Source organism: Molossus molossus, unplaced genomic scaffold (genome assembly GCF_014108415.1).
Source record: "Molossus molossus isolate mMolMol1 unplaced genomic scaffold, mMolMol1.p scaffold_m16_p_2, whole genome shotgun sequence".
NCBI lineage: Eukaryota > Metazoa > Chordata > Mammalia > Chiroptera > Molossidae > Molossus > Molossus molossus.
Window position 1 is genome coordinate 131235564 of NW_023425355.1, and position 61676 is coordinate 131297239.

General features: G+C 41.8%; 3 pseudogenes; all 3 read right to left on the minus strand.

The window, feature by feature from the left end:
* Positions 1 to 7138: 7138 nt before the first annotated feature.
* On the minus strand, positions 7139 to 7962 carry LOC118635534 (annotated as a pseudogene).
* Positions 7963 to 8080: 118 nt separating this feature from the next.
* LOC118635535 lies at positions 8081 to 9437 on the minus strand (annotated as a pseudogene).
* A 14148-nt stretch (positions 9438 to 23585) lies between these two features.
* On the minus strand, positions 23586 to 26017 carry LOC118635536 (annotated as a pseudogene).
* Positions 26018 to 61676: the final 35659 nt, after the last annotated feature.

Below are 61676 nucleotides of genomic sequence, written 5' to 3' on the forward strand. Positions count from 1 at the left end.
TTTTTCTCTTTATTGTTGAAAGTATTACGAATGTCCTTCCTTTTTTCTCCCATTGACACCCTCTTCCCCACTCTCCCCTTCCCCCTTTTACCACACTATTGTCTGTATCCATTGGTTATGCATATATGCACATAAGTTCTTTGGTTTATCTCCCCCCCCCTTTCCCTCTGAGGTTTGTCAGTCTTCGCTACTTCTATGTCTCTGGATCTGTTTTGTTCATCAGCTTATTTTTATTCATTATATTCCACAAATAAGGTTGTCTTTTTAAAAGATTTTTAAAGTTGATTTTTAGAGAGAGAGGAAGGGAGAGGGAAAGAGAGAAACATCAATGTGAGAAATATTGATTGGCTTCCTCCTGTACTCCCCCTACTGAGGATTGAGCCCGCAATCTGGGCATGTACCCTGACTAGGAATCAAACTGGCAACCTTTTGGTGCACGGGATGATGCCCAAGCAGCTGAGTCACACTGACCAGGACTTATTTGCTTGTCTTTTGATTGTGGAGTTTTGAGATTCTGTGTATATTCTGCATACTACAACCTTATTAGATATGTAATTTGCAAATATATTTTCCAACTTTTTGGATTGTCTTTTCACTTTGTCGATACTCTCCTTTGACACAAAAGTTCTTCAGTTTTGATGACTTTCCAGTTCCATTACTTTTACTTTGGTTGCTTGTGCTACTGGTGTCATACCGAAGAAGCTGATGTGTAACCCATGGTTGCAAAGCCTTACAAGTATTTTTCTTTTTAAGTGTTTTATAGTTTGTAAATAGAAGTTGATTATAAAGAGGGAGAGAGGAAAATATAACTGAGGTGCAGGTTTTTTTTTGTAGGTGTATATACTTTAGGAAAACATAAATATGTAAGATGATATTGGGGAAATAGATTCCATTAGTACTCCATGCCCAGGTACCCTTAAGAAAGTCTTCTTGTAGGACTGGGGGCTCTGACCTGAGCCAGAGAAGCACTCCATTCTTATAGATATCCCTTTGCATAATGAGTGAGAATAAGAGAGAAGTAGGCAAAAGTAATGAAAAAAGGGAATATGGCAGAGAATGAGAGAAAAGAGAGTATGGGAGAATATTGAGAAGTTGTGCTGGGGTAAAGTGAGTGAAGTTAGTATTCCTTTCTTTCATCCTTGCAGGAATTTATGAAGTACACAGAGACCCGCCCACATATGGGACTGCCTTCAGATATTTCTGGACCAAAATTCTTCCAGTTGTTTTCAGGGAAAATGTCCATGCTGAATTATTTCCAATGTGATTTTGTTTCTGCACTTTCAAGCCTGGGTGTTTAGCCTACTGGGTTCTCCCAAGAAGCCTGTTTTGTACATTTAAAGGCCTTTAAAAAGTCTTAGTATTTGTTGGTTATTGATTTCACTGTAGCTTCATGCATCTAGTCAGTCTGGCTGGTGGTATAGGTGCTTCATTTTGGTGAACATCAGTTTGTCACAGTTATATTCCTTCTGCCATTTGTAAAGCAACATGTCAGTCCTCTAGGCTCTGTGGGCTTCTGGCCAGGCCAGGAAGCATGAGCCCAAGTTTGTGCACATGGCAGTGGAGGCACCTTGAAGTAGAACACTGAGCTTTTGTGCTCTCAGAAACTTTGAATAGATTGACCCCATGGAATTTTGAACTCCTTCTTCATAGACATGGCTGTTAAGATCACAATGTTGCCCTGGACAGTTTGGCTCAGCAGTTAGAGCGTTGGCCTGCGGCCCAGAGAGACCCGTTCGGTTCCCGCCAAGGGCACGTACCTCAGTTGCAGTTTGTCCCCGGCCCTGGTTGGGTTGTGTGAGTGGCAACCATTTGATGTGTCTCTCTCAGATCGATGTTTCTCTCTCTCTCTCTCTCTCTCTCTCTCTCTCTCTCTCTCTCTCTCTCCCGCCCCCCTCCCTCCCTCCCACTCTATCTGAACAAAAAATGGAAAAATGTTCTTGGGTGAGGATAAAAAAAAAAAGATCACAATGTTCTATTGGACATATATCATTTGAGCATCATAGCTGTGATGTGGGACATTATCATCTTTTGTTTCACAGATGTAGTGACATTTTCAAAAGTTATTGACCTAGCCGGTCATTGGTCTTTGTACCAAAGGGTTGTGGGTTTGATTCCCGGTCAAGGGCATGTACCTGGGTTGCAGGTTCGCTCCCTAGTCCCCAACCCTGGTTGGGTGATGCAGGAGGCAACTAATTGATGTGTCTCTCTCCCATTGATGTTTCTCTCTCTCTCCCCACTCTCCTTCTACTCTCTCTAACAAAATCAATAGAACTAATATCCTCAGGTGAGGACTAACAAAAAACCAAAAAACAAACCCAGGTATGTGCCTGGCATCCCTTCGGTGCATGGGATGATATTCAACCAACTGAGCCACTCCAACCAGGCTATTACAGCTGTTTTGATATTCTTGTATTCCAGTTGTCAGAGGGAAAGCAGAAACTTTTCCAAAAGATGGACTTTCTTCCAGCATAGATATTTATCAACAGTTCATTGAGTATATTTTGATGAGTGTAAAGAGAAAGTAACTATAGTCTCTTTCTATTTATGCGTGAAAAATGCCTTGGGGATCTGCTCTTCCCTAGTCTGGCAGGGAATCTCAGAAGATTTCATAGCCAACTTTTTTTTTTAATCCTCACCAGAGGATATTTTTCTATTTATCTTCAGATAGAGTGGGAGGGAGAGAGGGAAGAAGAGAGGGAGGGAGGGAGGGAGGGAGGGAGAGAGAGAGAGAGAGAGAGAGAGAGAGAGAGAGAGAGAGACAGAGAGAGAGAGACAGAGAGAGAAGAGAGAGAGACATCGATGTGAGAGGGACACATTGACAGGTTGCCTCCTGCACGACTCCGACCAGGGCCGGGGATGAACTGCAACCAAAGTACGTGTCCCTGGCCAGAATCGAACCCACGACTCATTGGTCCGTGGGCCAACGCTCTAACCACTGAGCCAAACTGGCCAGGGCTCATAGCCAACTTTTAACTCTTAAATAACCAACCATCCTGTGGTCACTTTGAAGCAGTTAGAAGCCTAGTGTACTATAGCAATCAAAACTGTGGAAAGGGCAGGGAGGGACGGGGAGGGGGGAATCAGTGGGGGAAAAAGGAGAAATATCTGTAACAAAAATTAATTAATAAAAAATAAAAATAAAAAAACCTGTGCCCTTGAATATTGAGAAATTTCTGTCTACACCATACTGTCACCTTCATGGATTTTGTTGTCTTGCTACACTTGTTGACCACCACTCCAGGTCTGGTCCCCAGGGAGAGAAGTACAGGTGGACAAATACACACCCTGGCATGGTCAGTAAAGTTGTAATGTGAACAGAGGAAATCCTGAGCTGAAGCTCTCATGGGCACATTTTGAACTTCCTAAAGAGACCGCTAACAGCTAGCTGGCTCCTGTCTCATCAGGTGCCTTTCCTTTAACTGGCCACTAAACTCCCACTCACTCCTTAGTCTTCTGTTAGGGTGACCCACACTTCTGTTAGGGTCATTGCTTCTCTGGGTGCTCTACCTTTGTGCTTTCCTTTTCAAACAGCCTGAGTACACTCACTTTTACAGGGCTCTCATGTCAGCTGTGGAAATCACACTCCTTCTATGCTTGTAGAAGTGAAGTTCCCCTTCAATCCAGCCTTATTGGGTCATTTGGCCAGGCATTTTCAACCCTTGATTCCTGAATTCATTTGTATGAGTCAGGCATTAGTTCTGGTGTCCATCTAACTGAAGAAGACAGGTGTCAAGCTTTCTCAAGCTAATTTTCATTTGATTAAGGTCAGGAAGAGGTAATCCTTGTCCTCATGAGGGTAGAGAAAATGCCCACCTTGTTGCTTTCTCAGGGTGCACATATTGACCTTGGAAACACAGACCTTTCCTCTGTAGGGCATTTCTATCCCTAGCTTTTATTTCTATGTGAATCATATACTAGTGCCTGTCTCCCTTTATCTGAAAGGTCCATGGTTGCAGCTTCTGTCTGGACATTAAACCCCTAAATACCCAGGCTTTTGCTGTCCTCTCTTCTGTTGGGGTTTTCTGTCTCTCCAGGTGCTTCTCTTGGGTTCTTTCCTTTTAAGACAGTCTTAGTCCCTTTACTTTTGCAGACTCCATATGTCAACCCTGGAAAACACAGTCAGTCATTCTTCTAGCAGGTGTTAGAAGTGCTGTTTGCTCCAAACTAGTCCTCTTTTGTACTTTCAGACCCAGCCATTCCTGCCCCAGCTCTCAACTTCATTGCTGTGAGTCACACACTGGTTCCACTGTCTCTAACTGCCGGGGACATATGTCAAGCTTTCTGAAGGTGTTTGTCAGTTGCTTGAGGCGTGGGGGAAGCAATCTTTGTCCTTCCTCTGTGAAGGCAGAGAAAAGACCCATTATTGTCCCCTTTTCAGGTTATACCTGTAAACTTTGGAAAATACATTCCTTTCTTATGCAGCTGGGGGAATTGCAATTCCCTCTTATGTCAGCCCCCTTCATTTGTACTGGCAGGGGCAGTTCCAGCGTCAGCTATTATTTCTATGTGCACCCAGGGCACACGAATGAAGCCTTCTGAAATGTTGTGCTTGGGTCAGCTGATCCAGCCCCCATCCTCATGAGGCAGTTTTTTCATCTCCTCTGGCTCAGTTGAGATACAGAGATTTCTGCTATGTCCTCCTTGAATATAGATCTGCAAAATAGAAAACCACTCAGCTGCAGTCTAGAATTGGCTCCTCCACAAAGCATATCCTACAGCTCAAATCAAGGTGACCAGTCCCCTTTGGTTGCCCTATCATGATTTTAGTGTGGGGAAAAACGCTCGGGGCTGGCCCTTTAGCCCCAGTCTTCATTTTATTCTCTTTTTAAGTATTAAAAGTGTCAAAATGTACTTTCCCCCCTGTTTTTAGTGGAATAATAATTTGGCCCTGGCCTTGGCCTTGCATGTCTCTGTGTATGAGGTGACAAAATTGGTCTGCAGTGTGTGCCCCCCAAAAAGTTATGATTGCCTTTTATTAGACAGGCCACTCTGATAAGGTTTGTGCCTAAGATAGATTTCCTGGCATCTGGTAGTACATCCTGTAGTCTAGGTAGGTGAGAGGGTCAATAGGGTCTCCCCACTAGGGGATTGTGCATTCCGAGTTAGAATGGACGAGGCACGGGATCCGTAGCACCTGGAACTGCCCCTACCACTTGATCAGTGTATGAGATGAAACTCTCCTGATAGGATAGCACAGCAAGAGCAGGTTAGGAGAAGTCAAGGCTCCTTGGGATCGGTCAAGCACACGGGCCAGGTTATGAGAGATGTGGCTCCCTGGGGTCTGCTAGCACACCCTTGTCTATGTGTTGGGTGAGGGGTAGCATAAAGGTCCTCTCCCTGTCCAACCTCCTCCTGGGTGTGTGGGTCAGTTTAGGAGTAAGATAGGTTCTCTGGGATGCAATAATGGATGTTGAAACATCGGAAGGATTAGGCAGCTCACCTGCCCAAATGGTGCCTAATTATTGTTCAAAGCACATTTTTTTTTGTGGCCCAGAGAATGGTTGGAAGTACATGCACATTAGTGCCTATGGTGCCCATTGCTTCTCCTGCATGTTCCTCTCCACCTTATTTCCTGGGCTCCCAACTGAGGAGAGTAGATGGTCTGTGTTTTTGCAAAAAATGTCTGAATTCAACTGATAGAACTTGTAGTGAAAATATAAAAAGTTAAAGGTGATTTTGTCATTGTATACATTTATTGTATACTCTGTGTACTCATGTGTAACTGGTATTGAAATATATTACATGTTGAATTGTGAATGTTCACACGGTATCAGAAAAATTTCTCTTATGTTCAGTACTTTCACTGTATTATGATGTCCTGTTGATTAGCAAGTTGTTGAAGGTGTTGTTCTCTATGGCCTTGGATGCCTATGAGCAGGGGAAATTTACAATCCCCAGAAAGATTCAGGGCCTGCCTGCCAGTTATGGTACTTGAAACAATGTAGGTGGCTTCACATACTGTATCTCATGTGTAGCCAAAGAACCACTGCTGTATTTCTCAAACTAAAATCTTCCATGTTGCTGAGGAGACAGTTGTTGGTACTACAGAATGGCTACAAAAGTTGATCAGTTTGTCTTATAGAAAAAGAGGAAAAATTACGTTGAGCTTTGTCCCACCTGCTTTTGGCAGATTGACTCCATAGGATTATAAACTCCCTTCCCTACAAGCTGATAAGGTCACGGTGCCCTTTTGGAAAAATACAGGTGTGATCCCACAGGTCGACTAGCTAATTATGGAACAGGACCTAGGGGCAGTAGCAGACCTCGTTGACAAATTATTCATCGTCAAGGGGCAGTAAGTTATGCAGAAATGTACTGAGGTCCATAAGTACAGTGAGTAGAAAAGAGTGATAGTAAGGATGTGTTTGGGGAAATGTCCAATGGGAGTACATGCCCTTGGCTTCTTGGCTCTTCCAGCTGGGCCGGGGGACAAGCAGTGGAGATCACCTGGTCATCTGTGACTGACCCCACATTTCAAGCCAGTCTGGTCACAACTGTATTGCTAATGACAGGAGGAGGAGCAGGTGACTTAGATCCCCTGAGATCTGTGGTCTTCAGACTGATATTTATGTAGCACATGCAGCACCACCTCTCTGCCTAGCTCTTTCTCTTTTCAGTTCGTTTTGGCTCTAAATGTGCAATTCTCCCAGTTACCTCCCATTTAGGCCAGATACCTGTACTCATTGAAGTATTTATCTGAATAGTAGATCTGCTTATGCGTCATCCTGACCAAGCGCATATATTTTTTAGAAAGATTATTCTCAATAACTTCTCTCTAAAAATAAGTTTGATGGTTTGACCCATCTTAACTTTACTACTATGAATATGAACTTTTAACTTTATTTTTATCCTCACCCGAGGACATTTTTCCATTTTTTGTTCAGATAGAGTGGGAGGGCGAGAAAGAGAGAGAAACATCGACGTGAAAGGGACACATCGAGTGCTTGCCACCCACACAACCCAACCAGGGCTGGGGACAAACTGCAACTGAGGTACGTGCCCTTAGCAGGAACCAAACCCGGGTCTCTCTGGACCTCAGGCCGATATTCTAACCGCTGCGCCAAACCAACCAGGGCATGAACTTTTAACTTTTAATATGTAGCCAGACTTATTCTGCTTTCTCTCAACCCCAACAGAATCAAAAGCAGCTAGTGAGGTGCTGACATGTGAGGATTAGTCCAGTGATTCCAGAAGGAGGTACCCATGCTCCTGGAATTGGGCAATATGGTTTATTGTTCCTTCCCTGATTTGGATAACCAAATGGAACAGGAAGAGGGTAGTGACTCTGATGGCCATTTCCTGGGTAAATTCCTGGCTTTTTTGTGGGGGGGGGGGCAAAGAGTGCTACATTGGAAAAGGTGGGGATATCAGTTCTGCAATCTGATATACAGAGCTTGGGGTTGCCAAACTGGGTTGAATTTCTACTTCCTTACTTGTTTCTGCATCTGAAGAAGAGGATCCTGAATGATAATCAGAGGTAACCTTCTCAAGGGCTCTGGTAACTTGGAGATCTCATCCTTGCTCTCATCCTCATTTTCACAACTGGCAACAATGAATAAATTGTTTTTCTCACAATGCTGACAGCACATCCCACATGGGTCCATCCTCAGAGTGAGTTCCTTTGGCAAGCCGAGGTCACTGTACAAGATGTGGCTCTTCTCACAGGCTGTCAGCATCAGGATCAACTCTCTGAAACTTATTGACACAGATGCATCTGTAGGTCTGTCTTTTTGATGATTTTTCAGGATACCAGTGATTTTTATATTTTTCTTTCTTTTTATATGGTATATATTTTATTAGTTTGTACCAATACATTTTCATATTACAAAGGCTATTTAATATATCTTTCTTTTGATATTTGAAGCATCTTAAATAACAGATCTGCACATCAAAAAAAATCTTTATTTGGGTAATAAAAAAGGACGAGTTAACAGAACATTTTCCTTTCTTACAGGTGGACATTGAGGTGGACCTAATTCGATTTTCTTTTTAAAAGCCTCCAAAGACAAAAGTAGCTGAAAAGTTAATTGAAATGATTAAAAATTTTGTTTACTTAAAGTTAAAAAAATTGTTTACTAAACTACTGGTCTCTGGCACCATTTTCTGTTTTCTGCTGTTTTGATGCAGGTTCTTCTTTGTCTGTTTCTTCTCTTGCTCTTTTTACAGGTCCAGATGTATGATTTTCATCAGCACTATCAAGTTTAGTTTTCTTGGCCTGAAACTGCACTTTTCTTAGCAGACCCAGTCTAAGCAGCTTTATTTCCCACTTCCTTTAAATCTGCAACTTTTTGATATCCATTTGTTTAGGTATTCCTGTTGATTTTGAATGATTTTTTCAATGCTTCATTTCTCACATCTCCATCTAGTACTTCCCTGTCACTTTCTTGTTCTTTACTTGTAGGTTACCATTGTTTGCATCTTTGGCTTTATCCAGTGCTTCTTTAGATTTTTCTTTAAATATAATTATTCCCTCTTTTGCTCCTCTGGTGAAGTCTTTCCATTTTAATTCACCATGATTTGAGAAAAGGATGTGCAAATCTTCTCTTCAGGTGTGATCATCTAGGTCCCTGAAAATTTCAGCAAGCAGCCAATCTTTTCTTCTAGAGATTTCATTTCACATTATCTTCTAACTTTTCTTTTTTCTTCTTGCTCTTGTTTAGCTTGTAATTTGGCTTCCACTTTATTTTTATTTCTTTCTTAAAGTTTTTTTAAAGATGTGTTTTTATTGTTTAATTTTTTTTTTTATTTTAGAGAGAGGAAAGGTGGGAGAGATAGAAACAGTGTGAGAGAGATACATCGATTGGTTGCCTCCTGCACTCCCCCTACTGGGGATCAAGCCGGCAATCCAGGCATGTGCGCTGATCAGGAATCAAATCGAAACCTCTCAGTCCATGGGCCTCTCATGTATGCTGTAGGTGGCCACTTTGTTACCAGGTCCCAGTTTGCAATTTTCAGTGGGGCTGCTGGGGGCCTGAGGGCCTGAGCAGGACAAATGAGCCAGCTCTGACCCTGCACCTTGAGGCACAAAGACCCCACAATGCATACCTCTTCTCCAGAGGCCCTTAGTCTCTGCGAGATGACATGGGCCTCGGTTCTGGCAAAGCAAAGAGATTCTCTAGCCCAGTAATGCATGGAATGGGGAGTGCATCATGGGCCCCTTTGTAGTTTTACTAAACCTGAGCTTCTTGGAAGTCTTGGGAGTCTTACAGCCTATTATTATGGTTCCTAAAACACTGCAGGACCTCACTCTCTTAAACGCCTCTCTGGCCTCTGATGCTGGCCCTCCATTACCCACTAGCCTGTTTGGAGTCTGTCCTGAACTAGCTTCCATGGATCTCTTTTCTCCATCTAAGAGGTGGCTGCCCTTGCATTCTCTGTTTGCCCAAATGCTAAAAGCTCTCACCTTCATCCCACAAATTGGTGCAGCCACCAGACATTACGCTGGTGATGGGTGGCCACCAGATAGCACTAAGGAGTTCAGGGTTGCTTTGAGCCAGGAGCTCAGAGTTCTGCCACTACTAGCAATAAACCTCTTTTAATTAGTCTGAAAAAAAAAAAAACCTGACCCTTTGCATCCATTCTTCTTCCCTGTCATGCTAAGTGAACATGTCAGACTGAAAAGGGCAAGATCCCTATGAATTTCACTTTCAGGTTGGGTGGAAAACAAAAACCCAAAAATGAAAAAAGAAAAAAAAAGAAACAGACTCATAGATGGAAATAAGAAAATGGCAATGATTGGAGAAGAAGAGTATTGGGGGAGGAAAAGGGCTCAAAGGGCAATATATATTCTGTGAAAGATAGAAACTAGACTTTGGGTGGTGAGTACAAAATAAAGTCAACCCATCCCTGACTTAGAGGGCCCAGCCAATAACATCAGCACTCATCCCCAACTCCCATTCCCTTGTCTTCTGTAGATCAGGCAGGGAGAGAGACTTCCATGCCCTACAAAGGCAGGGAGCATGACCCTTGTTACCAGGAAGCAGCTACTGAAGATAGACCCTCACTCCCTCATCACCCCTAAAAGAATTCAGAGATGAAAGTTTCTAGGGGGTAGGGCAGGATGAGGCAGATTAGTAAGAAACTAGGAACATTTCCTTGAAAGTGGAATGAAGAAACAGACAAATGGGTGAACAAATGGCCCAAATAGCTGAACAATTGACAGCCAACTAATCACAAGACCTTATCCTCCCTAACAGAAGATGCTTAAGAGCATATGGTTTAAATCATGGTAGTCAGAGAGGTAGATAACACAACCATTTAGATCCAGACTAATCTAAGATAGAGACGAAACTAGAGAATGACCTGAAAGCTCACTGTACCATCATTATACCCTCATTATAATGAAAACTGACACCACAAGTATAAGAGTGGCCAAGGGGGATGAACTCAATGACATTTCTAGAACAGACCATATTAGGAACAAGACCCCCTCCCAACCAGAAGGTCAAGTCAGAATTTGGCACCACAAAGCTTGGATTCACGCCCCCCTGCAAACATAAATTCCAAGAACTAACTAACCATGTGTACAACTCACTGGTGAGTTGGCCCATGCCCTCTTGGACCTGTACTTTTTGCTTCTTTTCACAGCTGTGCCTGGCCTCTTTCTTTTTCTGTACCTGAATAAAATTTGCTTTGTTAAAAAATTATATAGATATTGTATTGTAAATTTGTACACCTGAAATTTACATACCAATATTAACCAATGTGACTGCAACACATTTTAGTTAAAAATACAGCATAATGGCCCTGGCTGGTTTGGCTCAGCAGTTAGAGCATCGGCCTGCGGACCAGAGAGTCCCAGGTTCGGTTCTCGCTAAGGGCCTGTACCTCGGTTGCAGTTTGTCCCTGGCCCTGGTTGGGGTCATGTGGGTGGCAAACAGTCGATGTGTCTCTCTCACATCGGTGTTTCTCTCTCCCTTTTCCTCCCTCTCTCCCTCCTGCTCTATCTGAAGATAAATGCAAAAATGTCCTTGGGTGAGGATAAAAAAATATCATAATGTTTTCATCTTCTAAACCTGATTCACTAGTTCTGCTTAGTACAATCACATGATGAATAAGGAAGTTCGTTTGGTATTATTTTAATTTATAAAAAATGGATTCACAGAGAGTTCCAGCAAAGAACATTTTAGTAAGCTGAAAGGAATTTTAAAATGATGTATTTATCACTGATTCCTAAGAAAATGTCAAACATGGTAATCATCTGACTTGAAATTTGATAAACTAAAAAGGACATATTAAAATATTATGGTTAAATTAGGTCCCTTAAAGCCAAGATGTTAAGAAAAATAAATTTTGTATTGGGTATAAATAAAATATTGAAATTATAAAAAAGAAAGTCAGTTTGAGTTCTAAATGTGGCATTTCCCCTAGAAGAGAACCTCCTGTTTACATAGAATGTTTATTTCTTTTAGGAGTGGTGTAAGGAGGCCAGAGTCATGATCGTGCAAAATATGCCTACCACATTGACAACTCTCACTGAAAGTGCTATATTTTTTCCAACTGAATTATTTTATACTGTTGGGCTTGGTCATTGGACAATGCCTGCAGAACCAGTTTACATCATTTCTTTGCAAGATGGCCTAGCCTCTCACTTTAGAATATAGTTATACAGGACATTTTATGTTTTGTCCTTTGGAGTCTCTGCCATATCTATTCCAATAGAGCATGTGTTGCTTTTATCATCCTGTTCAATACAGACTTCTAGGGACTTGTCTAAATTATACCTCCTTTACACCGTTAATTGTAGGCACTAAGTACATTCTTTTTTGCACATCACTTATTTTAGGTAAAGTGTTAGTGCCTGTATACTTCTATATTCTCAGAATAACCTTGAAAGAGGAAGTTTATGTGCTCAGGACGTGGGATGGCATCTTGATCTGGTGTGAAACTCCCTCTTCCTCTTGCTTAAGAGCATGTGTTTTGGGGTCAGGTATTTTAGGTTCTGCTTATTGTTTCGGTGGCCTTGGGAGAGATATTAAATCTTTGTGCCTCAGTTACTTCACCTTTATATGGGAGATATTTCAATACCTTCTCTATATATGTTGAAGCTGCAATGAGTGATAAATATAAAAACTTAATACTACCGAGACTCAGAATTTTAGATCTTATTATAGAAATCTTATCATAGAAATCAAATGTTAGATTCAGTAAAAAAATGTAGGAGTTCAAAGCAAGGAATGTGTGGTAAGGCTCATCAAGCTGGGATTCACAAATGTTTGTCCTAGACCTGTGTGTTGTTGGGTCATTTGGACTCTGAAACTAGCCTCTAGTTCAATATGAATAAGTTTTTATGGCCACCTTTTGTACACATAGTCAAAGCTGAGTGAGGTAGAAGGGTGGAAGGAGAGCAGATTCCAAATTTTTTATTTATATCTGGGCGAAAGAACCAGAGTGAGAGCTCCCACCTATGGAAATCTTCTCTCCAGTGTTCTTAGTTGACGAGGCATGTGCGTTTTTTTTTTTTTTTCATTCATCTTTAGATAGAGTGAGAGGGAGAGAGAGGGGAGGAGAGAGAGAGAAACATCGATGTGAGAGAGACACATTGAGTGGCTACCACCCACATGACCCCAAACAGGGCCAGGGACAAACTGCAATCGAGGTACATGCCCTCAGCAGGAACCAAACCTGGGACACTCTGGTCTGCGGGCCGATGCTCTAACCGCTGAGCCAAAGTGGCCAGGGCCATGTGCATTTTTCTATGATATTCTTAAAAAATCAAGGTCCTGGGAGTTGGTATATGGCTTGTGGTGCAGACCATCTCCGTACTTAGGGGATGTGATTCTATGAACCCCTGGATTATCTGTCCATCTTCAAATGTCTTTATTACCTCTTCTGGGTAATTCTGTCATTGACCCATTTATTCTTTGTATTGCATCTTCAACTTTTAATGCTCTGTCCTGCTCACACTCATACAAATTAATCAACCAGTAGTCGAGCTTATATTAACTATGTCATTTCCAGAATACTATTGAGTACTTATTATGTACCAGACACTTGTTTCTTTCATAATTGAGATTTTATTGATTGTTTTGAGAATAAGTACACAGACATTTCAATTTGTACATAATTCCTTATTTTGTTCTGCGTGTTTATTTTGTTTTTTAGATTCAATTGTTGCTAGATATGTATTGCCATTTTATTGTTCATATTTTCAATCTTTTTTTTCCTTCTTTTTCTGAAAGACCCTTTAACATTTCATATAATATTGGTTTGGTGGTGATAAACTCTTTTGCTTTTTCTTGTCTGGGAAGCTCTGTATATGTCCCTCAATTCTAAATGATAACTTTTCTGGGTAGAGTAATCTTGGTTGTAGGTCCTTGCTTTTCATCACTATGAGTATTTCTTGCCACTCCCTTCTGACCTGCAAAGTTTCTTTTGAGAAATCAGCTGACAGTCTTATGGGAGCTCCCTTGGAGGTAACTAACTGCTTTTCTCTTGCTGCTTTTAAGATTCTCTCTTTGTCTTTAACCTTTTGCATTGTAATTATGATGTGTCTTGGTGTAGACCTCTTTGAGTTCTTCTTGTTTGGAATCTCTATGCTTCCTGGACTTGTATGTCTGTTTCCTTCACCAAGTTAGGGAAGTTTTCTGTCATGATTTTTTCACATAGGATTTCAATTTCTTGCATTTCCTCTTCTTCCAGCACCCCATGATGCGAATGTTGGTATGCTTCAAGTTGTCCCAGAGGCTCCTTACACTAGCTTCACTTTTTAGATTTTTTTTTCCTGTTCTGATTGGGTGTCTGTTGCTTCCTTTTATTCCAAATCACTGATTTGATTCTTGGCTTTAGCTACTCTACTATTGATTCCCTGTACATTATTCTTTATTTTAGTTAGTGTATTCTTCATTTCTGACTGGTTCTTTTTTATGTTTTCTATCTTTGTTTTTATGTTTCCTATCTCTTTGTTGAAGTTCTCACTAAATTCATCTATTCTTCCCCTAAGTTCATTGAGCATCCTTATAATCAGTGTTTTGAACTCAGCATCTGATAGTTGGCTTGTCTCCATTGTGTTTAGTTCTTTTTTTTGAGTTTTGTTTTGGTCTTTCATTTGGGACATATTTCTTTGTCTCCTCATTTTAGCAGCCTCTCTGTGTTTGTTTCTATGTATTAGGTAAAGCTGCTATGTTTCCTAGGCTTGGTAGAGTGGCCTAATGTAGTAGGTGTAGTAGGGTCCAGTGGCCAGCCTCCCTGATCACCCAAGCAGGGCACTCCAGGTGCATCCCCCATGTGGGCTGTGTATACTCTCCTCTCATATTTGAGCCTTGATTGTTGTTGGCATATCAGTGGGAGGAATTTACTCCCAGGCTGATCAGCTGCAAGGACTGGCTGTGACCACCAACCACTGACCTCCGACCACTGTGGAAGATCAGTTGTGCAGGGGCCCACCCCACAGAGTAGGACTTACTTCCACTGAGTCTGCCCGTTGAGTGTGTCATTTCTGGAGGTGGTTGGGTGGTGGTGCTTTGATGTTACCTGAAGCTATCAACTGAGTGCATTGGTTCTGGGGCCACCCAGAAGGTACAGGCCAAGGTCAGCTGCTGCCTGTGTTCTGCCCAGGTCACCTGGCATGAAGTACAAAGTGATCTGCAGATGACTGCTACTTTTTCTGGGCTTGGAGGTGCCCAGGCAAGGTCAAGCTGTGAACCAAAGTGAGTTGGTGCTAGTGCTGAGCCTGAGGCCACTTAGCGAGAGGTATGGGGCTCACTGAGGTTAGATGCTGCTTGTTTGAGAGATTTTAGGAAAATCTAAAGCATGAGCCAAGACAAGCCATATGTATGGAAAAACCACAGGAAACAGCTTAGGTGGACCTGAAAGCTGTGTGGGTGGGCCTCAGGGAGTCACCAGGATGGGGAAAACAGTGTCAGCCAGGTTGCTAGAGTCTCAGATATGGTGCCCGCCTGCCAACTCTGTTGGGGGAGAGCTCATCAAAAGAACAATGGCCCCTGCCAGCACATCTGTCTGGGAGAATGCTGATCCTCCCCAGCTCTCTCCCTGATGCTGGACAATTCAGTTCCTCCCCATGTGTCTCTGGTTCCTTACAAGCTGCTTCTGTGCTGGAGCCCAGAGTGAGTGAATCTGAGTAAGTTAGTGCACGGGCCTTAAGAGGAACTGCCTGGGACTCCAGAAGCCTCAGCCTCCCTCAGCCTCAATTCCTGCTGGTTTTTACAGCCAGAAGTTATAGGGACTTTTCTTCCTGGCACTGGAACCCTGGGGCTGGGGGATCCTGGTGTGGGCTGGGACTCTTCGCTCCTCAGAGGGGACCTCGGGAGCCAAGATATTCCTTTCAATTTTTATCTTCCATATTTGGGTGTAGAACAAACTTATTCCACATCTCTGTCTGTCCTACCAATCTCAATGTGGCTTCTTTAATTTCTTAGTTGCAGGACTTCTATTCAGCCAGATTTCAGGTGGTTGTGAATGATGGTTGTTCTGTAGTTTAGTTGTAATTTTGATTTAGTTGTGGGAAGAGGCAAGTACTGTGTTTACCTATGCTGCCATCTTGACCAGAAGTCTCTACACAATTCTTTTTTTTTTTTTTTTATCCTCACCTGAGGACATTTTTTCATTTTTTGTTCAGGTAGAATGGGAGGACGAGAGAGGAAGAAAGAGAGAGAGAAACATCAATATGAAAGGGACACATTGAGTGGCCACCACCCATACGACCAACCAGGGCTGGGGACAAACTGTAACGGAGGTACGTGCCCCTAGCGGGAACCGAACCCAGGTCTCTCTGTACCACAGGCCGACGCTCTAACCGCTGAGCCAAACCAGCCAGGGCTGTACACAATTCTTAACATACATATCAGAAACCTAAAAAGTTATGTAGTTGTGATTCTTTTCTAAATAGTTATTCCAGTGACTTTCCAGCTTAAATTGTGGAGGCTAATTTTTCTTAATGGAGTATCAAGTACCAATATCTTCAAATGTGATATGCTATTAAATCAAAATTCCACTAATTCAGAATTTAACATCATATACACTACATAATCCAATTTTACATCTTCCACAGCACATTAACGAAGTTGTTAAGAAACTGGACTACCACACCAAAGATGTTACAGAGTACACAAAATTCTGACTGGGAGAACCAAGATCAAGGAGTAGTTTTCTTTTTTTGCTTTTTTGTTAATCCTCACTCGAGGATATTTTTCCATTAATTTTTAGATAGAGTGGAACGGAGGGAGGTGGGGCGTGGGAGAGAGGGAAACATCAATGTGAGAGAGACATATCAATTGGTTGCCTCCTGCATGACCCAGGATCAGGGCCAGGGATTGAACTTGCAACCCAGGTATGTGCCCCTGACCAGGAGTCGAACCCTCGACTTTTTGGTCTGCAGGCTGATACTCTAACTGCTGAACCAAACCAGCCAGGGCAGGATTAGTTTTCTTTAGGAAACAATTCTACTAAAAACATGAGAATAGCAATGCAGTGGTACCTCAGTTCTTGAACTTAATTTGTTCCAGAAGACTGTTCAAGAAGGGATTTGTTTGAAACCCGAATCATTTTTTCCAATTAGAATAATGTAAATTGAACTAATCCATTCCAGACCCACAAATGATTCCGTTTTAACCTTTCTCAATTGCCTGAGATTACTGTTTTGTAAGCACTTTCACACTCTTAGCAGCATCAGCACTTTTGATGGCCTCTTTATGTTTTAAAATTGTGCTAATCATCAATTTCATCATGCCATACTCAGTAGCCAGATCAGATACACAAATACCTCTATCATACTTTGCAATTATTTCTTTTTAAGGTTCTATAATTGTTCTCAAAACTTTCCTTTTCACTTTGCTGCTATCACTAACCTTCTTAGGACCCATGGTGATTTAGTGTACACATTTAGTAATAATAAGCAGCAACAAAAGCAAAAACAACAACAACAACAAAAAAAACCATGAAAATATTTACAGCACAGTTTCCTGAGATGTTAACAATGCGAGGTTTAGTGGTAAACTGACTCATACTTGTGTATTATCTCTTTTGTTTGTCACCTGAGAGATGTGTGACTGATCATACAGGTATTAGAATGAAAGAGTTGTCAGGTTGAGAACTGAAGTTTTGTTTGACAACTGAGACATTTTTTTTCTTGTGAACAACTTGGTCAAGAACCGAATTGTTTGAGAAGGGAGATGTTTGAGAACCGAGGTTTGACTGTAATTTAAAATATTCAAGGACTACCAGGCACCGTAGTGAGCCAGCCAGATCACATTGTGATCTCTCTCTCTTTCTCTCTTTCTCTTTCATCGGCTCTCTCATCTCTCTCCTTTCTTCTTTCCTTTTCCATCTAAATGGCCCTGGGACAGGGAGGTTAGCTGACTCAAGGACAGACTCATTTTGTATGGATGAAGGACCGCCAGGTGGACTTTGAAATTTTGCATGGAGCTCACACTTGGCGAGAGCGGTTTCCAGGCAGATTTAGGAATTTCCAGGAAGCCAAGCACACCCTGTTCTGTATCATCTTCAGTCAAGTGGATACCCTTTGTGGATGGAGGAACCTGACTGGATTCTTTTTGTTTTGCTGTTGCTGCTGCAACCACCACTGAGGCCACCAAACATCCCTGAACAATAGTAATAGAAAGTTAACGGTAAACATTGCAGTGATGATGACTTTATCACATTTTTTTTTAAGAGAGGTATAAATGTATAATGTGATAAGTTTGCACCAGACTTTGTGGGGTGACCCCATTGTAAGCTATGTGAATGTTGAATCGCTGTATTATACACCTGAAAGTAATATATTACTATATACGACTGTACATAAAAAATTAAGTGTTAATATTGAAAATAAAACCAAACAAAAAATGAAATAAAATGTTCAATACAAATGCACAACTGACTCCAAATTGTCATTTAGTATGCTTTGTATTATAGGACATAAAAATTACCCCCATTTGTGGAATGTTAAGCTGACACCCAAGACAAACAAAGTCTCTCATATTTAATACCCCACCATTTTCTAGTTGTATCTAAAAACAACCAGCAAACCATTTCACCTCTTAAAAAAAGCATTTGCACTTAACAAAATGGATGGAGGTAGAATTCCTTCCTCGTGAAAATGTTGCTAGAGCCCTGGCCGTTTGGCTCATGGGTTCGATTTCAGTCAAGGGCACGAACCTCAGTTGTGGTTCATCCCTGGCCCTGGTCGGGGTCCTGCGGGAGGCAGCTGGTTGAGGCATCTCTCTGACATCAGTGTTTCTTTCTCCCTCCCTCTGTCCCTCTCCTTCCCTCTCTGTATAAAGTTAAATGGAAAAATATACTCGGGTGAGGATTACATTAAAAAAATAAATAAAGATGTTTTAAAAAGTGTTTCTAGAGCTCCTAAAAAACTTGCATTTACATAATAGTTGATAAAAATATTCATCTGGATTATATAAGAAGGGAGACAAGGACCACTGATAAGACATGGTATATGATATTAATTAGACTTGGATTCTTTCTCTACTGCTTCATTTGAGGCTGGAGTCTCCTCATTTTAAATTAATTAATTTTAAAACTACATTTTACTTATTTTTTTATCTTTAAATATTTTATTTTATTTTTGTTACAGATGTTTCTCCTTTTTTCCCCTATTGACACCCTCCTCCCCATCCCCCCCACCCCATCCCCGGCTTTGTTGTCTGTGTCCATTGGTTATGTGTACATGCATATAAGTTCTGTGGTTTATCTCTTCCCTCCCCCCACCATCCCCTCTTCTGAGGGTTGTCAGTCTGTACCCTACTTCACATCTCTGGGTCTACCCTATTCCTCAGACTGTTATGTTCATTATATTCCACAAATAAGTGAGATCATGTGGTATTTGTCTTTTACTGCTTGGCTTGATTCACTTAGGATAATACTTTCCAGGTCCTTCTATGTCGTCTCAAAGGATAAGAGATCTTTCTTTCTTATAGCTGCATAGTACTCCATTGTGTATATGTACCACTGCTTTTTTATCCATTTGTCTACTGATGGACACTTGGGCTGTTTCCAGATCTTAGCTATTATTGTAAATAGTGCTGCTATGAACATGGGGGTACATATATTCTTTCTGATTGGTGTTTCAGGCTTCTTAGGTTATATTCATAGAAGTGGGATCACTGGGTCAAATGGCAATTCAATCTTTAATTTTTTGAGGTAAAGCCATAGTGTTTTCCATAGTGGCTGCACCAGTCTGCATTCCCACCAGCAGTGTCCTAGAGTGCCCTTTTCTCCACACCCTCGCCAACACTTGTTGTTTGATGATTTGTTGATGGCGACCATTCTGACAGGTGTGAGGTGATACCTCATTGTTGTTTTAATTTGCATCTCTCTGATGATTAGTGATGTTGAGCATTTCTTCATATGTCTCTTGGCCATTTGTATGCCCTGTTTGGAGAGGTGTCTATTCAGCTCCTCTGCCCATTTTTTTTTTTTTTTTTAAAGAAGAGATTTATTGGAAAGAAGGTGGAAGGAAGGGAGAAAGGGAGGGAGCTTGGTACATCAAGGGGCATAAGTTAGCAGAGAGCATGGTTCCCCATCTGCTCCGGGTGCGGCTTACACTGCACTGAGTTTCCACGCAGGCACAGAGTAGATGTGTTTGTTTAGATTTCTGCGCTGGGCTGGCAGTGACTGGTGCAGGCGCATTGGTTTGAGGAGTACCTACAGAGAAACTTTAATTTTGTCTAGAAGACATTCTGAAAGTAACTGTAGAGCATTCCTATCCATTTTAGGAGAGGCTTGGCCTGTTGCTGAATAACATTCTGCTAGATATACCTCTTTGTTTATCCAGGTATTGGTTGATGGACAGTTAGGATGTTTCCACGTTTGGCTAGTGTGAATAGTGCTGCCATGTACATTTATGCACAAGTTGTTGTGTGGATGTATGTTTTCATTGCTCTTTGGTAGATACTTAGGAGCAGAATTGCTAGGGGTGTGGTAACTATGTTTTTAGCATTTACAGGAACTTCCCAGCGGTTTTCCCAAGTGGCACAATTTACAATCTCACACTAAATATGTTAGATATCGCCTTATGTGCTCGTTGGTCAATTGTACATCTTCTTCAGAGATAAACTCACTGAGTCCTCTGCCCATTATTTCACTGGGTTGTCTTTTTAAAAAACAAACAAACTTTATTGTTGAATGTATTACAGATGTTCCTCATTTTTCCCCCATTGACCCCCTTCTCCCCACTCCCGACCACCTCCCACCTCCCTCCTGCCTTTTCCCACACTGTTGTCTGTGTCCATTGGTTATGCATATAAGTTCTTTGGTTTATTTCTTCCCAACCCCCAACCCCCTTCCCATTGTGGTTTTTCAGTCTAGCAACCAATTTGTACTTCTTAATCCCTTCACCTTTTTCACCCATTCCCCCAACCCCCCTCCCATCTGGCAACCAACAAAATGTTCTCTGTATCTATGACAATGTTTCTGTTCTGCCTGTTCATTTTGTTTGTAAATTCAATTGTCGATAGATATGTATTTATTACCATTTTGTTTGTTCATATATTTTATCTTTTTCTTCAGAAAGACCCTTCATTATTTCATATAATAACAGTTTGGTGGTGATGAACTCCTTTAACTTTTTCTTATCTGGGAAACTCTTTATATGGCCATCGATTCTAAATGACAGCTTTGCAGGATAGAGTAATCTTGGTTGTAGGTTCTTGCTTTTCATCACTTTGAGTATTTCTTGCCACTCCCTTCTGGCCTGCAAAGTTTCTGAGAAATCAACTGACAGTCTTATGGGAACTCCCTTGTAGGTAACTAGCTGCCTTTCTCTTGCTGCTTTTAATATTCTCTCTTTGTCTTGAACCTTTTGCATTTTGATGATGATGTGTCTTGGTGTGGGCCTCTTGGGGTTCATCTTGTTTGGGACTCTCTGTGCTTCCTGGACTTGTATGTCTGTTTCCTTCACCAAGTTAGGGAAGTTTTCTGCCATTATTGTTTCAAATAGGTTTTCGATTTCTTGTTCTCTTTCTTCTCCTTCTGGCATCCCCAAGATACGAATGTTGGCACACTTGAAGTTGTCCCAGAGGCTCCTTACACTATCCTCATTTTTTTTGGATTCTTTTTTCTTTTTCTGTTCTGATTGGGTGTTTTTTGCTACGTTATATTCCAAATTGATGGTTTGCTTCTTGGCTTTACCTACTCTACTATTGAATCTGTGTAAATTATTCTTTATTTCAGTTCGTGCCTCCTTCATTTCTGACTGGTCCTTTTTTATGCTCTTGAGGCCCTCACTAAGTTCACTGAGGTTCTCACCAAGTTCATTGAGCATCCTTATAAGCAGTATTTTGAACTCAGCATCTGTTAGGTTGCTTATCTCCATTTCGCTTAGTTCTTTTCCTGGGGTTTTGTTCTGTTCTTTCATTTGGGACCTGTTTCTTTGTCTCCTCATTTTGGCTGCCTCCCTGTATTTGTTTCTGTGTATTAGTTAACGAGAGGTATGGGGCTCTCTGAGGCCAGATGCTGCTTGTTTGAAAGAATTTAGGAAAACCTGAAGCAGGATCCAAGACAGGCCAATCCTATCGTTAAGCAACTGGCAACAGCTTGGGTGGGCCTGAAAGTTGGGTGGGGCGGGGCCTCAGGGTATCACCAGGGCAGGGCTACCAGTGTGAGCTAGGTTGCTGGAGTCCCAGAGATGGCAGCTGTCTGCCGCCCCAGGGAAGGGCTCACCAAAGGAACAAAGGCCTCTGACAGCACATTTGTCCCGGAGAAAGCCCCCTCTCCAGCCCTTGCTCCAGTGCCAAACAGCTCAGTTCTTGCCTGTATGTCTCTGGTGCCCCTCGAGCTGCCTCCCCTCCAAGCTTAGAGGGAGTGAGTCCGATAAGTCTGTGCACAGGCCCTTTAAGAGATGCTGCTTAGGTCTCCAGCTGCCTCAGCCTCCCTGAGCCTCAGTTCCCTCTGGTTTTTCCAGCCAGAAGTTATGGGGACTTCTCTTACTGGCACTGGAACCCTGAGCGGAGCACCTGGTGTTCGACCGGGACCCCTCAGTCCTCAAGGAGGACCTTCCCAGCCGAGGTGTCCTCCTGATTTTTATCTGCCACACGTGGGTGTGGGACCAGCCCCTCGGCCTCTGCCTCTCCTATCATTCTCAATGTGGCTGCTGCTTTAATTCTGTAGTTGTAGGACTTCCATTCAGCTTGATTTCAGGTGGTTTTGAATGATGGTTGTTCTGTAGTTTAGTTGTAACTTTGATGTGGTTGTGGGAGGACGCAATATTGCATTTACCTACACCACCATCTTGACCAGAAGCCCTCCCTCTACCCATTTTTTAATTGGGTTCTTTGTCTTTCTTTTGTTGAATTGTATAAGTATTCTATATATTTTGGAAATTAACCCCTTATCTGATGTATCGTTGGCAATGATGCTCTCCCATACAGTGGGTTGCCTTTCCATTTTGATGGTTGTTTCTTTTGCTGTGCAGAAGCTTTTTAGTTTGATGTAGTCCTGTGTGTTCATTTTTTCCTTTGTTCCTGTTGCCTTAGGTGATGTATCAGTGAAAATTCTGCTGTGTGTGATGTCCGAAATTTTGTTGCCTACATTTTCTTATAGGATTTTTATGAATTCACTGGTCCCATTTAAGTCTTTTATCCATTTTGAGTTTATTTTTGTGTATGGTGTAAGTTGATGGTCTAGTTTCATTGTTTTGCATGTAGCTGTCTAAAAAATACGTTTTAAATTCAATAGTCACACTCTCTCCAAATTCAAAAAGCAGTTACAATTCAACTGAACATAAAAGCTTGTGTGCAAAAGTTATGGGAAACTGAGACCTCAGTTTGAGTTGAAGATGATTCTGTGGTTTTGTTTCTTGTGTATTTTGTTTTGAGGGTGTGGTTCTTTTTTGATTGCCTGACCTCAGCAAATAAATGGTTATCCTGATGAACTATCAACAACCAACCCACAGTAAAAACAAATTCTAAAAATTTTAAACAAAACATAATTACCAACAAAAATTTGTCACTGCTTCCTCCCTCCACATTTCACTTTTTAAACTGTTTTTTGAGTTTTGGAATTTTTTTTTTATCCTCACCCTAGGACATTTTTCCATTTTTTGTTCAGATAGAGTGGGAGGGAGGGAGAGGAAGAGAGAGGGAGAGAGAGAAACATCGACGTGAAAGGGACACATCGAGTGGCTGCCACCCGCACAACCAACCAGGGCTGGGGACAAACTGCAACTGAGGTACATGCCCTTAGCGGGAACCGAACCCGGGTCTCTCTGGATTGCAGGCTGACACTCTAACCGCTGAGCCAAACTGGCCAGGGCGAGTTTTGGATTTTTTAAAAATACTGAAAAGTAGACAAACAGGTCCTGGAAGAATTTACAACTAACTGTATGAGGGTCTGGGAAGCTAAGGGGCTGGAGCAGGGCTGGACAGAAAGGGGTCCTCCCTTCAGTCACGGTAGCCTCACTGCATGACTAAGGGTGGAGGGTGTCTTTAGTCAAAAAGGAGAAGGGGAAGAAGAGGTGGAAGAGGGAGGAGTTGGGGAGAGAAAGAGAAAATAAAAAGTCAATATTGCCTGTTGAATAGAAAAATGCCTAGTCCTGTGTTGGGGAAGAAGCCCCTCAGGAGGGAGGCAGTAGGCTGGAGGGTGGCAGCTCTGTGATGACCTGTCTCCCAGCACCATCAGACCCAGTGGAGGCAGATGAGGGAGCTGAGGTGGGCAGTGGTGGAGGAAGGTGGCAGGGACCTCCGGGGAACACGGTACTGAGTGCTCATGCCTCTCTTTATGTTCCCAGTGTAGCTCCTGTAATCATAGTTCCCATAGTCTTAGGTCCTCTAGTATGGTGGCCACTGGCCCTGCTTCTAATAATGCTAGTTCCACTTCTGGGCATACTGCCGATACTGGCTATAGCTGGTCTGAGGGCAAGTCTGTGTTGTGGGGGCAGTGTTTAGGTGTAGGGGCCAAGATGTAGTCGCAGTAGCTCCCATAGTTGTAGGCACATGGTGGTAGAGCTGGAGGGTGATGGGGCTGTATAGCCCTGACTGTAACCTCCCTGGTTGTAGTGTGGCTGGCTGTTAGCTGGCTGTAACTTGACTGTGGAAGGTTATAGATGCTGATAGTGGGGGTGCCGATCCTGGTGCTTGAGCCAGGGATGTTGCTTTTCTTGCTGTAGCTACTGGCCTTGGTGGGTTCTGAGCAGGGCTGTAGCTGGGCAGTAGCGGTAGTGGCTGCTGAGGGGGTAGTTGCTGCTAGGGAGCCTTGTTGTAGTTGCCTTGGTTATTGGAGTTGTTATCCTGGTTATTGTCACTTCAGTGGTTCTGGTTGTAGCCACCACCTCCAGTGCAGTTGAAACCTCGATACTTGCCTCCTCCATCACTGCCTCCCTCCTTGGTTCTGAAAGCCTCCTCTGTTGCCCCTGGGGGCGAAACTTTGGTTGTCATAGCTCTGGAAACCACCATCACCACCCCTGAAGCCCCAGAAGCCACCACTGCCTCTGTTGTCAAAGGGCTTTTCAGGAAGTGGCCTGGCTTCTAGGCCTTCCTGGTTGTATTGCCTGCTTCCTCCACCTGCAACTCATTGAATAGCACCTCATCCAGGGAGTCCCCAACTTCTGGAAATGTGAAATTGGCTTTACTTCCAAGACTATGTGTTCTGGGACATCTTTCCCTTCCTTGTCAGTTCACTTTATTGTTCGGTCTTTTAGGTCCTCGTCAGTGGGGCAAATGACAATAGCTTTGCTCTGGAAGCCTTCAAAGGTCTCATTTTTAGTCTCTGAGTTGACTCATACATATTTGTCTGGTCTAGGATATAGTTGTATTTCTTGTGGGCAGTGATCTAGATGAGGCAGTTGAGGCACTGAGTGGCTTGCTGGATCAGGACATCCCAGTAGTTGGTGTAGTTCCGCTGCTGGTGTAGGCCCATTAGTCGCATCTTACCCATGATGGCACTGGTACCCAGCATGTTGTACTTCTTGGAGGGATTGGAGGCTGCATGTTTGATGACCCATGTGGTCTTACTGGCAGTGGACAGGCCCACCATCAACAGAATCTCACACTCTGTCTTCTTTGGTCCAACAGTGCGCCGGCTCCACTCACTCAGGGGAAGGTGCTGGATGAAGGTAAAGCCAGGAAGGACAGAACAGTAGGGCTCTGTTTTCTGCCCAAAGTTGAACTCCACTGCACAATTCTTCACCAGGACATGAGGGGAGAAGGCCTGGCTCCTCCCAAGGCTTCCTTCTGAATTCAGAAAGCAATGCCCATCCACTTCCTGTTCTTGGTGAAGGAAAGTTTCATATCATTTCCACGTAAGAAGTCTGCCAAGCAGCCAATCACATCATTCTTTGAAAATTTGTGTCCGTAGTTTTCAAACTGGCTATTGGTGAACTTCTTCCCGGTGCCTCCATAGCCATAGGAGGAAGGCTGTTCACCTAGCTAGGTGCTGCAGATGTCAAGGGACCAGCTGATACTGACCCCATAGCTGGCATGGACTTCTGAGCACAGGTATGCGAAGCTCTCGATTGTAAATGGGTAGATACTACCTCTGGCCTCGGGCTACCTTGAAGTGGAGGTCACAGTGATATGTGTCCATGGCAACAAGGGTGTCATCAAAGTCATCTTCATCCTCTTCAGCAGAAGGCTGAGAGAGGCCCCTCCCATCCTCTTGGTGCTGGGGGAATACCCCCATCCCCAGTTTTCTTCATAATGCCTCTTACAACTCTGGAATTGTTGTCTGTCTGGCTTGAGTTGAGATACTTTAGGTGGGAGAAAGCTGGTGGGTACTTATTGCTTCATCTCTGTCTTCACTTCCACTGGGTGGTAGGCCTGCTCCTGTTCCATTACTAGTGGTCTCCTCTCAAAGGCTGACTCATTCTCTTGTTTGATGACCTAGATCTCATAGAATTGATTCTACCTGGTAATATTGTCCAGGACATCTCCTTGTTGTTGTGCCTGGGTTGGCCTGGTTCATTGTTAGCCTCGAGCTCCCACTTGTCATTGGCCTCCAGAACCACCTGCACCCACTCAGCAAGCTTGGCCATGAGGACATGAGTACTGCAGCCCTTGTGAAGTTCATTCACCTTCAGATGGTGCACATCCATGGCCAGGATCCCTGGCATAGACCCTGAGCCTGGCCTGGCCTGGCCTCCCAGGGCTCTGCCCCCTTAAACCTTTCCTGTTGGGAGGTGAATGGGGAAAGGAGGGGACCCACTCCAATGGCAGTGGCAACTAAAAATGGCCCCCACATCCCCTTTCTTCTCCTCCATGAATCTCTCTTTGTTTTTAGTTTCTCCATTTTTTGCAGGTAGACCTTCTTTAGGTTCCTGGTTGGCCACTTCAGCCTGTTTTTTCTTTGCTCCTCTTTTCCCTTTTGTTTGAAGGGTTATACTCTCTTGCTGCCTTTGTTTTTGTTTTTTTTTTTTTCATTTCCACTTTGCAAAAGCAGGTTTAGATGACAGCCTTGCTGATTTGCTCTTTTTTTTTAATTAAAAATTTTTTTTTCTTTATTGATTTTAGAGAGAGAGAAAGGGAGAGGGAGAGAGAATATCAACTAGCTGCCTCCTGCATGCCTCCCACCAGGAACCCGGCCCACAACCTGGGCATGTGCCCTGACCGGGAATCGAACTGGCGACCTTCTGGTGCATGGGTTGACGCCCAACCACTGAGCCACACTGGCTGGGCTCACTGAATTTTTTTATTTTCAGCTTTATTTATTTATTTTAATTTTATTTTTGTTACAAATGTTTCTCCTTTTTTTACCCCATTGACAACCTCCTCTCCATCCCCCCCACCCCATCCCCGGCTTTGTTGTCCATGTCTATTGGTTATGTGTACATGCATATAAGTTCTGTGGTTTATCTCTTCCCTCCCCCCACCACCCCTCTTCTGAGGGTTGTCAGTCTGTACCCTACTTCCACATCTCTGGGTCTACCCTATTCCTCAGACTGTTATGTTCATTATATTCCACAAATAAGTGAGATGATGTGGTATTTGTATTTATCTGCTTGGCTTGTTTCACTTAGGATAATACTTTCCAGGTACCTCCATGTCATCTCAAAGGATGAGAGATCTTTCTTTCTTACAGCTGCATAGTACTCCATTGTGTATATGTACCACAGGATTTTAATCCATTTGTCTACTGATGGACATTTGGGCTGTTTCCAGATCTTAGCTATTATTGTAAATAGTGCTGCTATGAACATGGGGGTACATATATTCTTTCTGATTGGTGTTTCAGGCTTCTTAGGTTATATTCATAGAAGTGGGATCACTGGGTCAAATGGAAGTTCAATTTTTAATTTTTTGAGGTAACACCATATTGTTTTCCATAGTGGCTGCACCAGTCTGCATTCCCACCAGCAGTGTCCTACAGTCCCCTTTTCTCCACACCATCGCCTACACTTGTTTGATGATTTGTTGATGGCGGCCATTCTGACAGGTGTGAGGTGATACCTCATTGTTGTTTTAATTTGCATCTCTCTGATGATTAGTGATGTTGAGCATTTCTTCATATTTCTTAGCCATTTGCATGTCCTGTTTGGAGAGGTGTCTATTCAGCTACTCTGCCCATTTTTTGATTGGGTTCTTTGTCTTCCTTTTGTTGAGTTGTATGAGTACTTTGGAAATTAACCCCTTATCTGATGTATCATTGGCAATGATGCTCTCCCATACAGTGGGTTGCCTTTCCATTTTGATAGTTGTTTCTTTTGCTGTGCAGAAGCTTTTTAGTTTGAGGTAGTCCCATGTGTTCATTTTCTCCTTTGTTTCTGTTACCCTAGGTGATGTATCAGTGAAAATTCTGCTGCGTATGATGTCCTAAATTTTGTTGCCTACATTTTCTTCTAGGATTTTTATGGATTCACTGGTCACATTTAAGTCTTTTATCCATTTTGAGTTTATTTTTGTGTATGGTGTAAGTTGATGGTCTAGTTTCATTTTTTTTGCATGTAGCTGTTCAATTTTCCTAACACCATTTGTTAAAGAGGCTGTCTTTACTCCATTGTATGCTCTTGCCTCCTTTGTCAAATATTAATTGAGCATAATGTCTTGGTTCCTTTTCTGGGTTCTCTGTTCTGTTCCACTGGTCTATATGCCTGTTGTTGTGCCAGTACCAGGCTGTTTTGATTACAGTCACTTTGTGGTATAACCTGGTATCTGGTATTGTGATCCCACCTACTTTATCCTTCTTTTTCAAGATTGCTGTGGCTATTTGGGGTCTTTTTTGGTTCCATAAGAACTTTTGAAGTATTTGTTCTAGTTCTGTGAAGTATATCATTGGTATTTTGATGGGGATCGCATTGAATCTATATATTGCTTTGGGTAATATGGACATTTTAATGATAATTCTTCCAATCCATAAACAAGGTATGTGCTTCCACTTTTTTTTTGGCTGGATTTATTTTATTTATTTTATTTTTTATCCTCACTCGAGGACATTTTTCCATTTTTTGTTCAGGTAGAGTAAGGAAGAGAGAGAGAGAAACATTGATGTGAAAGGAACACATCGAATGGCTGCCACCCGCACGACTGACCAGAGCCGGGGACAAACTGCAACCGAGGTACGCGCCCTTAGCGGGAAGCGAACCCGGGTCTCTCAGGACTGCAGGCCGACGCTCTAACCGCTGAGCCAAACCGGCCAGGGCTGCTTCCACTTTTTTATGTCTTCTTCTATTTCTTTTTTCAATGTCCTGTAGTTTTCTGGAAATAGGTCCTTTACTTCTTTGGTTAAGTTTATTCCTAGGTATCTTAATTTTTTTGGCCGTGAGGGTAAATGGGATTGTTTTTTCAGTTTCTCTTTCTGTGAGTTCCTCATTGGTTTATAAGAATGCCATCGGTTTCTTGATGTTAATATTGTATTGCGCTACTTTGCCAAGTCTAGTAGATTTTTGATGGAGTCTTTAAAGTTTTCTATGTATAATATGTCATCTGCAAATAATGACAGTTTCACTTCCTCCTTTCCAATTTGGATCCCTTTTATTTCTTCTTTGTGTCTGATTGCCGTGGCTAAGACCTCCAGTACTATGTTAAATAAGAGTGGTGAAAGTGGGCATCCCTGTCTTGTTCCTGTTCTTAAGGGAAATGTTTTAATTTCTGCCCATTGAGTATGATGTTGGCTGTAGATCTTTCATATATGGCCTTTATTATGTTGAGATATGATCCCTCTATTCCCACACTGCTGAGTGTTTTGATCAGAAATGGGTGCTGGATTTTGTCTAATGCTTTTTCGGCATCTATTGATAGGATCATGTGGTTTTTATCCTTCATTTTATTTATGTGGGGTATAACATTCATTGATTTGCAAATATTGTACCAGCCTTGCATCCGTGGGATGAATCCCACTTGGTCATGGTGAATAATTTTTTTGATGTATTGCTGGATTCGATTTGCTAGTATTTTGTTCAGGGTTTAACATCTATGTTCATCAGGGATATTAGCCTGCCGGTTTCTTCCTTTGTAGTGCCTTTTTCTGGTTTTGGAATTAGAATTATGGTGTCCTCATAAAACGAGTTTGGAAGTCTTCCTTCTTCTTGAATTTTTTGAATTAGTTTGAGGAGAATGGGTGTTAGTTCTTTTTTTAATGTTTGGTAAAACTCCCCCGTGAAGCCATCCAGGGCTGAGCTTTTATTTGCTGGGAGAGTCTTGATTACCTCTTCAGTTTCCTTAGTTGTTATTGGTCTGTTCAAGTTTTCTATCTCTTCCTGGTCCAGTTTTGGGAGACTCTGTGTTTCTAAAAATTTATCCATTTTGCTTACATTGTCGAATTTGTTGCCATATAATTGTTCATAGTAGTTGTTAATGATCTTTTGTATTTCTGTGGTGTCAGTTGTTACTTCTCCTCTTTCATTTCTGATTTTGTGTATTTGGGTTCTCCCTCTTTGTTTCATCAGGGATATTGGTGAGTCCAGCTAAGCGTCCATCAATCTTGTTTATCTTTTCGAAAAACCAGCTCTTTGTTTCATTGATCCTTTGAATTGTTTTTTTGGTCTCCATGTCATTTATTTCTGCTCTGATGTTTACTATTTCCTTCCTTCTACTTGCTCTGGGGTTTTCTTTTTGTTTGCTCTCTAGTTCTTTAAGTTGTGAGGTTAGATAGTCTATTAGAAATTTTTCTTGCTTCTTGAGGTAGGCCTGTAGTGCTATGAACTTCTCTCTCAGAACTGCTTTCACTGCATCTCATAGATTTTGTGTTGTGTGTTCATTTCCATTGGTTTCTAGGAAGTTTTAATTTCTTCCTTGATCTCCTCAGTGACCCATTCATTGTTTAATAACATGCTATTTAGCCTCCATGTGTTCAAATCTTTGCATGTTTTTGTTGCAATTGATTTCTAGTTTCATGCCATTGTGATCTGAGAAGATGCTTGATATGATTTCAATCTTCTTGAACTTGTAGAGATTTAGTTTGTGTCCTATCATGTGGTCTGTCTTTGAGAATGGCCCATGTGCACTTGAGAAGAATGTGAATTCTGTAGTTTTGGGGTGTAATTCTCTGTAGATATCTATTAAATCCATTTGGTCTAGTGCTTCATTTAGAGTCTCTGTTTCCTTGTTAATTTTTTGTCTAGAGGGTTTATACAGTGATTTCAGTGGAGTGTTGAAGTTCTCTGCCATGATTGTATTGCTATTGATTGCTCCTTTGAAGTCCTCCAGAAGAGTTTTAATATATTTCGGTGCTCCTATATTGGGTGCAGATATGTTTATCAAGGTTATAGCTTCCTGTTGGATAGATCCTTTCAATATTATGTAGTGGTCTTCTTTGTCTCTAATTATGGGCTTCATTTTGAAATCTACTTTATCAGATATGAGTATTGCTACCCCAGCTCTTTTTTTGCTTTCTGTTTGCTTGGAACATTTTTTTCCATCCCATCACTTTCAACCTATGTGAGTCTTTTGTTTTGAGGTGGGTCTCTTGTAAACAACATATATGTGAGTCATGCTTTCTTATCCAATCAGCTACTCTCTATCTTTTTATGGGAGCATTCAATCCATTTACATTTAAGGTGATTATTGATATGTACTTATTTATTGCCACTTTTGTTTAGCGTGGTTCTATTTTTCTTTCTGTTTCTTCTACAAATTACAGCAGTCCTTTGAACATTTCTTGCACTGCCGGTTTGGTGCTAATATATTCCCTTGGCCTTTTTTTTTTTTGTCTGGGAAACTCTTTATTTGACCTTCTATTTTGAATGATAGCCTTGCTGGATAGAGTAGTCTTGGATTCAAATCCTTGTTTTTCATGACCTTGATTACTTCATGCCATTCTCTTCTGGCCTGTAGTGTTTCTGTTGAGAAGTCAGCTGAGGGCCTTATGGTGGTTCCTTTGTAGGTAACCGGTTGCTTATCTCTTGCTGCTTTTAGTATTCTCTCTTTGTCTTTAATTTTTGGCATTTTAATTACTATGTGTCTTGGTGTGGGCCTGTTTGGGTTCTTCCTAATTGGGGCTCTCTGTGCTTGAACTTGAATGCCTTCTTCCTTCACCAAATTCGGGAAGTTTTCTGTCACTATTTCTTCAAATATATTCTCTAACCCTTGCTCATTTTCTTCTTCTTCGGGTACCCCTGTGATGGGAATTATATTCCAGTTGTCCCACAGTTCTCTTAAATTGTCTTCCTGTTTTTAAATTGTTTTTTTCATTTTGTTTTTCTGAGTGGTTGATTTTTTTGGTATCCTGTGTTCTAATTCACTGATCCGGTCCTCAGCGTCCTCTACTCTGCTGTTTAGATCTTCCAATGTGTTCTTTATTTCTGATTTGTCATTCTTCACTTCTTCTTGGTGGTTTTTAATTTCCAGTTGGTTGATTTTCAACATTTCTATGTCTTTACTCATGGTGCTGATATCCTTACTTATGCTGTTGAGTTTCCTTAAGATCATGGCTCTGAATTCTAGCTCTGTTAACTTGCTTAACTGCTCCTCATTTATCTAATCTTTGGTAGAGATGTCTTATTCTTTCATTTGGCATTTGTTTTTTTTTGTTGTTGTTTCACCATTTTGGCTATCACAGTGGGCTTTGGAGCCTGCCAAATTTTCCTTGTGAGTGTTGGTGTCCTGCTGTTTGTGGCTCCCTCTCCTGGATTTGGATGACTGAGGGAGGATCCACGTTAAACACCACTGTCAAGTCTTACTTTCCCGGTTAGAGTTGTTAGCCCAGTAATGGTTCAGTCATCCTCCAGCTTTTTGCCTGGAGGCTATCAGTATTGGTTACTTGAAGAGCCCTAGGTTCTCAGTTGAATGAAAAACTCCCTCAGGTGCTCAGTGTGAGGGGATTTCCTGAGTGAGGGGCAGATGCTGGTTGTTAATGAGCCTCAGTTTGGGTTTTAATGGCCCACGGGGTGGGGTTGACTCTCTGAGGGAGGGGCTACAGCCTCTCCCCAGAGCCCTGGGAAGGAGTAAGATGGCCACTGTCCTGTGTGGCTGCAACTCAACAAAAGCTCTGAGTGCCCTCCAAATCCTGAGTTTCCCCACACAGTTTCAGTCCAGTCTGCCCTCCCTCTGCCAGAGCCAAAGGTGATTGGCTGTGGCTATTTTAGCATCTGTCCCGGCTGTTTGCTTTGGAGCCGCTTTGGAGTTTAACCCCAAGGTGCTGCTCACAGCTAAGGCCGCTGCTGTCCGTGGGCTCCCAGCCCCACTCTCATGCCTCCGCAACCCTACCAGGATCGAGTCAGTGTCCCTGGTTATATGGTCCTCACAAGCTGCTTTTCAATTGCTTTTTCCCAACGATTTGTGTTTTAGTTGTAAATCCAGTTTGGTCCTGGGAGACTGTCTGTGTAGCTTCCATTCACTCTGCCACCATTTTGGAATCTTATCTCTGCTAATTTGTTCTTGACTTCTCCTTCGCCACTGCAGGCCATGGCATGCCAAAGCCTTTGCAGAGCTGGGCTGACAGGCTACTGCCGCTTCTCTCCTATACGAGACACTTATTTGGGCAGCAGCACTAGCCATTGGAATGTATTTCTGTTTCTAAAGGGTGAATTTTGGGGGGCATTATCAGTAATTTTTTGGAATATTGTAGAATTATAAAATTATAAAGTATTTTTTTATGAAAGAAAAATACAGACTGCTATGGGGGCCCATAACAAGAACATAGGATTAATTCTACACTGGGGTCAGAGCGGGTGAGTGAGTTGTTAGAGGCCACTTTCCTAAGAGGGTAATTTTGAGGCCCTGATGACCATGTGGTTATCACTAGGTGAAGAAATCCCTTGGGTAGAGGGCAGAATTAAAGATCTGGAATCAGCATTCCAGAGGTCCAGAACACAACAATATGGAAGGTCTTGAGACTGGAAGGTGTAATTTGAACCTCAGCACCTGGCACAAACCTAAAAAGTATGTAATGTGATATATACGCCTTAATTTAAAGGTCAGGAAACTCAGCTTAGGGAAGGGCACTCTGCTAGAAAGTGTCAGCCAGCCTCCAAGTATGGGTAAAGGATGGAATCTGCTTCCTTTCAGAATAGAGTGATCTAATCACATAGGGGTTCCTAGGAGGAGGGACCCCTAAGTGTTATCCATGTAGAGCATTGGCTCTGCATTTGCCTTGGTGACCTTTCACATATCCATATGGGCCATGCAGGGAAAAGTTTAAAGCACAGCTCATCTGAGTGTTGAAAAATGCCTAGAGAGAATCCTGGAATGCCAGAGGATGGTAGGCCTATGAGGAATTACTCAGATGCCGTGTACCACTTGCTTTCCTATCTTCCTTGAAAGATTGTCATGGAGCATTTTCTTTTCCATTTGCCGCCCTTTTAAATGTGGGTCTTTCTGCTGTCTCGCTTCCTTGATTAGAGCTGCAGAATAGAAAAATACTGTGTAGTACCCACAACATTGGTTTGCTGTCACAGACCACGTTGCTAAATTCTTTGGTGGCAAGGAGGCACGTGATCTTTGATTTTTTCCCAGAGACCTCTGCTGATTTGCATAGATTATTTGAAGGGAGAGAACCCCAGAAATCTAAGAAAAGCATTTCTTAGTTGTTGCATATATATATATATAAAATTCTCACCCGAGGACATTTTTTCATTTTTTTGTTCAGATAGAGTTAGAGGGAGGGAGAAGAAGAGAGAAAGAAAGAGAGAAACATCGATGTGAAAGTGACACGTCGAGTGTCTGCCGCCCGCATAACCCAACCAGGACCAGGGACAAACCACAACTGAGGTACATGCCCTTAGTGGGAACCAAACCCAGGTCTCTCGGGCCCACAGGCCGATGCTCCAACTGCTGAGCCAAACTGGCCAGGGCTGCCCACATATCTTTGTCATCAGTAAATTGAATCTTCTTCCTTCTGACTGGAGGCCATGAGCACAAATAAAATACTCCCTCTTGATCAGAGGCGGCCAGCTATTCAGAGATGAAGTGCAGTCTGCTCCTACAGGACCAGGAAAGAAGGAATATTAAAGGAAAGGTTTGGGCACATGCCCAGTGAAACTATAGGGGTTTGACTCGTCTGCTAGCAGAAGAAGGAGCCTGCCCATTGTGATGGGGGTGGGGGGAGGAGTAGAGATCACCCAGTTGCCTAATGACCGACTCCATATTCCAAGTGAGTCTGACCACACCACCTTGCTGATGACAGGAAGAGGACCATGAGACCTAGACCTTTTGCTGAAGTTTGTGCTATGTAGACTGCTATTTATTTAATGCATTTGATACCACCTTTCTAGTCAGACCTTTTTTTTTTTTTATCCTCACCCAAGGACACTTTCCCATTTTTTGTTCAGGTAGAGTGGGAGGGAGAGAGAGGAACAGAGAGAGAGAGAGAGAAACATCGACGTGAAAGGAACACATCGAGTGGCTGCCACCCGCACAACCGACCAGGGCCGGGGACAAACTGCAACCGAGGTACGCGCCCTTAGCGGGAACCGAACCCGGGTCTCTCAGGACCGCAGGTCAACGCTCTAACCGCTGAGCCAAACCGGCCAGGGCAGACCTTTCTTTTTTTAAGAACAAAGAGGTCTGTGGTGGTGGAAAGCCATCCTTCTTTAATTAGAACAAGAAGCTTTAGCCACTGGTCAAGGTATGTTGGAGACTTGATGGTACTCAAAATTGTTTGCAACTATTATGGACACTCGGGCAAAAGACACTATGATTCCTAGAATCTCCTGTGGGTATGGTAAAAAATTATATGTGGATATAACTCTCAGATTGAACTGTAGATTGATGTGTGTTTAAGTGAGGGTACTTTTCAGCCATTATAAATGTAAACATGTCACGTATACTGCTAAATGTATTATGGGAAATTGTATTAAATGTGTGGAATTCTCTTGATTGTAAAGGATGTCTCCAATAGGGAAATGCCACAATGGAATTGTGATAGTGGGATGAACAACTGGAAGCCCATTGGGCTTTCTTAGCTTAGTCATGAGTTATCAGTAAAGATTATAGGATATGGGACTATGGATCAGGGAGTGAAAGGAGGTCCTTCAATGAACTAAGAAATCTATGGCCACAGAGATGCTTAAGGCAACTATTCCTCACTACAAAACAGCTTTGTGTGGCCAGTGGAAAAACCCTAGGGTACTCTATGCATCATTGTGCTGGGGTGCAAGCTCAATGAAGCAGAACTCCACTTCCAGGTTTTGGAATTCATTGCATCTAATGAATGGACATGTTTCTTCAGTTGCCTGCACCCACGTCATGAGAATCAGTTTGCTGTAATAGGGCTTAGATTGTAATATATGTTTCCATATTGCCACAAGGCAACCTAAAACTTTTCATGATTTCTCATCAATTGATAGGCTGAAGTCTACAAAATATTAAATTCTCAGCAGAAGATTTATTATACTGCTTTGTGATGACATTATGCTGATTGGAAGGGCTAGAGACAAGGTATTGTCTGTGTTATATAGACTGTCCAATATCTAAGGAATCAGGTCAGAAGATTAACTCTGACAAGATCCAGTGTCCAGCAACCCAGATAAGTTTTGGTGAGCTGTGTGGACTGATACCCAGATAACAATCCCAAGCCTGTTCAATAAAATTTATGTCCTTAGCAGTACAGAAAACCACAATTGGCAAAGTACATATGATAAACATGTTCAGCATTGGATGGACTTCTACATTACAATGGGTTCCTATCCAAACCATTATATAAAATTATTGGAAAGGCTTGAATTTACCAACAGCCTTTCTTAGAAAATATCCAAAATCTACAGACCACCTTTCTACCAGGGTCAATCTCCTGTTCAGTATGCTTTAAGAGAAAGTGTCAATGACCAGCATTTATGCAGAATAAAACCCATGGCAAAAATATGTGGTCACTAGGCAGTAACACCCTTAGGATTTGTTTGTGGTGCTTGCCTGAAACTGCTACCCAATATACCATATTTGAGAAATGGTTTCTGGCTTGTTACTGGGTACAGATGGACATTGAGAGAGTAATAAAGCAATGTCAGGGTTTTTTAAGCCTTGACTTTCTATCATGGGATGGGTCAAAAACAAGAACAGCAACAACATGGTAATTCCCCCCAAAACATCTGTTTTTAAGTGAAAGGGTTATATATGAGAAGAAGTAAATCAAATATTAAAGATACACCCAGTTCAAATACACCCAGTTTCTTGAGGATGCCTGGATCTGATTCATGGAGGAAAACAATAAGTAAAAGTAGATTGGGCGTAGCAGGCTGCAAAAAACCCAAGGCTATGCAAACCCAGAGAAAACTGATTCTGTGTGGAAAAAGGAATCTTGCCCAATGGATGAAGATTTGGTCTGTGGTGCTTTCACTGGAAAACATTCATTAAAATGCACCTTGTTATATTTTGACCAACTTTTTTGTAGGTGTCCCCAGGCTGACATTGTAAACTGGTGCTTGGCAGTATAATAACTGGATAATCAAATCTCAGCCTCTGTTTAGCAAAATATTATCAGCTAATTGCACAAGACACACACCTCCTATTTGTGCATCATGTGCATGCTCATGGATAGGGACTTTTTATGGATGAAAATCATTTGATTCAAGAAACTCATCAACCTTAGTTTCCCAGGAAAGGACCATGGGCGATTGGACAGACCATTGCGTAAGGAATGATAATCCATCTTCAATTCAGGACCTGGCCTGAAAACAGGATTTTAGCACATGAGGCCAAGGGAATCTGGGAAACATGCCTGGAGTGCCAGCTGCACAGTTGAGTGGAGAGGTGACACCTGGGTCGATAAACAGATGTGCCAGATCTAGTGCCATATTGTCTTCTCAAGGTTACCGCTGGGCATGGACTACAGTTGATTCCTTTTCTGAGCATGACACTAACAACCCCGTGTATACAGCAGATTGTTCCTTGTATCCAAGGATTGTTCATTGGGTTATGTTTTTTAAAATATGTTTTTATTGATTTTAGAGAGGAAGGGAGAGGGAGAGAAACATCAATTGGCTGTGTCCTACATGCACCCCCCCTAACTAGGGATCGAGCCCTCAACCTGGGCATGTGCCCCCACTGGGAATCCAACTGGTGACCTTCTGGTGCACGGGATGATGCTCAACCAACTAAGCTACACTGGTCAGGGTGGATTATGTTTTATATTTGTTTCCAGTGACCACATCCAATCAGATAATAATGCCAATTTTACGGAAAAAAGTACCCAGCAGTGGAGAACTTCAAGGGATATTCAATGGACTTACGTCATCCCAGGAAGGCAGACGCCATTGAAAAATTGCTTGGATTCTTCTTTTTTTTTTTTTAGGATACAATACGTTTTTATTTATAGTCTTATAGTAAAGGGAGGAACATGAACTTGCAGGACAACTGTCTCAAAAATTTCTTTTCTCCTTTCTCCTCAACTCTTATATTTTTGTGGTGGATGGTGGGCTAATGCCAACTGACGAGTTTTGGTCAGGGTTATAGCAGAACAATGCCATATCTTATCTTAGAATATGGGGTTTTAGGCATTATTGGTTTTGCCTTTGGAGACTCTGCCACAATTTTTATATTCCAGGACATGTTGCTTTCAACATCCAGTTCAAAACATACTTTCAGATGTGCCTGACTCACAGCATCTTCACTTACTATTACTATAGGCTTAATTGTGGGCAATGATGATGCATTTGCTTGTCTGCTTTACATATTTGAAAATTGGGGGAGAAGCCAGTGTCCCCTCCTGTCATCATTCTATGAGATGTTAGAGTGCATAAACAACGACCCTATTTAAAAAATGGGCAAAATCTGAACAGTTACTTCATATTTGATATATGTATATATACAGCAAGAGTAAACCTTAATGTAAAATATAGATTTTGGGTGATAACGGTATACCAGTGTAGGTTCACTGATTGTAACAAGTGTACCATTCTAGTGGAAGATGTTGACAGTGGACAGTGGGGGAGGTTGTATGTGTGGGCACAGGGGTGTGTGGGAACTCTCTGTACTTTTCACTCAGTTTTTCTGAATCTAAAACCTCTGAATATACCCCAATAAATTCAATTTATAAAAGTGCAAAAAAGAGAAAAGAGCTGCGGTTATCAAATAAATAGCTAAAAGTTTCATGTTACTAAATTTTACTCTTCTCCCTATTAAAATCTTATGTAGGATCAAATACATAAAAATGACATATTACTGCCCTGGTGGGTTTTGCTCCGTGGTTAGAGCGTTGACCCGCAGACCAAAGAGTCATGGGTTTGATTCCAGCCAAGGGCATGTACCTTGGTCCCCGGCCCTGGTTTGGGTTGTGCGGAGGCAACCAATTGATGTGTCTCTCTCACCCCCCCCCCCCATTCTATCTGAAGATAAATGGAAAAATATCTTGGGGTGAGGATTAAAGAAAACAATTACAACCCTGGCCAGTCTGGCTCAGCTGTTAAAGTGTTGGCCCGTGGACCAGAGAGTCCTGGGTTCAGTTCCCACTAAGGGCATGTACCTCGGTTGCAGTTTCTCCCCGGCCCTGGTTGGGGTCGTGTGTCTCTCTCACATCGATGTTTCTCTCTCTTTCTCCTTCTCTCCCTCCCACTTTATCTGAAGATAAATGCAAAAATGTCCTTGGGTGAGAATAAAATGAAACAAAACAATCACATCTTACCAATGAAGTATTTAATAACATATTTATCATATTTAAGCTCTACAGAAAGTTGAGTGTTTACATTATATGTTATTGTGAATGTTAAGTGCTAAGTTTTAGAACATTAAATGGTTGATGAAGAACTAAGTTGGAAGCTGGGATAAACAGAATAAAATTAAAACGTAATTAAAGATTACTTCTTAGAATGAAAAATGACCTCTAAAAAAGTTTACTAATTATAAAAGAAAGAATAACTGTTGGCTTAACTACCTGTAGAAAACCACATTTTGCACAGCATATGATACAGTTTGGACACACTTGTATATAACATGTGGAGCATGCTCATCCCATTACATAAGATTACTGGAAAAACCATCCATGTTGACCAATAACATCACTTAAAACATTCCAACAAGCTGTGTAGATCACATTTCCACTTGGGCAAATCACCTATGAAGCACATTTGGAGTGAAATTATCCAGGGACATTTTTGCAAACTGGAACTAGTGCCCAAACAATGTATCCATTAGGCAAGGGCAACCTTTGAGATTTGTTTTGATGCTTTTCTGAAACTACCACCTGATCTACCCCAGCTGAGAGACTATTTCTGGCTTGTTAGTGATGTTATTGCACATCAAGAGAGTAACAAAGCAAGAGCAGGTGTTGTAACTCACTAACTTCCATGTCATGGATGGGTCCCAAATGACAACCAGAACAAAGTGGGTCTTTACAAAGAAACATCCGATTTGTGTTTTTTAAAAATTATTTATGTATAATAATAATAATTTTTTTTTTTTATCCTCACTCGAGGACATTTTTCTATTTTTTGTTCAGATAGAGCGGGAGGGAGAGAGAGGAAGAGAGAGAGAGAGAGAAACATCGATGTGAAAGGGACACATCGAGTGGCTGCCACCCGCACGACCAACCAGGGCCGGGGACAAACTGCAACCGAGGTACGTGCCCTTAGCGGGAACCGAACCCGGGTCTCTCGGGACCGCAGGCCGACGCTCTAACCGCTGAGCCAAACCGGCCAGGGCAATAATAATTTTTTACTGTTGACAATATTGTAGATGTCTCGCATTTTCTCCCTTTTTGCCCCCTTCCACCCAACCCCTGCCCCACCCCAGGCCTTCCCCATACTGTTGTCTGTGTCCATGGGTTATGCATATATGTTCTTTGGTTAATCTCTTTCAGTCCCCTCCCAACACCCCCATCAGAGATATGTTACTCCGTTTCATGCATCCATACTTTTGGACCTATTTTGTTCTTTAGATTTCACATCTAAGTGAGATCATGTGATATTTGTCTTTCTCTGACTGGCTTATTTCACTTAGCATAATACTCTCCAGGTCCCTCTATGTCGTCTCAAAAAGAGATCCATCTTTTTTACAGCCACGTAGTATTCCACTGTGTAAATGTACCACAGCTCTTTTTCTTTTTTTGGTGCCAGTGCCTTATTTTTCTTCGTTTCTTTGTTTTTTGTTTTTTAAATTTTTTATTGTTGACAGTATTACAGATGTCCTCCATTCACCCCCCCCCCATTTTTTCCCATCCACTGAGCCCCTTTCCAACCCCAGGCCTTTGTCACTCTATTGTCTGTGTCCATGGGATATGCATATATGTATATAAGTTCTTTGGTTAATCTCCCCCACCCCATTCCTCTCCCCTCTAATATGTCACTCTGTTCCATGAATCCATGCCTCTCAACATACTTTGTTGGTCAGTATATTTTGTTCATTAGATTCTACATATAAATGAGATCATGTTGTATTTGTCTTTCTCTGACTGGTTTATTTCACTTAGCATAATACCCTCCAGGTCCCTCCATGCTGTTCTGAAGGGTAAGAGATCCTTCTTTTTTACAGTTGCATAGTATTCCATTGTGTAAATGCACCACAGCTTTTTATCCACTTATCTGCTGATGGAAACTTAGGCTGTTTACAAGATTTTAGCTATTGTAAATAATGCTACTATGAACACAGGGGTGCATATATTCTTTCTGATTGGTGTTTTGGGATTCTTAGGATATATTCCTAGAAGTGGGATCACTGGATAAAATGGCAGTTGCATTTTAATTTTATTTTTTAGTTTTTGTTAATCCTCACCAGAGGATATTTTTTCCATTGATTTTTAGAGAGAATGGAAGGGAGGGAGAGGGAGGGACACACACACACACACACACAGAGAGAGAGAGAGAGAGAGAGAGAGAGAGACATTGATGTGAGAGAGACACATCGATTGGTTGCCTTTTGCACGTGCCCCAACTGGGGCCAAGGATTGAACCTGCAACCAGGTATGTGCCCTTGACCAGGAATTGAACCCATGACCCTTTAGTGCATGAGCTAACATTCTTACCATTGAGACACACTAGCCAGGGCAGCAGTTCCCATTTTTAATTTTGTTCTGAGGTGGGTCTCTTGTAGACAACATATATATAGGTCATGTTTTCTAATCCATTCAGCTATCTTGTGTCTTTTGATTGGAGCATTTAAACCATTTTATACTTAAGGTTATTATTGATAGGTACTTATTAGTTGCCATTTTTATTCTTTGTGCCTGTGTTCCTCTCTCTCTATGTCTTCTTCTTACAACAGCCCCTTTAGCATTCGTTTCAGTGTTGGTTTGGTGGTAATAAACTCCTTTAGCCTTTTTTTTTTTTTTTTGGTTTGGGAAGCTCTTTATTTCACCTTCAATTTTGAATGATAGCCTTGCTGGATAGAGTAGTCTTGAATTCAGTCCCTTGCTTTTCATTATTTTGTATACTTCATGCCACTCTCTTCTGGCCTGAAGTGTTTCTATTGAGAATTCAGCTGACAGTCTATTGGGAGCCTCCTTGTAGGTAACTTTTTGTCTCTTTCTTGCTGCCTTTAAGAATCTTTCTTTGTCTTTAATGTTTGCCATTTTAATTATGATGTGTCTAGGTGCTGGTCTTTTTGGGTTCATCTTGATTGGGACTCTGTGTTTCCTGGACTTGTGTGGCTTTTTCCTTCACCAGGTTAGGGGAGTTTTCTGTCATTATTTCTTCAAGCAGGTTCTCTATTCCTTGCTCAGAGTCTTCTCCTTCTGGTACCCATAGTATGTGGATGTTGTTACATTTAATATTGTCCCAAAGCTCTCTTAAACTCCCCTCCTGCTTTATAATTTTTTTCCATTTGCTGCTTTACTTTGGTATTTTTTCCTATCTTGTCTTGTAAGTCGCTGATTTAGTCCTCAGCTTCTTCTAATCTACTATTGATTCCTTTCAGGGTATTTTGTATTTAAGCTATGTCATTCTTCATTTCAAATTGATTCTTATTCATAGCTTCAACGTCTTTTTTTCCCCTTTATTGATATTAGAGGGAGAGGAAGGGAGAGAGAGATAGAAACATCGGTGAGAAAGGACATCGACTGGCTGCCTCCTGCATGCCCCCCACTGGGGATCAGGCCCAAAACCTGGGCATGTGCCCTGACCGGGAGTCAAACTGGCGACCTCTTGGTGCATGGGTTGATGCTCAACCACTGAGCCACACTAGCTGGGCTCGGCCTCTTTTTTCATGCTCATGTAGTTCCCACTAAGTTCCTTCAAGTTCTTATTAAGTTGCTTGTAATTCTCACTAAGTTGTTTGAGCACCCTTAAAATCATTACTTTGAATTCTTTACCTGTGAAATTACTTGCCTCCATTTAATTTAATTCCTTTTTCTAGTGATTCCTCCTTTTCTTTCACTTGGGGGTTGTTTCTTTGTCTCACCATTTCAGCAGACTAATAGTTTGGGGCCAAATAAGTTGCACTGAATTGGGTTAGCAGGTTAGTGTGTGCCAGATCTTGAGTCTTGTCTGTTTACCCAGGGATGCTGGCAGCTCTTGGTGGCAGTGGTGGGGCTGGTGGCTCTTGGTGGTGGCTCTCAGTGGCAGTGGCAGTGGGGGCCAGTGGCTCTCAGCTGCAGTGGGGTCTGTGATGTTGGCAGCTCTGGGCTGGTGTGGGGCTGTCAGCTCTTGTCAGTTACAGGGTCAGGATGACTGATGGCTGGTGGCTGTGTCCATGTGTCAGTTGGAGTCACTGCTGGTGTGCACGGTTCGGGCGGGATGCTGCTCTGGTGCATGGGTCTGGTGGAGGCAGGACTGGCATGAGCGGGTCCTGAGGGGATGCAGCTGCTGTATGCAGCTTCTGCAGTGGCAGCTACTTTGCATGGGCTGGCGGGGCCAGGTGTGCTGTGGCTTCAGGGCACTGGGCCCTAGTTACTCCTTGCTGCCTCCTCCCAAGAAAGACCCAGCATACCTTCCAAAATGGTTGTGCTTTCCAACCCTAAGCAGGAGAAGTGCCCTGCCAAGCAGTGTGCTGCAGTAGCTGGCAGCTTCCCTACTTGAAGCACCAGAACCATCTGCCCTGAGTTCCTGCACTGCTGGGCAGATGTTTATCCACATTCACACCCATTCACACTCTTGCACATGTTCACCCTCCCACACACTCACCCTTACTCCTGTCTTGCCTGCCTCCATGTTGAAATTCCATTGTTTCTCTCTTGACCTCTCCCTTTTTCTTCTGGCTTCCTGCTCTAACATCTCTACTTACTCATTTCTCTGTTATGTAAAAGTCTGGATGGGAAATAGAGGGCTGGTCGTCAGGCTACTTATCTTGTTACTATGCCACCTGATTTATATATATATTTTAAACTTTTATTAGTATTTATTTTATGCTGAATTTACTCCCGGGCCATATGTTTTTGTTTCTTCAGTTTCTGCTGGGATATCTCCCCCCCCCCGCCCCCCGCTATAATCTCCTGTTTTGGTTTAGGAACAACCTGCTCTTTTTCAGTAAGATCATCTCAATGTGGCAGGGAGAGCTCATGTATGGGTTAATCTGCTCATGAACTCTAAGTTCTGCATTGCATCTTGGGAGCTTTGTTCACCTGGATGTGCTTAAATTCAGCACTGCTCTCTGTATTTTTAAGCATGAGCAGCAAAACTCAGCACTTTTTTTGAGCCACTGACCCTGTGTCCAGCCCCACTATTTCGCCTGGGCACGCCTACCAAGTCCACCATTGTAACAACGGAATGGCACACATTGTTCTATAAAGTGACATCATTAGATACTTAGTGGCTTTTTGGATATGAATACCTTTGATGGCCTGGGTAGTTTCATGACTGTTCTTAATGTGAACATGAAGATTTGAACCTCTTGATTTGTATGATTTTGGGGGATTTTCTGGGTCAGGTGAACAATGAACCACTTTCAGAAGTCACCTCTGGCAGCTTTCAGGAAGAGTGTTACTTTGACACTTTATTTATTTATTTTCCAATATGAAAAACATTTATTCCATAAAGAAAAAAAGGCACAAAATGAGTGAAATTCCAATATGTGTCTTTGTTGTTTCACTGACCTTTTGTTAAAGAAAATTGCCAAAATTCACAGAAGATTAGGCAGAACATGTGATCAGACATTTTACCAAAGATGCAGAGATAGAGATGGCAAATAAACATCTGAAAAAATGCTTACCGTAAATTCTTAGGGAAATGCAACAAAAAACCAGTGAGGTAGCACAGCAAAGTTATAAAAAGAGTTGAAGTAAAGAATGATTGACCAAACCAAATATGCTCTATGTGGAGGAATTGGATTCCTCATACACTGCTGGAAGAATGCAAAAAGGTACAGTCAGTTTAGATCACAATTTGCTAATCTTTTGTTGTTGTTAATCCTCACCTGAGGATATTTTTCCATTAATTTTATTTTTAGAGAGAGTGGGAGGGGAGTGGAGGGAGGGAGGGAGAGAGAGAGAGAGAAGGAGAGAGAGGGAGAGAGAAAAGTACACGGCTGGCACCATTGAGTAACGCCAGCCAGGGTGCAACTTGCTAATTTTTTAAAATTATCCATTCATCTACCATACGACTCAGACTTTGCATTATAAGTTATTGACAAAAGTAAATGAAACATAACTCCATATAATTACACACAAATCTTTATTCCAGCTTTGTTTTAAACAGCCCAAAATGAGAAACAACCCAATGTCCATAAACAAACGAATGGATGAAGTAATAGTGATGTACTCAAAGATTATTTCTCAGGAAAATAAAAAGTTGCGTTACTAATATATAGCATTAATGAATCTCCAAGTATTTATACAACATAATGAAAAGTGAAAAAAATACTTTGATTCACATCATATAAATTCTAGGAAATGCAAAGTTATCTATTAACATTTAACGTAATTCAGTGGTTACTTGAAGGGCTGTGAAGGACAGGGAGACACATAAAAGGACATGAAGTAAATACAGTGACAGATATGGTCAGTGTTATGACTAGTGATGGTTTCAGTTTTATGCATATGTCAAGACTCATCAAATACTCTAATTGAAATATGTCATCTTTTAATTAAAACTTTTAAAAAATGGTTCAACCGTACATTCAGTTCTTTCTAGAAAATAGGTTTGGCAACTCTATATTCAGTCCATGTTCTCATGCCCTTGGGGGTCAGTTTTGCCTCAGTGACAGCAAATATAGCAAACAATGAAGGAGTTTCACCCAAATCAATAGGAATTCTGGCTGGGTCATAAAACATACATCCCTGGACTATAAATACCCCTTTTCTTTATCTTTGATTTCCTGCCTGGTCACTGATGGCTGTGACCTGAACATCTGAGAGGCCACAGAGATCCAGAAAACCTTTTGATTATTTTCAGTGACAATGACTTCAGCCTCAGAAGATAAACATGCCTGGAGGAGATCCTCAGATTTGTGTACACACTGATCTTGCAGTCTTTTTCACAGAAACATTTCTGGATGCATGTTTAGAAAGATTAGAAAGAGGCACGTTCCATCTAGTTGGCTGTAGTCTTCTTCAACCCCAGTGTTTCTGTAGCAATCATGGTTTCCCCTAACTCCTATGGTTCTACAGTCAGTGACCATTACCCATGGAATTGTGGACATTAGGGCAACATGGCCCTTTGCAAAACCTGGGGAAGAGAGTCCCTTCAAAAGTATTGGTATTTCTTGTGAACAAGTAAAAACTCATGCTACTCCCAGAAGTACTTGAGGTTGTCACACCTGTTCCCTCTTCAGAGTGATCTCTGAGTCTCCTAAAACTCATAGCACTTTGACTTCACAAGAGGACCAGAAAGCCTTTCAGTTTTTCCTAGGAGGCTGCAGGCAGCAATGTGGATTTGGCAAAAACTAGTGAGCTAATTTCTTTACCATACCATCCCCTGTGAAGCAGAGAAAGTTTGAGAACCCCCCCAAAAAGTTGTTCATCTCTTCATGCTTCTAGAGCCAAAATCTCTTATAAGCTACACACACAGTAAATAAAACATCCAAGGTTAAAGAGGACTTAAACAAAAAGGCCTTCATTAGCCTGGCCGGTGTGGCTCCGTGTACTGAGTGTTGATCCATGGACTGAGAGGTCCCGGTTCAATTCCCGGTCAGGGCAAATGCCCAGGTTGTGGGCTCAATCCCCAGTAGGGGCGTGTTGGAGCCAGCCACTCAATGTTTCTCTCTCATTGATGTTTCTCTCTCTCTCTCTCTCCCTTTCTCTGTCTCCAAAAAAATCAATAAAAACATATTTTAAAAAGGCCTTCATTATTTTATAAACCAAAGGAGCATCGACTCGGTAGTTCTTGCATTGGTGACTTGGACACTGGAAATATGCATCACAGGTATCTAGGGAAACCATGTCCCTGAAAAAGGCAGTCCTTGTGCAAGATGCCAACTGAACTCAGATGATGTTCTCTGGGGCCAACGCTGAGTCAGGTTCATGCCCCAGCTAGTCAGAGTGAAGAAAATGCAGACCTCCTAAGGGCTCAGGCCACTCTTAATTTCCCCCAACATATCAGAGAACAGAGTTAACTTTCTGGAGCACATTAGGATGCTGACTGATGGGGACCTTATGGGTGGTACAGGTGAAATAATTTCAGGCACAAAAATGTGCAGTGACATAGATTTGGCAAGAGCCCTGGGCAGGTTAGAAAGGACAACATAGACACACATGCTTCCCACATAACTAAAATTTAGGGGAATTATCCCTATTGTTGGCATTTGGGTATATGCGATTCAATTTACACAAAAGGGGCCTCAGAGTTTCCTCCAGTGTTGTTAACACCGAACAAGGAAAGTGTTCATTTCCTACACATCTAAGACCTTCCTCCAGTGTGAACTCTCACTGATGATGGCTTAAAGATTTGCCATGTTCACTGTGCTTAATGAGGCCTTTCTCCTGTGTGAACTCTCTGATGATAATGGAGGCCAGAGATTCTACTAAAATGTTTTCCACATCATGGCATACGAAACACTGTCTTGCAGTATGAATACCCTGGTGCACAACAAGTGTATGGTTGCAGCCAGTGGCTTTTTTACATTCTTTCCTGGTGTAATAATTTTTTCTCCTTTGTAAAGTCACCCTAGATGTCAAGATTTCATTTGGCCTATCCCTGGTGTGAGTAGCCTGTTGCTGGATATGTCCTGAGCCAGTAAGGACATCCCGCCCAACCTCCCCACAGGTAAAAAGCTTCTGGGACACATTGAAACTGCAGCCCTTTGCAAGTGAGACCCTGTCCACACCTCTTATGAAAGCCTTCTCTCATGTGCTGCTGTGGGTGCAGGTGAAATTTTACACATGCCCCACATATAAACAGTTTCTCACTATTTCATGTTTCCTGCTGCTCAACCAAGTGGAAAATGTCTCTTAAGACTGGCCCTCAACTTTCACAAGGGTGGCTCTTCTGGGAAGACAAAGCTACCTTGGAATTCTTTGCCTGTGACACTTTACAGAAATGTTCTGTTCAATGGGTGCCTCCATATCCTCTGCTCTCCAGCAGCAACCCAGCGAGGATATAAGTGCAAAGTTCTCCATCATCACATTGAGGCACAGGCATTTCTCAGCCTCATCCAGGAGGCACCATTCCTTCCTGGAGAGGTACAGGGCAATGTCCTCAAAGGTCACACCAACCTCAACCGGGTGCCTCAGCGTGGCTGCTACAATGGGACTCTGTGGGTCAAGCAGAGTGGGACAGGGTGGGAACTGCGGTAGAGGAGGTGGTTCTGGGCATATGCAGACCCTTTCTCAGCCATAGCACCAGTCACTTAGGCAGCAGCATCAGGTAGCCTCACACACGTCTGTGCAGTGGGGAATGTGACTCTTGTGTCTTCTCGGTCCCTGCATCTCCACCACAACCCAGTGCTCAGGAGCCTCTGACTAGGTGAGGTGACCCTGAGAGAAGACAAAATGCCCGCCAGGACCACCTTGACCCTTTAGAGTGTTTTCTTCCTTCACATGGTTAAGAATTGCTCATCACCATGTCATGCCCCTAGGAGGAGGGGAAAGAGGAAGGGGCTGAAATCTGTAGTAGCAGCCCTGGCTATTTGCTCAGGTGAAACTTCCAATTCTAGAAAGGAAGGGAAATATGTGTGTTGATAAATAACCAGGCTTCTTTCTCTTGCACTGGTAGCTTTGTTGTTCCTCATATAGGCTTAGTATTTGTCAAATAGGATGATCTAGCTACCAACCGCAGTGAACGATTGCCATTGTGGGGAAGATGGAGAGATCATAACGATGCCAACCATTAGAAGATAAAGCCCACTGACCTTGGTCCATTGATTCTTCTGTGAGCTGAGTCACTGTGGAGGACTCAACACACAGGCACTGGTTGGAATAATGCTTTCCAAACAGAAAGGAGAAGAGAGACAATAAGGTCAGCATCTGTAGTATACACCAGTCTCACATGGCCAGCAGGTGCTTCTGATAACTGACACAGGGCAATGCACTGCATGCACCCCTCTTGTGCTGCAGGCAAAGACCCTGTTCCCTTTCCACTGGCACGGGGAGTGGAGCAGGTATACCGTGGGGAGGTTAGGGGCCATGTGACTCACATGCTTAAGCAATACATACAAGGAAATTAATGGTTTACCCAGAACAGGGGAGAATCCTTCAGGGGAAAGTTTTCTTTCTGAGAAGAATCTGGGGCCAATGACAATTCAGCACTGAGATTTTATTTAGTGGAATGTTTTGGGGCCATGGCACTTATTGACAATCCCTGCAGGGGGAGGGGCAATAGGTGATGTGATAGTTACTTGTCCAGTAGTATTCTGACCAAATTTGGAGAGTGGATTAAAGTAGAGAATTATTGGAGCTGCTTTCATTTATTAGCTGACATCATCTCCTCAGGACAGACAAGTCTGAAGGATCATCTTATTATAACATGGCTTCCTTGTGGTTCCTTTTCCTCTTTCTGTTGCCCTTGACTAATAACTTTAAATGTTCCAGTTATTTTAATGGATATTTATACTTTATGCTACTTGGGAATATCATGAGTTCAGTTCAAAGCTATTAGGAGATGGTGTCCAAAGCACCAAAGGGGTTAGGACACTGGTCAAAATGGCACAAGGAACATCTCTTGCCATATGTTTTTGGTGTGTTTTCTGGGGATGGGAGAATTGACATGGAGGAAGACCCAGAGAAGATTCTTAGAGTATTGGAATGTAAATAATCCTGATGAAAATGTCCTTGTCTGGAGTCTGTCTTTTTTTTTTTTTGGCAAAGTCTGAACTTCCTTTTTATTTGAAAACAAAAAAACCAAACATTTTCACTTAAAAAAATGTTTTTTTTATTGTTAACAGCATTACAAATTTCCCTCATTTTCCCCTCCTTTGTCCCCCTCCACCCAGCCTGTTACCCACTCCAGGCTTTCACTACACTGTTGTCTTTGTATATGGGCTATGCATATAATTTTTGGTTAGTCTCTTCCCATCCCCCCTCTCCCCTGAGATCTGTCAATCTGTTCCATGCCTCCATGCCTCTGGACCTATGTTATTGGTCACTTTATTTTGATCATTAGATTCCACAAATAAGTGAGATCATGTAATATTTGTCTCTTTCGGACTGGCTTATTTCATGTAGTATAATAATCTCCAGGTCCATCCATGCTGTCTGAAAGGGTAAGAGAGCCTTTTTACAGCTGCATGGTATTCCATTATGTAAATGTACCACCATTTTTTTATCTGCTCACCTTTGGTTGGCCCTTGGGCTGTTTCCAGATGTTAACTATTATAAATAACATTGCTATGAACATAGGAGTGCATATATTCTTTCTGATTGGTGTTTTGGGATTCTTAGGATATAGTCCTAGTAGTGGGATCACTGGGTCAAATGGCAAGTTCATTTTTATTTTTTGAGGAAACTCCATACTGTTTTCCCTAGTGGCTGCACCAGTCTGCATTCCCACCAGCAGTGTACTGGTGTTCTCTTTTCTCAGCATCCTCACCAACATTTGTTTGTTGATTTATTGATGGTAGCCATTCTGTCAGGTGTGAGGTGATACCTCATTGTAATTTTAATTTGTACTCTGATGATTAGTGATGTTGAGCATTTTTTTGTATGTCTGTTGGCCATGTGTATGTTCTCTTTGGAGAAGGTTCTATTCAGGTCCTTTGCCCATTTTAAAATTGGATGTTTTACTTCTTTCTGTTGAGTTGTATGAATTCTTTATATATTTTGGAAATAAACCTCTTACCAGATGTATCATTGGCAAATATGTTCTTCATTACAGTGGGTTTCCTTTTCGTTTTGATGCTGGTTTCTTCTGCTGTGCAGAAACATTTTTGTTTGATGTAGTCCCATTTCTTTATTTTTTCCTGTGTTTCTCTTGCCTTAGGAGATGTATCAGTGAAAATTCTGCTATATGAGATGTCTGAGATTTTGCTGCCTACATTTTCTTCTAGGATTTTTATGATTTCATGACTTAAATGTAAGGCTTTTACCATTTTTGTGTTTATTCTTGTGTATGGTGTAAGTTGGTGGTCTAGTTTCATTCTTTTGCATGTGCCTGTCCAATTTTGCCAGCACAATTTGTTGAAGAGACTGCCTTTACTCCATTGCATGTTCTTGCCTTCTTTGTAAAATATTAATTGACCATAATGGTATGGGTCAATTTCTTGTGTCTCTGTTCTATTCCATTGATCTATATGCCTGTTCTTGTACCAGTAACGGGCTGTTTTAATTACAATAGTTTTGTAGTATAGTTTGATATCTGATATTGTGATCTGTCCAACTTTGTTCTTTTTTCTCAAGATTTCTGGGACTATTTGGGGTATTTTTTGGTTTCATATACATTTTTGGAGTATTTGTTCTGTATCTGTGAAATACGTCATTGGTATATTAATAGGGATTGCATTGCATTGGAACTATAGATTGGTTTGGGTAGTATGGACATTTAAAAAAATTAATTTATTTATTTTTGTTACAGATCTTTCTCATTTTTCCCCCACAGATTCACCCCGCCCCATCCCTCCCCCCCCACCCTGTCCCGAGCTTTGTTGTCCATGTCCATTGTTCATGCATACATGCATATAAGTTCTGTGGTTTATTTCTCCCGCACCATCCCCTCTTCTGGGGATTGTCAGTCTGTACTCCACTTCCACGTCTCTGGGACTACCCCGTTCCTCAGACTGTTATGTTCATTATATTCTACAAATAAGTGATATCATATGATACTTGTCTTTCTCTATTTGTCTTGTTTCGCTTAGGATAATACTTTCCAGGTCACTCCATGTCGTCTCAAAGGATAAGAGATCTTTCTTTCTTACAGCTGCATAGTACTCCATTGTGTATTATGTACCACAGCATTTTTATCCATTCGTCTACTGATGGACATTTGAGCTGTTTTCAGATCTTAGCAATTGTAAATAGTGCTGCTACGAACATGGGGGTACATATATTATTTCTGATTGGTGTTTCCAGCTTCTTAGGATATATTCCTAAAAGTGGGATCACTGGGTCAAATGGAAGTTCAATTTTTAATTTTCTCAGGTAACACCATATTATATTCCATAGTGGCTGCACCAGTCTGCATTCCCACCAGCAGTGTACTAGCATCCCCTTTTCTCCACACCCTCGCCAACACATGTTGTTTGATGATTTGTTGATGGCGGCCATTCTGACAGGTGTGAGGTGATACCTCATTGTTGTTTTAATTTGCATCTCTCTGATGATTAGTGATGTTGAGCATTTCTTCATATGTCTCTTGGCCATTTGTATGTCCTGTTTGGAGAGGTGTCTATTTAGTTCCTCTGCCTATTTTTTAATTGGGTTCTTTGCTTTCCTTTTGTTGAGTTGTATGAGCACTCTATATATTGGAAATTAACCCCTTATCGGAATTATCATTGGCAATTATACTCTCCCATAAAGTGGGTTGCTTTTCATTTTGATGATTGTGTCTTTTACTGTACAGAAGCTTTTGAGTTGGATGTCGTCCCATGTGTTCATTCTCTCTTTTGTTTCTGTTGCCTTAGGTGATGTATCAGTGAAAATTCTGCTGCGTATGATATCTGAAATTTTGTTACCTACATTTTCTTCTAGGATTTTTATGGATTCATGAGTCACATTTCAATCTTTTATCCATTTTGAGTTTATTCTTGTATATTGTGTAAGTTGATGGTCTAGTTTCTTTCTTTCTTTTTTTTCTTTTTGCATGTAGCTGTCCAATTTTCCCAGCACCATTTATTAAAGAGGCTGTCTTTACTTCACTGTATGCTCTTGCTACCTTTGTAAAATACTAATTGAGCATATTGCCTTAGGTCCATTTCTGGGTTCTCTGTTCTGTTCCACTGGTCTATATGTCTATTCTTGTGACAGTACCAGGATGTTTTGATTATAGTGGCTTTGTACTATAACCTGAAATCTGGTAATGTGATCCCTCCAACTTTGTTCTTCTTTTTCAAGATTGCTGTGGCTATTCGAGGTCTTTTTTGGTTCCATATGAACTTTTGAAGTATTTGTTCTAGTTCTGTGAAGTATGTCGTTGGTATTTTGATGGGGGTTGCATTGAATCTATAGATTGCTTTGGGTAGTATGGACATTTTAATTATGTTAATTCCTCCAATCCCTGAACAAGGTTTGTGTGTCCCCTTTTTTATATCTTCTTCTATTTATTTTTTCAATGACCTGTAGTTTTCTGTGAATAGGTCCTTTATTTCTTTGGTTAAGTTCTTTCCGAAGCATCTTAATTTTTTTGCCATGATGGTAAATGGGATTTCTTTTTTAGTTTCTCTTTCTGTGAGTTCATCATTGGTGTATAAGAATGCCATCGATTTCTTGACATTAATTTTGTATCCTGCTACTTTGCCAAATTCATTTATTAAGTCTAGTAGATTTTTGATGGAGTCTTTGGCGTTTTCTACGTATAGTATCATGTGATCTGCAAATAATGACAGTTTCACTTCCTCCTTTCCAATTTGGATCCCTTTTATTTTTTCTTCCTGTATGATTGCTGTGGCTAAGACTTCCAGTACTATGTTAAATAAGAGTGGTGAAAGTGGGCATCCCTGTCTTGTTCCTGTTCTTAAGGGAAATGCTTTTAATTTTTGCCCATTGAGTATGATGTTGGCTGTAGTCTTTCATATATGGCCTTTATTATGTCGAGATATGATCCCTTTATTCCCAGATGGTGAGTGTTTTTATCAGAAATGGGTGCTGGATTTTGCCAAATGCTTTTTCAGCATCTATTGATATGATCATATGTTTTTTATCTTTCATTTTGTTTATGTGGTGTATCACATTTATTGATTTGCGAATATTGTACCAGCTTTGCATCCCTGGGATGAATCCCACTTGGTCATGGTAAATAATTTTTTTGATGTATTGCTGGATTCGATTTGCTAGTATTTTGTTCAGGATTTTGGCATCTATGTTCATCAGGGATATTGGACTGTAGTTTTCTTCCTTTGTAGTGTCTTTTTCTGGTTTTGGAATTAGAATTATGGTGTCCTTATAAAACGAGTTTGGAAGTCTTCCTTCTTCTTGAATTTTTTTAAATAGTTTGAGGAGAATGGGTATTAGTTCTTCTTTGAATGTTCGGTAAAATTCCCTCGTGAAGCTGTCCAGGCCTGGACTTTTGTTTGCTGGGGGGAGTCTGGATTACATCTTCAATTTCTTGTGTTGTTATTGGTCTGTTTACATTTTCTATCTCTTCCTGGGTCAGTTTTGGGAGACTCTGTGTTTCTAAAAATCTGTCCATTTCGCTTAGATTGTCAAATTTGTTGCCATATAATTGTTCATAGTATTTGTTCACAATCCTTTGTATTTTTGTGGTGTCAGTTATTATTTCTCCTCTTTCATTTCTGATTTTGTGTATTCGAGTTCTCTCTGTTTCTTGGTGAGTCTAGCTAAGGGTCCATCCATCTTGTTTATCTTTTCAAAGAACAAGCTCTTTGTTTCATTGATCCTTTGAATTGTTTTTTTGGTCTCCATGTTATTTATTTCTGCTCTGATGTTTACTATTTCCTTCCTTCTACTTGCTCTGGGGTTTTCTTTTTGTTTGCTTTGTAGTTCTTTAAGTTGTGAGGTTAGGTAGTCTATTAGAAATTTTTCTTGCTTCTTGAGGTAGGCCTGTAGTGCTATGAACTGCTTTCACTGCATCCCATAGATTTTGTGTTGTTGTGTGTTCATTTTCAATGGTTTCCAGGAAGTTTATAATTTCTTCCTTGATATCCATGCTAACCCATTCATTGTTCAATAGCATGCTATTTAGCCTATATGTTTTCAAATGTCTTTGCATGTTCTTGTTGCAATTCATTTCTAGTTGCATGCCATTGTGATCTGAGAAGATGCTTGATATGATTGCAATCTTCTTGAACTTGTAGAGACTTAATTTGTGCCGTAACATGCGGTCTATCTTTTTTTTTTATCCTCACCTTTTTTGTTCAGACACAGTGGGAGGGAGGGAGGGAGGGGGAGAGAGAGAGAGAGAGAGAGAGAGAGAGAGAGAGAGAGAGAGAGAGAGAGAGAGAGAGAAACGTCAACATGAAAGGGACACATTGAGTGGCTGCCACCTGCATGACCAACCAGGGCTGGGAACAAACTGCAACCAAGGTACGTGCCCTTAGTGGGAACCGAACCCGGGTCTCTCTGGACTGCAGGCCGATGCTCTAACAGCTGATCCAAACCAGCCAGGGCATGGTCTATATTTGAGATTGTCCCATGTGCACTTGAGAGGAATGTGAACTCTGCAATTTTGGGGTGTAATTTTCTGTAGATATCTATTAAATTCATTCAATCTAGTGCTTCATTTAGAGTCTGTGTTTCCTTGTTAATTTTTTGTCTAGAAGATATATCCAGTGATGTCAGTGGGGTATTGAAATCCCCTGCTATGATTGTATTTTTGTCGATTTCTCCTTTGAAGTCCTCCAAAAGACTTTTAATATATGTTGGTGCTCCTAAATTGGGTGCAAATATGTTTACCAAGGTTATATCTTCCTGTTGGATAGATTCTTTCAATATTATGTAGTGGCCTTCTTTGTCTCTAGTTATGCCCTTCATTTTGAAATCTACTTTATCAGATACGAGTATTGCTACCCCAGCTTTTTTCTGCTTTCCATTTGCTTGAAAGATTTTTTTCCGTCTCTTCACTTTCAACCTATGTGAGTCTTTTGTTCGAGGTGGGTCTCTTGTAAACAACATATATGTGTCATGCTTTCTTATCCAGTCAGTTACTCTGTATCTTTTTATCAGAGCATTCATACCATTCACATTTAAGGTGATAATTGATATGTTGCCATTTTTGGCAACTTATTTATTGCCATTTTGTTTAGTGTGGTTCTATTTTTCTTCCTATTTCTTCTACTAATTACAGCAGTCCTTTTAGCATATCTTGCAGTGCTGGTTTGATGTTAATATATTCCCTTAGCCTTTTTTTTTTTTTTTTTGTCTGGAAAGCTCTTTATTTGACCTATTTTGAATAATAGCCTTACTGGGTTGTGTAGTCTTGGATTCAGATCCTTTTTTTATCCTCACTCGAGGACATTTTTCCATTTTTTGTTCAGATTGAGTGGGAGGGAAAGAGAGGAAGAAAGAGAGAGAGAGACACATCGACATGAAAGGGACACATCGAGTGGCTGCCACCTGCATGACCAACCAGGGCCGGGGACAAACTGCAACCGAGGTACGTGCTCTTAATGGGAATCGATCATGGGTCTCTCTGGACTTCAGGCTGAGGCTCTTACTGCTGAGCCAAACCGGCCAGGGCCAGATCTTTGTTTTTCATGACCTTGATTACTTCATGCCACTCCCTTCTGGTCTGTAGTGTTTCTGTTGAGATGTCAGCTGAGAGCCTTATGGGGTTTTCTTTTTAAGTAACCTGTTGCTTATCTCTTGTTGCCTTTAGGATTCTCTCTTTGTCTTTAATTTTTGGCATTTTAATTACTTTGTGTCTTGGTGTGGACCTGTTTGGGTTCTTCTTACTTGGGGCTCTCTGTTCTTCTTGAACTTGAATGCCTTCTTCCTTCATCAAGTTAGGAAAGTTTTCTGTCACTATTTCTTCAATTATATTCTCTAACTCTTGCCCATTTTCTTCCTCTTTGGGGACTCCTATGATGTGAATATTATTATGTTTCCAGTTGTCCCACAGTTCTCTTAAGCTATCTTCCTGTTTTTTTATTTTTCCTTTAGGTTTTCTGATTGGTTGATGTTTTCTATCCTGTCTTCTAATTTACTGATTTGATCCTTAGCTTCCTCTACTCTGCTGGTTAGTCCTTCCAATGTGTTCTTAATTTCTGCTATGTCATTGTTCATTTCCACTTGGTTAGTTTTCAGTGTTTCTATATCTTTACTCATGGTGCTGATTTCCTTACTCATGCTGTTGAGCTTCCTCAAGATCATGGCTCTGAACTCTACCTCTGATAATTTGCTTAACTGCATTTCATTGATCTCATCTTCGATAGAGTTCTCTTGTTCTTTCATTTGGTATTTGTTTCTTTGTTTCACCATTTGGCTATCTCAGTGGGTTTTGGAGCTACCAAATTTTCCCTGTGGGTGTTGGTGTTCTGCTGCTTGTGGCTCCCTCTGCTGGGTTTGGATGAGCCTGGGTGGGCCCACATTAAACCACTTTCAAGTCTTACTTTCCTGGGTAGATTTGCAAGCCCAGGAAAGTTTCAGTTATCCTGTAGGTTTTTCTTGGTGGCTAGTAGTCTCAGTTACTCAGTGCCTTGGAATGTTTCCCTGGTGTTCTGCCTAAGAGGATTTCCAGAGGGTGGGATAGAAGCTGGTTATTAATGAGCCTCAATTTGCATTTCTTTGCCTCACCTGGGAAAGGCTGACTCTCTGAGGGGGTCAGGGGGCTGCTACTTTTCCCCACAGCTCAGGGAAGGAGCACACTGGCCACCATCTTTTGTGGCCACAACTTAGCAAAATCTCTGAGTGCCTTCCAAATCCCGGGTGTCCCCACAGAGTTCCAGCCCAGTCTGCCCTCCCTCTGCTGTAGCCCCAAGGTGAGTGGCTGTGGCTGTTTTAGTGCTCTGTCCCAGCTCTCTGTGCTGTGGAGCAGGCTTGGTCTTTATTCCCCAAGGGTGCTGTTCACAGCTAAGACTGCTCCTGTCCATGGGCTCCCAGCTTGCCACCCTCTCTCACCTCTGCAGATCCTACCAGTGTCCCTGGTTATATGGTCCTGTCTTGCAGCTTTTCTGTTGCTTTTTTTTTGAGGACTTGTCTTTATTTTAGTTGTAATTCTCGTTTGGTTCTGGGAGATAGTCTGTGTAGCTTCTATTCACTCCGCCTCCATTTTCACATCCTCTAAGCCTATCTTGTGCACAGCTGGGTCGCGCAGGCCTTTCTGATGCCCCCGCACCCTGCAGGTACCTTGGGTACCTGGATCGCACAGTCCCTTTGGGGACCCGGCTCTATGCCTATGTTATGGGCTGCTGGGTCACACAGGCCTCTCTGGTGCTTCAGCACCCTGCAGGTCCCGCAGGTAACTGGATGGCACAGTCCCTGCTGGGTTGCACAGGCCTCTCTGGTGCTTCAGCACCCCACAGGCCCTGTGGTTAACTAGATTGCACAGTCCCTGCTTGGCCGCACAGGCCTCTCTGGTGCCCCCGCACCCTGAAGGTCCCGCGGGTGGGCAGCTGGATTGCATCAGTCCCTCTCAGGCTCTGGCTTCCCACTGCTTTTGTGAGCTGCTGGACTGCACAGGCCTCTGTGGTCTCGCTGCTGGTGGCTGGGGAGTGCTGCTGCCTGGTGGGGCTCAACTCCTGCTGAGTTTTTGCTGTAGTTTTCGGGGATGGGTCTCAGCTGCTGCTGGTCTGTGCTTCTGTTGCCTGGGGATGGATGTCTGCTCCCCATCCTCTGTTGCTGGGGGTAGTATCTGGACTCTGATCAGGCTGCTACTGTGGGGGATGGGGCTGGGCTCCCGGCTGTCCATGGCTTCCGCGACCAGTGCCTTGAGAGCTCCACTACTGTGCACTGGTCTGTGTTGACACAGAGTGTCTACTGGTCCTATGGTGCCAGGTGTGCTGGTGTGCTCAGGTTGCTGGGCCCTAGCCGCTCCCACTGCCTCCTTTGAGGAAAGATCTAGGATCTTCCAAAATGGTGGAATGTCCCCGTGGTGCAGGGTGAAGCGCCCTGAAGAGCAGCTTACCGAGGTAGCCGGCTGCTCCAGTCCACAGCACAGGAACCTTCTGCTCTGTGTCTCTGCACTGCTCGGGTTTGGTCATCCACTTTCATGTCCACTCACACTCTCTCACAAACTAGCTCACTCTCTCACACACTCACCCTCCCTCCGGTCCTGTCTGTTTCCATTTTCTGCAGAAGCTTTTTAGGTAGATGTAGTCCCAGGTATTTAGATTTTCCTTAGTTTCTCTTGCTCTAGATTATTTATTGGTGAAAATTCTGCTACATGTGAGGTCTGAGATTTTGCTGCCTATGTTTTCTTCTAGAATTTATATGGTTTCACGACTTACATGTAAGTCTTTTGTCCATTTTGAGTTTATTCTTGTGTATGGTGTAAGTTGATTGTCTAGTTTCATTTTATTTGCATGTACCTGTTTAATGTTCCCAGCACCATTTATTGAAGAGACTGTCTTTACTTCATTGTATTCTTTTGCCTCCTTTGTCAAATATTAATTGACCATAATGTATTGGGTTGATTTCTGGTTCTTGGTTCTGTTTCATTGATCTGTATGTCTGCTCTTGTGCCTGTAACGGGTGTTTTGATTACAATGGCTTTGTAGTATAACCTGATATCTGGTATTGTGATTCCTCCTACTTTGTTCTTTTTCAAGATTGCTGTGGCTATTCGGGTTCTTTTTTGGTTTCATATAAATGTTTGTAGTTTTTGTTCTAGATCTGTGAAATATGCTGTTGGTATTTTAATAGGGATTGCATTGAATCTCTAGATTGCTTTGGGTAGAATGGTAATTTTAAGGATATTGGTTCTTCCAATTCATGGACATGGTAAATGCCTCCACATTTTTATATCTTCCTCTATTTTTTTTTTTTTTGATGTCCTGTAGTTTTCTGAGAACAGGTCTTTTACCTCCTTGGTTAAGTTTATTTCTTGGTATCTTAATTTTTTTGTTGCAATGGTAAATGGGATTTAAACATTTTTCTCTTTTGAGTATTCATTAGTGATGTATAAAAATGCCATTGATTTCTGGTTGTTAATTTTGTATCCTGCTACTTTGCCAAATTCATTTATTAAATCTAGTAGTTTTCCCCTGGCTGGTTTGGCTCAGCAGTTAGAGCATTGGCCTGCAGACTGAAGAGTTGTGTGTTTGATTCCTGGTCAAGGGTGTGGACCCCAGTTGTGGACCCCAGTTGTGGTTTGATCCCCAGGGGTTTATGCAGGAGGCAACCAATTGATGTGTCTCTCTCACACTGATGTCTCTCTCTCTCTCTCTCTCTCTCTCTCTCTCTCTCTCTCTCTCTCCCTCCCTCCCTCTGTCCCACTCTATCTAAAAAAAAATATCAATGGAAAAATATCCTCGGGTGAGGATTAAAAACAATGTAGTAGTTTTTTGGTGGAGTCTTTAGGATTTTCTATGTACACTATCATGTCATCTACAAATAATGACGGTTTCACTTCCTCCTTTCCAATTTGGATGCTTTTTATTTTTTTCTTCTTGTCTGATTGTTGTAGCTGGGACTTCCAGTACTATGTTAAATAAGAGTGGCGAAGTGGGCATCCCTCTCTTCCTGTTTTTAAGAGAAATGCTTTTAATTTTTGCCCATTGAGTATGTGATGTTGGCTGTGGGTTTGTCATATGTGGTCTTGATTATATTGAGTTATGTTTCCTTTATTCCTCCATTACTGAGAGTTTTTACCATACTTTATTCTGTCAAATGCTTTTTCAGCATCTATTGATATGATTATATGATTTTTATCTTTCATTTTGTTTATGTGATCTATCAAATTTATTCATTTGCAAATATTGTACTAGCCTTGCATCCAGGGATAAATCCCCCTAGGTTGTGGTGAATAATTTTTTTAGCATATTGCTGGATTTGATTTGCTAATATTTTGTTGAGGATTTTGGCATCTATGTTCATCAGGGATATTGGCCTGTAATTTTCTCTCTTTGTAGTGTCTTTTTCTGATTTTGGAATTAGGATTATGCTGGCCTCATAAAAAGAACTTGGAAGTCTTCCTTTCTCTTAAAGAGAATAGGTGTTAGTTCTTTGAATATTTGTTAAAACCCTCCTGTGAAGCCACTCATACCAGGGCTTTTTTTTTTTTTTCTGGAAGTTGATTGATTACTGCTTCAATTTCCTTAGTCGTTATGTTCTGTTCAGGTTTTTGGACTCTTCTTTATTGAGCTTTGGAAGATTGCATGATTCTAGGAATTTGTCCAGTTCACCTAGGTTTTCCAGTTTGTTGGCCTATAATTGTTCAAAGTATTTTCTTACAATTCTGTGGTATCAGTTATTACTTCACCTCTTTTGTTTCTGGTTTTATTAATGTTGGGTTCTCTCTCTTTGTTTCTTGGTGAGTCTGGCTAAATGTTCATCAATATTGTTAGCCTTTTCAAAGAACCAGGTCTTGGTTTAATTGATCTTTTGTATTTCTTTTAGTCTCTATGTCATTGATTTTTACTTATTTATTCAGCTACCCTGTGTCTTTTGATTGGAGCATTTAAGCCATTTACATTTAAGGATAGGTACTTATTTGTTGTCATTTTTATTTTTTGTGCCTGTGTTCCTCTCTCTCTCTCTTCCTCCCTCCTTCTTTCTCTTCCTCGGGTGAGGATTTAAAAAAAAAAAAAAGATGGAGTGAAGAACAAGGTGCTGCAGCCAGAGTGTGGCACTATCGCATGGTTTGCTTCAAACGATGTTTTTTTTTTTTTTTTTTTTCCGTATCCTCACCTGAGGAATTTTTTTTTTTTTTTTTTTTTGCATTTATGTTCAGAAAGAGCAGGGGGAAAGAGGAGGGAAGAGAGAGAGAAACATGAATGTGAGAGAGACACATCGAGTGGTTGCCACCCACACAACCCCAACCGGGGCCGAGGACAAACTGCAACCAAGGTACGTGCCCTTAGCGGAAACCGAACCCGGGACTCTCTGGTCCACAGGGCGACGCTCTAACCGCTGAGCCAAACCAGCCAGGGCTCACATGATGTTTTCAGTCTCAACTTACACCTCAGAAATTTCCCTTGAAAACAAGAGAAGGAACAAATATACTAGGGCCTTGGTACAGAAAATGCATGATTCAAAATGAGTCAATAATATAATATTTGACTATTCCCATGTGTCACACTTTGAAACCAGAGGAAGGAGAATAGGAGAGAGATCACTGGGACCGCTCCTGTGATTTTGCGGTTTTCCTTTCCGTCATGAGTAGGTTCTCCACATACTGTGTTCACTCGCAGAGGACTTGGTAATTGCCTTGGTCGCTGGTTCACACTATGAGATCGTGTGTATGTCCCTACGTTTCCAAGTGTGGATTATGTGTATATATGTGTGAGAGAGAGTGTGTGTGCACTTGTGTATTCCATGAGCTCCTGTCATGCATGGGTCCTTAGCATTCATCCTCTGTCAAACTAACGCTAAACTTGCCCGTCACTGTCCCAGGCAGCACCTTT